Source organism: Anguilla rostrata, chromosome 15 (genome assembly GCF_018555375.3).
Source record: "Anguilla rostrata isolate EN2019 chromosome 15, ASM1855537v3, whole genome shotgun sequence".
Taxonomy (NCBI): domain Eukaryota; kingdom Metazoa; phylum Chordata; class Actinopteri; order Anguilliformes; family Anguillidae; genus Anguilla; species Anguilla rostrata.
In genome coordinates, this window is record NC_057947.1 from 3,741,840 (window position 1) to 3,813,928 (window position 72,089).

The 72,089-nt window shown below is 43.1% G+C and overlaps 1 protein-coding gene across 4 annotated transcripts; it reads right to left on the bottom strand.

Annotated features, from left to right (window-relative positions):
• Window positions 1-6,833: 6,833 nt before the first annotated feature.
• LOC135240860 (fidgetin-like) lies at window positions 6,834-51,199 on the bottom strand. 4 transcript variants are annotated; one of them, XM_064310865.1, is made up of 3 exons: window positions 51,021-51,160; window positions 50,108-50,138; window positions 6,834-9,162 (listed from the first exon to the last, which is right to left on the bottom strand). In XM_064310865.1, exons 2-3 carry the CDS (start codon window positions 50,130-50,132, stop codon window positions 6,914-6,916), a joined length of 2,274 nt encoding a protein of 757 aa, XP_064166935.1. In that variant the 5' UTR covers window positions 50,133-50,138; window positions 51,021-51,160; the 3' UTR covers window positions 6,834-6,913. The 4 variants fall into 4 exon arrangements, 2 of the variants coding, with proteins under 2 accessions (XP_064166935.1, XP_064166934.1); XR_010325812.1 differs by lacking the exon at window positions 6,834-9,162 and adding an exon at window positions 37,515-37,653 and having other exon boundaries at window positions 51,021-51,129; XM_064310864.1 differs by lacking the exon at window positions 50,108-50,138 and having other exon boundaries at window positions 51,021-51,199.
• Window positions 51,200-72,089: the final 20,890 nt, after the last annotated feature.

A 72,089-nucleotide genomic window follows, 5' to 3' on the forward strand; every position in this document is an offset into this window, starting at 1 on the left:
CCCGACCGTACGGACGGGGGGCGGCGGGGGGTCCCGCGGCCTGAGCGCATAATGGGCGAGCCCGCCGGTCTCCCGGCCGCACCTGCACAGTCAGCATTCGGGCGGGGCGCGAGGGCTAAGCCGCTCGGCCGACTGCAGGACGGGGGGGTCTGCGCGCGACGGACGCGCCAGTCGCTCAGTCCTCCTCCGGTGCAGTAACGAACCGGCGCGGCCGGCACACCGCGCGGGGTAGAGAATCGCCCACCGGCGGCACGCGGTCCGCGGGAAGCGCATGTGCTAAGCGGGCGCCACTCCCCAAATCCACAAAAAACCATCGCTGTGAGAGGGCGGACACACAGGTGTAATTAGGCAGGGGCATGGGCGGGATTTACTGTATGTTAACTTGTTTTGAAGCTACTATCCAATAATCAAATAAGCTGTAAGCTCATAGGACCATATTATATATTTTTTTTCTAAATCGACTTTACAAAGGACGCAGCATAAAAATAGCCGGTATATATTTCAGAACTGCAAACAAAAAATGCCGCTCCTCGTGTTCTCAGAAACAACAACCTTACAAGCCAAGCTAATGTCATGAAGAATGTAGCTTGTGTGTCATTGACAAATAAATTGAAAGCTATTGAGTAAGAAACATGAACAAAATTGCCAAGGAAAACCAACAAAGATGTATAAATTTCAATGTTAAAGATACTGTGGATGTGTGTGAGCTTACGTTTTACTGAGCCAGCTATGCAGCTAGCGCAGTTGTGAAGGTATACAACAGGCCATACTATACAAATAATTAGCCACTGCAGGATTACAGTACAATCTCAGAGCCTTATTATCAATAGATATCACACCTTTACTAATGAATAAAAAGCCGGGCATTAAATGGAAGTACATCACACTTTCCAATGATGAAAACAGGAAATACTATAAAAATGAGAAAATAGGGAAGGCCTTAGCACTGCTTCTTAGGAATAGAGTGTGGATAAAGCTAACCCACACTTTCTGCTGAAACGTGTGATGTCAAGCCACTGCTTTGTGATGTCTCACACAAGCATGGGGTTTTAGGGGGACACAGTGTGTAGGTTATGCAGACAATCTCACACAAACATGGGGTTTTAGGGGGATACAGTGGGTAGCTTGTCCAGGCAGACTGTAGGAGCCTGAATGAATTCAGAGTGGGGGGAATCAGTGCCAGATGGTTGTCCCACCAACTGAAGTTGATTTGATACAGTCTGTAGGGTCTTATCCACAAACAAGCCCAGGGACTTAGCAGGATGAGCCACCTAGCAACTCCATGTTAGATCAAGTCTCGACTCATTTTTCTGATTTTGAATGCACGAAACGCCTAGCACGTGGCTGACATTTAACGGATAGAAGCTGAACTTATTGAAATCATATTCATTTTCCACTTGTTCTATCCAGACAATCACATTTTTCAACATTATGAAAGTTATACAGGCTGTTTTTAGCAGTAAATTACAATTTTAATCTTTCAATGTGTCAATATCAAAATCACTGTATACAATTTAACGCAATAACACCTGTGTTAAGCAGTATACAATGGGCATGCATTTTTAGCTGGTTATTTATACAATTAGAGGTGGATGCAGTCGTGGAACAGGGAGTTGGGGTTGCAGAAGTTATCATGGATCAGGTAAAACTAAACATCGATTGTGTGGCCCAGGGGTGGTTGTGGCCCTAAATGACTGCAATAGAGTGTCTATGCCAGTAGTCAGCTCTGTATTCAATACACCGTTACTAGAGATTAGTTGAGATTAGTTGACATTCTGTACTTACATTCATTCACTGTTGCTCCAGTAATGTTATGTCCTCCGATTCATCAGGGGATGAACTACAGTTGGAAAATGACCAACAATTTAATAATTTGTCTGAAAACGAAACAGAACATCCTATATATATATATATTTATATATATATATATATATATATACATATATATACATATATATACATTAGAAATATATATATATATATACATATATATATAATATATATATATATATATTTATATATATACATATATATAAATGCTAAGATTGGGTAAAACACACCTATTTCAGAATAAACACCTTAAGCAAAAAAAAAAAAAAAATGTAATATAAAAGAAAAAAATCTACATTGCAGTTTCAATTAAGAATGTTTATTTGAGGTATGCTTGTTTTCTATGCCCTCCATTTTTTAAATAACATGACCATAGTTAACAACAGAAGAAAAAAAATTGCTCATAAAAATAATTTTTCACAATCTTCTTCAACAGTTACGGATTTTGATAGGTTTTTATTTATTTCACCAAAGCCAGTCCCTTGTGACAAGGTTTCGTGGGGGGGAAAAAAACTCCCTACAAATACGTACATTTGGACAGATTCTTTAACATTACAGTGCACACACCCAAGATAAGATGCAACATATTACAACCGAAATGCCCATGAGGACAGAAATGCACTGCAAATTCTTTTCAGATCTGAAAGTTAATTGTAAAGCAGCTTCCTACGCACATACCATCAACCATATAATGATACCGTCAAAAAGTCCAAAGCAGAAATGTCTAATTTACATTAATAATGCTCACAAATTATGTGAATTCATTATGCCAGTGATGGGTAATTTAAGCTTTCATTACTTGATGCTAGTCATTTTTTTTCAGAGAGAAATGGATTGTTACATTTTAATGAGTGAAATAATAACACATTTGGTTTCTGCAAAAGGAAAAATCGTGTTCAACAAAAATTATTTTGTAATTGTAGACGTAGCGAGAAAGAAAGGCAAAGCAGAAAGCAGGGAAAGCTTTTATGAGTATTGTGCATTGTATAGGTCTTTCAGAATAAACGGCTCCTTTTCTATAAAGCTTTATACTTAAATTTGTGAAACTGCTTGAAGTAGGCAGACCTTATGCCGGTCAGGTTCGGCGAACAAGCTCGGCAGAAAGAACATTTGTGGATTTACATGTTTCACACATCTGCAACATTGCACATTTCATATAAAACCACAACAGGAACGCAATGAGGTGTTGAGATACAGAAGCAATGAACAGAATGGGGTTTCCAAGAAAACAACTTTAATAGGTGTTCTTGTGCTTGTTCCGCCTCAAAATACATGGAAATACATAAAAATTGACTGTAGGTACGGCGATATATACACACATATAAACATGTATGTGGTGCCCCTTAAAACATATACATATGTACATACATACATGTATGCATGCTGTACATATATATATACACATGTCCACACACAATTATATATGCACACACATACACGTTCACATGCGTACTACCACAATTCACAGAGTTAAAGCAGCTATATATAAATGTAAGTCTTTATCAGACTAAGTTGCATTCAGTGACCTTGGTGAAGACCTATACAATACACAATTTCTGAACTTTTGCAATGGGATTGTTCAGCAAGTCTTCACTAGCACACTCAGTAATGTGTCTTGTGAATTCTGTTGTTAATAGCATTCAGTGTAAAGACAGTCTTTCTGAGGTAGACTGCTCAAGTTCAAGGACAATTAATTTTCGTATTTTTTATTCATCTTTTTATTTTTTCCTTTTCTTTATTTTATTTATTATTTGTTTTTTTTCTTGTTTTTTTTTTGTTTTTTTACAAATGCATGACATTCAAGACATAAAATAAATACTACATGTACAATATGTAGCAATGAGGTAGAAATGGTTATAAAGAACAATGCTTGAATATAAAACAATATATAGACATGAAAACAACATCTTTTGCTGTTTTTTGTACAAAACCTAGCCAAAAAGACACAAATCGAAAATAAGATTCAAGTGATTTGGTTGTGTCTGCAACATGAATAGGAATGGATGTGCTTTTAACCTTAGTGTACTTCAGAAGAATATTTTTTTTCCTGTCTTATTCTTTAAACAAATATTTACGATTTAATAAGCTGCATCTCCCCAGGATAAAGCCACATTGTTGATGTGCAGTCTACATCAAACGTATCATAATGGTGCAATCTCTTGGTCCAATCTCTTGATCTCCCACCATGATGTAACTATGAATGGTACACTACACATTGCATCCAAACAACGTGTAAAATATAGAACTGTGTCAGAGTGTATAATCAAAGCATGAATATCACTGAACCAAACATTATTCTTTCTTGAACAACAACCGTCATCTTCGGTTTTCCTAAATCCAAAATATGTTGACATTCCCAAACTCCCATTTTTCGAAGACTACAGAAACCTAAACAACATAGAGCTAAATGAAGGGAGATGAGTAAATAGCTTTCATGTAAACTGCCATCACGCTCCAACAAACACTTCACTCATTTTGAGTTTCCCTTATCAGCGAACACTAAGGAGACAAAATAATCATAAATAATAATAGCTTTTGGGCTAAGAAACACTAATTTTCTTTTTATATGAAGAAAAAAAAAACTGAAAAATGATGGCAGTCTTAAGGATTGGCAACAGTAAAAATATTCTTGAATGTGCTATGGAATTGAGGACAATTAAAAACAACTTAATTTCAGTGCATTAATTGTTCACAAACTCAAGATTACATTAAGCCAACCAAAATGAAAGACAACAAATGTATCAATTTAGGTTTTGAAGTAATTATATCTGAAAACAGTTTCTTTGTGCAATATTCCTTGGTGTTAGCGTTTTAGTCAGGCAAACTGAAATAAGTGAAGTCTCACTGGAAAATGGCCTTTCATAGCAATGCTGAAATTAATGAAGGTCAGATTGTGGGTTAACACAGGGCAACAGTTATCCAGGACAAGTTCCGATAAGAGAAATGTCACAAAATTTAGTTTAGTGAATGTAAAACAGGCCTTCCATACCTCAACTAGTGCTTCCAGTTAAGATTCATGGAGACAAAAACAGCACGATTCATTTAACGAAAACGAAACTCAATAATAGGTATATTAAAGAATAAAAAAGTTAAGTCCAATGAGGAATACATCAGACCCAGCCTTGTTATTATTGGGAGAACAAAACATACTGGCATGCCCTCAGTATACTGCTCTTCAAACTTCCTGTGGTATTACGTGGTACTACTCAACCACTCTTAGTGCTTAGCAACAGTTTCCATACTACTTCAAGAAAATAAAAATAAAATACCAGAAAAAGAAATACATTCAAACACAAGCCTTTCTTTTCTCATGCAGTTAAAGAAAAAGCAGTGTGACTTTACTGGCATCTCCTGCTTATGCTTGTCTGCTTGGGCACACTGCCCACAGCTGAGCAACCACGCTGAAGACAGTTTAAAGTGTAACAACATTAACACAGGAACTTGTGGGAGGAAGGGAAAGGAGAGCAACACGAGCCAATGGGAAAACCCCTCTGGAGCGATGATGTCATTGGTCATGTGATTTGGGGCAAAGTACAGTATTTACAGAATGTGATGGAAGATGTCCACTCAGATCCTGACTTGCTTGATTTTGAAAAAAAAAACAAAAAAAACAACAAAACATTTTTTGTTACTGAAAACACGAAAACAAAGAGACTCTGGAAGTTAGCATACCGAAGAGTTCCTGACATCTAGCCATCCATCCTCAAATGTTCTGCTTTCGGAGAGAACAGTAGCAAGCTGAGGTAGAACAGAAAGCAGGGCTCTCATAATCCTTACGTATCATAATAAGTATGGCCAGCAGCACCAGTATCAGCAGCAGAAAATAACTGGCTATCTAAAAACTGCCATTATGCCATTTTGGGAGAACTCCTTAGCCTCTTTAACCCCAGAGACATTACCAATTAATTTACGTCTAATCTTGGCTCTCATGTCCTACACTGTGAAAGGGGCCATCAGTACGACTGATACTGATTTGTGTTGTTCCTTTGGACTGGTCTTGTGGCATTACATCATTTCCTGTGCTTTTTTGTCTGTGCTCTCCTCCCGTTCACTTTCCACATGTGACTGAAAGCAGTTCTGACTCGGTATTCAGAATTGATAAACACTTCTGAATTCAAGCAAACTTCTGCCCTCGCTTTCATGTCACAAATCAAATGAAACTACAATTCCCATGATTCTTCACATTAACCCTTGGTAGAATAAAATAAAAAAAAGGTAACTCAAAGGTAAAATAAGCAAAACCTCTTCCTCTCAAAGTTCTCCCATCACTCCAGAGTATATCTGGTACATTCAAAGTCAGCTCCTTGTCCTTATCTCAAACTATTGAGGTAAACCTAAAAGTTTTACATAATATAATGTAGATTCCTAGCATAACACTCTCAGCAGTACGTAGTGCTTTTGACACAACCTTTTGAGGTACTGTACAAATCACAATCACTTTCCTGAGTTTTTAGCCAACAAAACATCAAAAGAAAATAAGTACATAAATTTGGGCCCACGTCACAATTACCCTTCTTGTTTTCTTCTGTTCTCACACGATACTACAGAACAGACACGATGAAAGAATACCGATGTTCTTACGATGCCCAACATCAGACCCCCAACACAACAGCGGATCCCTAATCTTAGTCTCACGTTTGAAGTTAAAGCTCTTTATATTAGCACATGCCACCAATGTAGATTGTGAGGCAAACAAACAAACAAACAAAAATAATACAAAATGATAAAGCACCACTTCAGGCACTTGTTAGCAACTAAATTTAAAAGAACAGCAGAATGATATATACACATGCAGAGGGTTTTTATCCTCTCGAAGTCACCTTCGCCTTGCAACCTCTGCAAGTGGGACTGCCTAACATCAAGCATCAAAATAAGATTTATCCATTTCTCACTTGTAGATTTCCCAGCTGTCTTTTAAAGAGACTTCTTCTCCGACGCGCGGCAAGGTCAGCGTCGGTCAGCTCCTCCCCCCCCCCCCCCTCGTCTTACACCGCAAGCGAAGGGGGGTTCTTTCCTTCGTCCGTCCGTCTAACGGGTCTACCCCCGCCCGACGGTCCTCCCTCCACGCCCCCCCCCCCGTCTCTCACTGGCCGCTGCCGTACATTTTGTTCCACTCGGTGTAAGCGTCCAGCTCCTTCTGCGATGCGGCGGGCTGCATTTTGCAGAGAACGTTCTCGAAGTCCTGGTAGGTGACCGGCCGCAGCTGGCCGGGCAGGAGGGCGGAAAGGTCCGCCCCCCCCGGCAGGGCATGGAGGGGCCCCACCACCGCCTCCTGACACAGCCGCGCCACGTCCAGCCCCGAGAAGCCCTCCGTCCTCCGGACCAGCAGCGACACCTCCTTGTCGCTGAGGCAGTAGCTGTGCTGCGACAGGAGCTGGCTGACTATCTGGTGCCGGGCCGCGGCGTCCGGCAGGGGGACGAGGAGCCGCTTGGCGAAGTACCTCCGGAGGGACTCGTCCATCTCCTCCGGCCTGCTGGTGGAGCAGAGCACCAGCACGTGGTCCTCGGCCGAGGCCAGGACGGCGTCCAGCTGGGCCAGCAGCTCGCCGCGGACCCTGCCCACCGCGCCGTCCTCGCCCGGCCTTGGCGCGAGCAGCGCGTCCGCCTCGCTCACCAGCACCACCGCCGGCTGCCGGCACCGCGCCACCAGGAAGGAGGCGCGCACCAGCTTCTCCCCGTCCCCCAGCCACTTGGAGGCCAGGGCGGAGCCGCTGAGCCGGAGGAAGGCCGCGCCCAGCTGGCTGGCCACGCAGCGGGCCAGCAGCGTCCGGCCCGTCCCCCGGGGCCCGAACAGGAGGACGGTCCGGGGCGGGGCCGGCAGGCCGCCGAACACGTCGGGCCGCATCATGGGCCAGAGGACCTCCTCCTTCAGCGCGGCCTTGGCCGGCTCCAGGCCCGCCACGTCGCCCCAGTCCACCGGGAGGCACTGCTGGACCACCTCGGCGGTGACCACCTCCAGGAGGCGCGGGTCGCCGCCCTTCAGCTGCTCCTCCGCGGGGTGGGCGGGCGAGGCGGCCGCGCCGACGGTCGGCCCGGGAGCGGAGTGCGAGAGGCGCTGCTGCTGCTGCTGCTGCTGCCGCCGCCCCCCGCGCTCGTCCCCGAACGCCTCGCCCGACTTGGAGCCGCCGGGGGGCCCTTTGGCGGCGGGGCCGAAGGACGGCGGGGAGAGAGCCCCGCCCGGCCGGCCGCCGAACTTCCTCTGCTGGTCGGAGGGCGGCGGCGGCGGCTGCTTGGCGGGCTTGAATGCTAGAGACGAGGCCTCGGCGCCCCTGTCGAACCCGTTCCCCCGGCCGGCGCCGGGGGCGCCGCCGTCCGCCATCCTGTACATGGGGCTGTGGCTGGAGCGCTGCTGGCCGTAGCCGAAGCCGCCGTAGCCGGGCTCCACCTCCCCTTGCTCCGCCATGTAGAAGGCCTTCCTCTTCAGCGAGCCGGCCGAGCCGCCGCTCAGGGGCGCCGGCGCCATCGGCGCGAGGCTGTGCGACTGGTAGGCGTAGCCGGGGAGGGTGGAGGGGGGCAGGGGCGTGGGCGCCGCGATCCCCGAGGGCAGGTAGGCCGAGGAAGGGGTCGCCCCGCCGGGGCTGTACGCGGGGGCGATGGCGGTCTGCGGAGGGTACCCCGCCGGGGGGTAGCTGTAGCCGGAGAGGTTCGGGGACCCGGCGTTGTAGCTGGGCACCAGGGTGGGGGGAGGGGGGGGCGGCTGGAGGAGCCCGGCGCTGTGCAGCGGCGAGGGGTGGGGGGAGGGCAGGGCGGGGGCGGGCTGGCCGCCGTAGCCGGAGTGCAGGTAGGAGCCGTTGTACCCGGCCCCGTATTCCTGAGACGGGAGGTCGGGGTGGAGCCCGGGGCCCCCGTGGCCCCTGCAGTTGCCGCCGGGGTAGCCGGGCTCCGTCAGGGCGGGGGCCACGCCCGGGGAGCCGCCCATGCCGTCGGCGGCGGCGGCGGCGGCGGGGGGGACGGCGCCGGAGGAGGGCGGCCCGCCCTTGCCCCCCGGGATGACGTCGGGGACGCAGCCCATGGGGTACATGCCCTCCTGCCAGGCGTCCCCCTCCGACTTCCTCCCGTTGAGGAGGCCCGGGGCCGCCTCCGCGTAGGAGCCCAGCAGCGCCCGCTCGCCGGGGCCCTCCAGGAGGCCCGAGTACTTCTCGGCGTACTTCTTGAGCAGGTTGGAGGCGGTGAGCGCGGAGATGTCGTCGTTGGCCCAGGCGTACTGGTAGCTGGGCTGCAGGTGGGCCCGGTAGGCCTCGGCCTTGTGCGCCGGCGAGCGCGTGGTGGAGGAGATGTCGAAGTGCTGCTCCGCCCACTGAGCATGCTCCGGGGTCCACTGCATCTTTACGCCTGAAACCCAGCCAGAAAACACAAACGTCCACTTAATCACACGCCAAACCGTCCAATCAGCTCGGAGGGCTGCCTTAATCACGCGGCACACCATCCAATCAGCTCGGAGGGCTGCGGGAAAACGTTAAATCACAGTCGCTAAGGGGCTCTTTGTGAAGACAGCGATGCACAGGAGAGAGAGGATTAACAAACATTCATGTCAGGAAAGACAACAACATATCAGCAAACGCAAGTGTCCTGAAACCCCTCTCACGTTCGTTCCATTTCAGAACGATGTACTTTTGACTAAGCTTAGCGCAAAAGCCAATCCTAAAACTGCATTTCGCGTACGCGCCACGCCATAACTTAAAAATTCGGACTGCTGTAGACATCCCACACCAAAATTCCACCCCCGGCCTCCTCTGCTGCATGTAATAAATATGAGCTGGTGCTGACAGGCGGTATTGAGGCTGCCGCTCAGACTCCAGACCCAACAGCTAGTTAGCGGGGTATAATGCACCCAGCACAGAACAATGTGACACAGACACCGCGGGTCACTCCGTAATCCAGCCCTCATCTAGCGCCGCCCGGGACGGTTTCGGAATCCGCCGCCGCGGCGGGCGGCGAAGCAATCTCCCGGCCGAGGACTCCGCGCCCGCTCTGCCTCCCGCGAACGAGCCGCCGCACGCGTCGGTCCGTCCGTCCGTCTGCCGGCCCCTTCGGTTTACCTCAGGGGCGGCTTCGCCACCCAGCTTAATCCCGAACGGCGTCTGCAAACGCCGCCGCTTTACGTACGCTGCCATTTTGGCCACGGACCGGCCGCCAGTTTCTCCTGGCGGTTTGTTCCCCGGGCCGCCGTATCGACAGGCCTCTCCCCTGGCACACGCGGCACCAAAGAGCAGCGCAGCGTCAGGGGTGCCAGATGCTGGTCTTTGTTACCGGCCAGAGCCCACCCTGCGCAGCCCCTTCCCCTCACACACAAACACACACCGTTCTGGAGCCAGGTGATCCTGCACAGTCCGGGCTTCACACTTACTGGGGACAAATACATGAATATCCAACACAGAAACGTAAATGCAGGTGCACACACATGCACGCACGAACACACAGACACACACACATATGGTCACAGTAACACACACAGACACACACACACAGAGTAACACACACACACAGTAACACGCGCGACACACACACAACACACCACCACACACACACACACACACACACACACACAGAGTAACACGCACACACACACACACACACACAGAGTAACAAGCACACACACACACACACACACAGAGTAACACGCACACACACACAGTAACACACACACACACACACACACACACACACAGTAACACACACATACACACACACACAGTAACAGGCACATACACACAGACACACACAGTAACAGGCACATACACACACACACACACAGTAACAGGCACATACACACACACATACACAACGCACACACACAGTAACAGGCACAGACCTGTATAATCCGTCCCCACAGAGGAGGACGGAGACGCCGTTGCCGTGGGTGCCGCTGCACGCCGCCTGTTGTTTGGTAACAGAGCGCCGCGCGGGCTCCCACATGACATCCCTGAGCCGCCGCGCCGGGCGCTAGCCGCTAATTAGCAGGACGACGCTGCGCTAATTGCGCTAATTTACAAGGCTTCAGTCACAGGCTTCAGCGTGAAGGCTGGCAAAGCTCCCCGGCTTCAGAGCCCACGATTAAGGGCCCGGCCGTGACAAAGAGCCGGGGAGACAGACACACAAGACCGTTTAAGCCGGATCTTTGAAACCGCCCATAAACAATGCATGCGGCGACTCCAGCCGCAGGACGGAGCTCTGTAATGCCACTCCGCGCAGTGCCCGGGCGGCGCGCTCGTTTCCTTGAATATATCAAATATATAGGCCACGGTTAAACGCAGGCGCCCTGAAGCAGTGGAAGCCACTAGACCATGTCAAACCCACTGCTGGCCGTCCAAAGGTAGGAAAGGTTGCTCGGAGAGTGGCTTTGACCTCACTGTCCTTATATTTTCATTTGCTTCCACAGTCTGTTTGTACGGTGCATTTATGAAACCCGACTAATTAACTTACTAGCTGAGGGTTAGGGTAAGATGTGTATCGAGCAGGACGACTTGCGTGTATGAATCAATTAGCAGGCCTCTGCTTCTGTCAGGTTGATAGCTAGATAGAAAACTTTTGCAGGTTATTTTTTGTCAACTATTTAACATAACATTTTATAAATGAACACATCATGCATCTGTAAACCATAAAAAACTAAAAGAATAACAGCCATAATAATCAGGAAACATTTAAAATATAATGGATATTTTAAATTGTAAGAATTGTAGCAATGCTAACCCAAGCGGCTGAAGCTAACTCAAGCAGCTGAAACTAACCCAAGCGCTGAACTAACTCAATAGCTGGCTACAAGCCTAACTAACTCAAGTAGCTGAAGCTAATCAGCTGAAGCTCTAGCCTGAAGCTAACCCAAGCGGCTGAAGCTAACCCAAGCGGCTGAAGCTAACTCAAGCGGCTGAAGCTAACCCAAGCAGCTGAAGCTAACTCAAGCAGCTGAAGCTAACTCAAGCGGCTGAAGCTAACTCAAGCAGCTGAAGCTAACCCAAGCAGCTGAAGCTAACTCAAGCGGCTGAAGCTAACCCAAGCAGCTGAAGCAAACTGGCTGAAGTGCCTCTTTTCTTAAAGGAAAGTTTAAAAAATAATAACTGTGTTCTGCTTACGTGCGTTTTGCTACTGACCACTGCTTTGAAATCATTCATCAACACCAAGACAAATAAGATTAAGAGTTCTAGGGCTAAATGCCCAGACAGCAATGTGATTACAAATGTATTAGATGCAATTAGTCAGGTTTGTGGCAAAAAAAAGAAAATCCATTCTTCTCTCTCTCCACAGCACAGCAAAGTCCATCATCTGCTTAAAATGCTTCCCTGCTTGTGTTTCCACAAACTAACTCCTCATGTTGTGTTGGTCGTGCTCAAGGGAGCAAGGTTCACTTTCAGTAGGAAAAAAATCTCAGACATGTCAGCAGAGAGAGAGAGAGAAAGGGAGGGAGGGGGAGAGAGAGAGAAAGAGAGAGAGAGAATGTGTGTGTGTGTGAGAGAGAGAGAGAGAGAGTGCGTGTGTGAGAGAGTGCGTGTGTGCGTGTGTGTGCGTGCGTGCGTGCATGGATGTGTGTGTGTGTGAGAGTGCGTGTGTGTGTGTGCGTGCATGCGTGCATGTGTGTGTGTGTGTGTGTGTGTGACAGAGCGAAATTGGGGAGGGAGGGGGAGACAAAGGGAGCCAGAGTAAGAGTGGGGGTTGGGGAGAGAGGGAAAACCATTCTGAGAGGCAGTGGCTTCCTTATGTGCTGGTGTCAGGCCTCAGTGAAAAAAACACACACACGCACACGCGCACACACAAAATGTCCCTGATCAATTTGTTCATACACCATCCTATGGAAGAACCACATATAATACCTATAGTCTCCAGAATGTTCATGTGCATGGAAAGGCATGCAAAAAGGTTGTCATCACATTTAAACCCAGTGGAGGCACATCTCTTTAAAACCCTAGCTTTTACACTGAACGCACAGACAATTTTAGCATTCAACTGAAAGCAGCGCACACAGCCTGCTTCATCTCACTGTGAGCGGTGTTATTAGTGAATGATCCATGAGTGGTAGTGCCTCGCTGGCTCTAGAGCTGAGGCTCATATTCCACTGATTAGCAACTCGTAGGCCACAGAGAAAGGCCTTTCTACAAAACTGCGTCAGCAGTCACAGCTAGCACCCCACTGCCCACCCCCAAATAAACCATAAACAGCTAAAACGCATTACATTACAGGTATTTAGCAGACACTCCAATCCAGAGCGACTTACACAACTTGTAAGTCTACCTGATAAACTGTCATGCTCTCCATGAACTGGCATGTCATCCAGCGGTGCCACATAGCTACAAATAACTGCAGACTACATCGCAACAGCACTGTGTGTTGAGAGACGCGTTAATTCATAGTAAGAAGAGAGAAAGACAGAAGTGGTCTCACATGAACATGAATGTATTTATAGCTTAAATATTAAGCTAATTTTATATGACCTCTTGAAACAAGTACTCATTAGTCGAAAGCAGCTTTAGATTTACAACGACTAATGGTGGTTCAGTGCATTCTGCAATAATATGGAAAAGCACTCAACACTCAATCACACAATTTGTTTATGGCAGTATATTATATGTTAGGACACATTACTATGTTAAAACTAATATTGTGACATGTATATTAAAACAGTGATAAATAGTATATTCTAGAAAATGTCATTGTTAAAGGTACAAATTGCCAGGCACATTTCTGCAATCTATGATACAGAGATCCAAGTGCTTTTAGCTGAATTAATGGCATGATTCTTATACATTTTATGTACAGCACACAAGGATCTTTCCATGAAATCCACACGCTAATTATTACTGATTCGGATGAATGAATAAATCAAACCGGAGATTCTGTATTTTACAAAACGAACAAAAACGATAATTTTAAATAAAAACATCGACGCTGCACTCGATCGGGCGCGCGTTCAATTTCCATCGGTGCGATCGGTACGGACGGAGCAGGAGGAGGAGGAGGAGGAGGAGGAACGGCGGGCCGACCTCTCCAGGAAGCGCTCCTCCGGCGAGCCTCTGTTGTTTTTAAGCAAACATGACTGCGCCTCTGCCCTGTCCAGCCAATTTCCCCGGGCGTAAATTGGTCTGCCGCTCGCGCAATCCTCTCTTCATTACCGCGCGGCGGAGAGGAGGCACAGACCGGGCGCTTTCTGTGTGTGACGCCATCCAACACATCACCAAGCAACAAGCCGCATTTTCTGCTCTAAACAGTGAAATGATCTACTATCTATTATCTCTCTATTATCTATCTATCTATCTATCTATCTATATATACACAAACATATACACACACACACACACACATATGCATATATACAAACATATATATGGGAGGTGTCAGCCATCTTTGAAATGTATCTTAATCAGACCCTGTACCGTTTTCAGCAATTTACTCCAACAGTGATGCTCGTTTGCTTATTAGGCGAGTGTATATAATTAAGCGCCGAAACAACGCACGAGTACTGAAGCCCGTCTTCAGAGCAGTTGGGCCTGTCGCCGTTCGCACTGTCGGCAGACAGACCGTTACACCCAGTAATGACGGTATTAAGCGGCAGCAGCGCAAACGGGCTTTTCCGAACAGCGTCGCAGAGGGAAAAGCAGAAAGCGGCTAAAAGCGCTCATAATTACCACTCATACCACATTTTCAGCCACGGCCGTGGACATTATGAGAGTGCCGCGTTTCGAATTGCGCACATGCACGCCGAGCAGTCCAGCTTTTGAAAGCAGAAGGCCTTCTGATATAAATGACGGAATAAGCAGACGGACACAAAACGTAAATAAACACACACCGTACTCATGTGATAATTAACTTCGGGATTTCAAGTAAAAAAAAAAAAAAAAAGAAACCAAATAATTCAATCTGCTGTGGTAATGAGTAGGAAACTGAACCCAATTCATCTTGTATATCAAGTTACAGCCGTTTAAACTCGTTTTGGCTATCGGTACTCCAGCCATTAGCATTAATCTTAAAGACCAGGGGCCACCATTTAACCCCTAATTTAGCGGAATATGGGAGCTGGTGTCTCCGTAATTTCCGTGGTTCTTCTCTGCTCATTTGAGAGACCGAAGGCACGGCGTGACAGACCGCGGAGACTAAGATTGATGCGGCTCCTGTTTATCTCTGTCAGCAGTTCAAAGGATGACCCGCGAATACGGAGGACACCGCTGCACGCTCACAAAGTGGGCAACAAACCTGACAAAGCCACAGAGATAACTACAGATAAACATAACGGTAAAAGTACCTGCAGGGCACATGGATTTAATTAAGTACTCTAAATAGTACTAATTAACTTCTTAGCCCTTAGTGAGTGACACAGACCACAATCTGGAACATTTCACTGTTTTGTGTAATTGACTGAACTTTTGAACATCTTCATTTGAAAGAGGGAAAAAAAGAAGGAAAAAAAATAGCACACCCACCCATACATACTGCAATCAAGAAACAGATGGATTATTTTTATAGAGTACCCTATAAAAGGAAGCATCTTATTAAACAACCATGCAAACATCATAAAGTACCTGCCAAAGTAAGTGTTCTACATGACACCTCAATCGCTATCAAAGAGATGTCAGATTTTAATATGCGGGCATGTGTAAATTATCAATAAACATTTAACTTTCTTTTTAAGTGGTCACTCCGCTGAAACTAAAAACGAAAAAAAAACTATTTTTTTCCCTTTTTCACAATTAATATTTGTCGCTGCTGCATTTATTTTTCTAGCAGATAATAATCCCTATTTCTTTTGAAATTAAAAAAATTCAAGCATTCTCCGTGAGCGTACTATTTAAATCCATCCACAGAGCCCCGGCTAGCCACAATTAGAAACTAACAAAACGGTTTGAAGCGCCACGTATTTTCAAAATATCGTTCGCATCGGAAGCGTAAATCATCGGGTAACAAAGCGAGCACGCCTCAAGTTTTTAGGCGCGAAGGTGCTTTAATCCGCCCGACTCCGCGGCGGACCCGGAAGACAGACGGCGGGTCGAGCGCTCCGCGATCTTCGGAAAGCGACGAACGCGCGGCTCGATCGCGACGCGCGATGACGGCGGCTCTCGGGGGGGGGGAAACAATTCGGCGGGATAATTGCGCGCGGTCGGCTCGCGGCGCGCGCCCCGAACCCCGTTAACGGGCCAGTCTTGACTGGAAAAACCGCACTTGTGTTCCAACCGAAAAAATAAAATAAAATAAATTTAAAAAAAAATAAAACGTGTCAAACGTCAAAATTCCCAAAGTGATAAGGTCCACGGCAGGACCGGTCTGAAATATGAACGCGGGTATATAGCCTTGCCCAGGGAAATAAATCCGCTGCGCTGAACGTCATGCGTGATTTACTTTAGGATTATGTTAGACGCTGCGAAAATATGCGCAATTCATAACTTTTCCGTTCTGCTGCCATGTCATGATCCCCGGCAGAGGCCTGCAATGCGCCGATGGTGGCGTCGAGAGCCATTAGCGAAGGGTCCGCTCGTTCCAGATTTAGTTCGTTGTAGTTATATGCTGATGCCTGTTGGGAGAAAGCACTGCCCGGACACCTGACAGAGCCTGCAGTAACATCTCTCCAGACAGGCCCTCTCCGATTAATATTAAGTAACCCCTGTCAATAAAATATGTATTGCTCTTTTTTTCCCACCTATGGATTCCTCAACAATATCCCTGGGAGAATGAAGAACTGGTACTGTGTAGTGAGAGTACAGGCCAAACTCAATCTATGGGTATGAGGAGAAGGCATCACTTTAAGGAACAACTACGATAAAATCAGAGTGGAAGCCATGAAAGGCTGAAGATGGCTTTCCAACAATGATATTTAAAGACTTCCTCTGAATGCTATAACACTACAGCACTTCTGCGGTTACACTTACTGTAGAAAACTCTGGAATGAGCTCACATCAGGAAAACCAACTAGATAACAGGGCACGAGGTGAGCTATGAGGGAGCAGATGAGAAAAAGGGAGAAGAGAGAGGGGGGGAGAGAGGGAGAGAGAGAGAGAGGGGGGAGAGAGAGGGAGGAGAGGAGAGAGAGGAGAGAGGAGAGAGGAGAGGGAAGAGAGAGAGAGAGGGAGAGAGAGGAGAGAGAGAGAGAGAGAGAGGGAGAGAGAGAGAGGGGGGGAGAGAGAGGTATGGAGAGAGGGAGAGAGAGAGAGAGAGAGAGAGAGAGGGGAGAGAGAGGGGGGAGAGAGAGAGAGAGGGAGAGGGGAGAGAGAGGGAGAGAGAGAGAGAGAGAGAGAGGCTGAGGTTTAGCGGCACCGAGCAGACGCCAGCGGCGCGGGCCGTAAACCCACGCGGCGTTGCCGTGGCCGCCGCCGTCACCACTAAAGGAGTCCACATATCCGTCAGACACTCAATTTCCTGTGACAAGACCCTGCTTTTCTAATCATAGTAATATTCATGATGCTATTCTCAGAGAAGACTCGGCGCGCGCATCTCCCGCTGTGACAGAGCTGTGATCATTTCAATCTAGTAAACACCCATTACACGTTCTGAAGCAGCTGCCTCCGTGACTGATACAGCAGTCACCCCCCCCCCCCCCCCCCCCCCCCCCCCCCCCCCCCCTCCACCCACTATGAAAGCAGGAGTCAACGCACGAGTGTAACTGTGCCATATTATTATACGGGAAAGCTATACTTACACACTAAGCGCACCAACTTTCCTCGCAAAAACCTGCCATTTTTACAGCAACAATTAAAGACCAATTCTGTTTGGCGGGAGAAAGTAGGTTAAATTCTTCTGCTACTTCTGCTCCTGCTTGCGTATACACTAATAAATGCTTTACTTCTTCTCCCCCGTGTGTATGCGCAAACAAGCGCAGACTGAGCCTGATAATAATTTAAGACCCGGGTGTTAAAGGATGAGATGCAACCAAATCTTTTTTTTAAACGGTATTCCACCATGAGTCCAACAAGTGATTACTTTGATAAGCAATGAGACGCTTGATGAAGAGGAAGCTCCCCCCCCTCCCTCCTCACCCACTTCCCCCTTCAATAGCGGGAGGATCCAGGAACCCTGCAGAAACGTGTGTTGATATCAATTCTCCTGCCTGCGTGGTAGACCATGAATCTTTACAAGGACTCATTAAAAGACCGAAATGAAAGAAAGCACAGCACATAGGGGGAAAAAAGCAGAGTCTTGACTACATGAGTACTGAATATATTATTGCAACATCGTGCGGAGACCTGAGAATTACTTCTGAATCCGCTTAATAGAAAATGCAAATGTACAGCCTTGGACATACTGACATATCTCACTCATTCAAATCCATAGCAACGGGGTCCCATTGTTTACTTGTTTCGTCTATAATTAAAATAGATCTCACTGTAGAGCGCTGGCCGTTCCGCCAGCAAATTAACCCTATTGATTCTCTTATTATTAAAGGTCCGTGCCATTTAACTCGTTTTCGTTTTAATTGTTATTGTTATCTCAATCCGCCACTGTTTCTTTACCACGGAATTCCTGAGTACACAGAAGTTTAACTTTGCCTTTCAATTTTTATGTGGTATTTTTGCATATTGATTTTTAGTAATTGCCCAGCTTGTAATCAGTAAGCATAATAAAAAAAACATGTAAGAACTGAAACTCTTCGCTTAAAGCCAAGGACAAAGAACAATGGTAGTTAGATCGAAAGATATGCCAAATGGGTAGTGTAATTGTTAAAATGCCTATTTAAAGTGCAAGAAAGCCATTCATTTAATTCAGGAGGACCTATCTGTATAATTGATGTGACACAAGCTTTGCATGAACAGTGAAGACGTAGTCCATAATGCACATGTTACTGTGGCAATTATAAATCATTACAAATAGCACTTTCCTAAGCACACACTAAATATAGACATAGATGCGTTGTATTTAATGTACAGGCAATAAGCCTGAAGACAGACAGCTGGAAGAGTAATGACTACCAATTATCTTATATTGCCAGCAGTACTCATTTCCAAGTGTCTCATTTCTGAAGTATTGTCAACTGGTTGCTTTCGCTCTTTCGTTCTGGTCGCTGTTACCTTTCACTCAAAAATGACTACGTAGGTCATTACGTGAAAGATGCTGAGATGAGATGATCTCTTCTTCAGCGTCACTTTCAAACTTTTTCTCGCCAAGTGGATTACAATCATGATGCACGAATCGCAACCCATGACAAAATAATAGAAACAACATGTGTCACATACGTTATAAAAATGCGGTACGCGATTATTCATGTGATCGCAATGACCTGGATTAAATCAAGTAGGTGTAGTCACTTCAGGAAAAATGTTATTATCCTCCTTTTCTCTGATAAATGAAAAAAATCCAGGAAACAGGAAATGTGTGACCCGAACACTGTGATGCCCTGGAGATATTTTAAAAGCAATGTGAACTGCTGTCCAAAGAACCCGTTTGCCTGTCTCAACTTTACAACCCCAACTGTTTTAATGTGGTTAATAAGATGCATCATATTCACAGGACAAGAGTTTAAAAAAGCTATTTATTCACTAGAGAATGTCATAATACTTTATTTATGCAGTATATTATGAAACCCTAAAAAGCTGAATGGTATTGTGTTTCCTATTTGGAGCATATATCAAAATAATTGGCTACATATTATAAATGTGAATAGGAGGGCAAACAGAACAACATAATGATAACTGATTCACAAAGTGTGCTATAACTGAAAATAACTCCATTAACACATCAATGCATATTTCTTTCAGAATTAAAAAAAATATGTTTTTTTCTTTATACATTATTATGAAGATTATAATTACTATTAGGCTGTAACTATTAACTTTTTGCTATTGTATTGCGGGCGGCACAGTGGTGCAGTGGGTAGCACTGTCGCCTCACAGCAAGAAGGTCGTGGGTTCGAATCTGGGCTTGGGGCCATTATCCCTTGTCTGCGTGGGTTTCCTCTGGGTACTCCGGTTTTCTCCCACAGTCCAAAGGCACGCAGGTAGGCTAATTGGAGACTCTAAATTGCCCGTAGGTATGAGTGTGTGAGTGAATGGTGTGTGTGCCCTGCGATATATTGGCAGCCTGTCCAGGGTGTATTCCTGCCTCTCACCCAATGCGCACTGGGATAGGCTCCAGTACCCCCCGCGACCCTGCTCAGGATAAGCGGGTATAGATAATGGATGGATGGATATTGTATTTACATACAAACTCCCACTCACAAGTTCAGGATCAGAGAAGTAGATATGCTTACAGCCACAAGCCTAATCAGGAGCAAGCCAAGGTGCCAATCGCTCGGTGAAAAGTTATATTCGTTGGTCAAAAGTCATATTCGTATTTTAAAAGTTTATTCGGAATGTTAAGAGACCACTTGACACTCTTCAAAGTAATAAACGTTTAGTTGGATTGTCACTTCCTGATTACAGAATATGTTATTCCGAATCCTGGAGGATGTGGTGTGATGGCACTACTTCAGCCACTTGGCGGGAATTGGAAGAGGCTCTGGCATTCCCACACAGGTTAGGTCTGCTGTTTCTTACTGCCGTTCAGCTGAAATTTGTTTATAAAAAAATTCGACCAAAAATTTCAAATTCTCAACAAACTGTATATGGGTTGCTGTAGAAAATTACACTGGATATAAAATAAGCTTTGCAAATCTACTCCCCTGTGGAATAATTACAGCCTCTTAAGAGGTGCTGAGCCCAAGGTCCACTAAGAGTGTTTATACCCTGCAGGACATTCATAATGAAAAGGGGCTGATTTTAGTTCCTGACCTGAAATGGATTCATTTCACTTCCTGGTCACCCCTGGTTTTTATATCTCCAGTTCTCTCGCATCATGCACATGACGTTCCATGGGATTCAGTCTTAATTTCCCATACACTGAGTGCATGTATTAGTCCTGTGACAGACAGCAAGGGTGTCTCAGATATCTCAGATATTTATGATTATTTTAGCTCATTGAAGTGTTGTTGTCACTCCTTGTATGAAATCATGAAATGCACCAATCAGGATATGACTGGTCCCATATTTCAAATTTTTTCTCTAAATTAGAAGGAGTCTCTGTATTGAAAGGACCGCTTTTGTCTCTGTCGCTTTAATTTCAGTTCTGAAGAAAATTATATTTGCTGCTTTAACTGCTGCTAAAAAAAAAAAAAAGCAATCTTACAACTTTGGGTTACTCCAAATTCTCTTTCAGTGAAAATCTGGCTCACCTGCTACTGGCATATTTCTCATACACAAACACAGTGTGACAAACTGAAGGAAAAACTTGAATAAATGAGTGGAGAAACATAACAAATGCAGATGCTTCCATACAGGTGTACTGCATGATACAATTAAGCAATTAACACCCTATCATGCTCAGTGGCATGTATAAAAATGCTGAACAGGCTCAGTTGACCTGATTTTGGATCAAGATCAAAAGATCCAAGTGACTTTGAAAGAGGGTTCATTATTGGGGCATGGATGGCAGGAGTTTCAGTCACAAAGACTGCTCAACTGGCTAGTATTCCAATAGGAACAATGACTCAAGTGGCATCTGCATTTAGATCTATGGGGAAAAACGCGAGTAAATGGGGTTGGAAATTGTGGTCAAAAGCATACATTCGATGACCGTGATGCTTCTGCATTAGACTACCCTCAAAATTGTGTTAAAATGCATTACCACTTTTGTGTTACAAATGTGCAATCTTTGTGTTACAAAGAGAGACCTTTTAACATAGACATAGAAAGTAACACACACTGTGTTGTCCTTAACTTGACATGGGGGTGGGTCAAAACATGAGTTGTTTTAAAATAGATCTGTTTTGAGAGTCTGTGTGTTGATACATGCGTGAAGATCAGTAGCCACTGATTTATATGCAAATCTTTTTATAGATACAGGTTTTCTACTTCAAATACATCAAAACAAGAACCCCCACATACTCTGGGTGGCATTCTCAAACGGTTTTGATCTACGCAGCATGTAATCACACATAAAATAGCTTTTCATCCCTCTGGAGGTGAGATGTGAACGTGTATCGTATCATACATTTTACCAATAACTTAAAACTTCAAACATCTTCATCCTTAAGCTACAACCTTTCATAAAGAGAGATCCAGCTCAGTAGAAATGACTGGGCTCTTGAGTGGTGATAAATATGAGTCGAAGTGAATGAGTCGTTTCTCTCTCTGTCACAGTACTTCTCAGCACTCATTTTTACTGTAGTGGAATACAGAGACTGAGATATAGAGTAGCAGCCCAGACAGGCTACGGCACCCAGACAATCGGGACAGAACCATCTCTTGGAACTCAGAAATGGTTAAAACACCACAGACACAGAATGGTGTTACATGTGCAGGGGATACCAGAAACATTTGATGTGTTAAGAGTTAAGTTGGTTATAATATTCGTCACCACATTAATCTGACAATCAGCTGACATTTGGTTGGCCAACGATCTGGGTCAAAAAGCTACCCTCCAAAAAGAAGTAGCCAGAGATTTGAAATCCAATAAAAACCTCCCAACATTGGTATAGCATGTTTAGCTGAGCAGGGCCTATTGGAAATGCTCCACATACAAATATGGTGCGATTCCCCTTATTCTGGCGATGAAAGAATATCAGGTCACTCACACTCCTGAATGGACATTATGGTGATTTCCATAGGATCTAAACTCTCTTAAACACTGCCAAGGAAAGATTTTTTTTATTCTTTCTAGTGGAAGGTAGAGCTGGTTTAACTTGCACTTTCAAAGGGAAAAAATATATATAATTTTATAAATGTATGTGTGTGCATACTTATGTTTATTAAAATGATATGTCTTTAATTAATAAATCATCATTTTTCCCTCCTGATGTATGCAAAGGGGAATACATACACATACTCTATTTGCCCATTTTGGTGTACATTAAGAAAACAAAAATATTTATTTTTGGACAGCATACATGTTATACTTGCTTAAGAATATTTCAGCAAGGGAAGGCTTATGAATTCAATTACATTCCTACACAGGCTTAATTCTGTCTATAAGTGAACAAACAGAGTTCTCAGCGACAGCAACAATGCAGATTCAAAAAAAGTTAATTTATGCACCACCGGATTCTCGAGGAAAAACATCAATACTACACTCAAATAAAAGCGCGTAATCGTATTCATGAGATTTACCCAAACGTATTAGCTAACGAAGAACTGGCATGTGACTGATGAATCCGCGTTTTTTTCCGGCCCCGTGCGAAGGCATCGTGTGAACTCCGGCGCCGGGCGCTCATCTACTTTCCTTCACCGCGCGGTGAAATATCGGCACGTGCGCGCGGCGCAGTCGATTCCCTGATAAATTCATCTGGAGGTGCCATCAGAAGATGGCCGCCGCGGCGGGAGAGAGAATTCAATACTCGCTCGGACGTGACACCGGGTGTCACGCATTTTTACATTCGTCCTTTCCCTTTGCGATCCACCAAAACACCCTCCCGTAAAAAACACACCCGACACAGGCATCCAGCCGCCACAATCCTTCAGTTGTGCAAAGACAGAAGTGGACCAGGAACACTTGGTAAATGTACATGGACTGCATTTATATAGCGCTTTTATACAAAGCGCTTTACAATTGATGCCTCTCATTCGCCAGAGCAGTTAGGGATTAGGGGTTAGGTGTCTTGCTCAAGGACACTTCGACATGCCCAGGGCGGGGTTTGAACCGGCAACCCTCCGATTGCCAGACAATCGGTCTTACCTCCAGAGCTATGTTGCCTCGCCCCCGAACACTTATGCCAAGACCCTGCCGGCAGCACTTAAAAATCAGAGGGAAACCCTTCTCTGGGCATGGGGCGTTATGGCATGGGGTCCTTGGTGATTGTTTTGGTGAGGGATGATTGACAGACCCAAAAACACTTCCGAAGAACAAAAATTGATTTCACGTCTTGCCATTACATGGTTTAATGGGCTACCAACTGTAAATTCCCCCAACCAAACACAGCATACACATACAGAACTCATCTACAACACTGTTGGTCACTGTTCACACAGAGAAACCGCTTTTAGAAAGGACTGCAACAGTTTTCAACACAACCAACTCAAAATGATTAAACTGAAAGAAGCAACTCATCTCTGAGTAACTTTGAAGCAATAATTGAGAATTATATTCGATTTAACAGCAGTGCAAACATTTATGCAGTAAATTTATTTTTAAAATTGTAAATACTTTTATTTCACCAATGTCACGTTGGATAGGAATCGATACAGCTTTATTGGAATTCATTCACATTTCATCATTCATATTATAATGAACTGCATACTTTGTGTTATTGAACGTTAACACAAATGCGCTATGCTCGCCCGTGACTGACGCATCGTAGCTAAACGCCCATTTCAGAGTGAAACTATGTGGAGAATGGCAGACGTTCATTGTTAACTTCCCAGAATGCACCTCGGGTTACAGACTTGGACTGGATTCTCATGACACCCAGATTTCGGATCTAAGACATGTGCGTCGGACATTTGAAGATGTTGAGTGCCATGCCGTCTTTCTTGTTTTTGACCATACTTGCAGCCAATGCCATAAACGAACCATCATGCTTCACTTTTGCTATGCCGAAGCAGTTATTAAGTCTTATAAAAATCCGCTTCTTTTATTGCTGGACCGCAGCTGGAATCGAGTCCGGTCTGAAGCAAACACTTCATCAGCGTATTCAGTTTAAGTGGATGATTCACGTCTAAAACCTGTAAACGTCACCGTGTATTAGACGAGTTGCGTACGGCCTGAAAATAGCCCATTCAAGCCTGGCGGGTAGAGCGTCTGGTGCCTCCACAATGGAAGGGCCTGAAATGACTTCGCATCACGTAGTTTACACAATTTAAGTCGATGCTACGGAACAGCAAAAATGTTTACAATGCGAGGAATGCATTAAGCCGCAGGGCGCATTGGGTATATTTGCACAGACAGTCCCGGTAGTGCTGAAAGCATTCGCGAGGCATTATTGTTCTGCGCGAAATGTTGATCATTAAAGCCGGACTCCAGAGACAGGGCAGAAACAACATTCTCAAGAGCGGTTACGCTCTCAAGCTGCGGCACCTTTCCCGTTTCCCACCGTCACGCGAAAAACAGCGTCAAACGAGGAAACGCCAGAGAAAGCCTCGTTCTTTTAACTTCTTTTTTAACGTAACTGGTTACGCCGCAACCGCTTTGACGTGGAAAGAAAAAAGCGATCCGCCTTTCTCCGTTATTCAGACGCAGCCAAATAATGAATGAGAGGACCACGCGAGCTGTGGAATCCAGGAAAAGCCACGGCGGCTATATTCCGCTTCCCCCGGGATCACTTACTCACTCTGCGGGAGCGGGGCCGGAGACAGCGACCCCGGCAGACACGGCCTCATTGACCGAAAATCTACTTCCTCACAAAAAAAACAAAAAAACAGAGACATATCCCTGCGAGGATGACTCCACTGAGAATCCTCACTAAGCAATGTGGGGTCGGGGCGGTGGGGGGGGGCGGGACTGTGGGTCGCAATAAATTTAAATAATATTTAAAAACAGCTGACTAGTCCAAGACAAAGGCTTAACGTGTACCACTTATCCAATTCCAATCTGCCCCTCAATGATTTAACAGCATGGGCAAGCAGGCATTTGATTTGTAAACCAATAGGACTTCCCCGCCGCACATTCCTCGATTACCCTGTTCACTGGTCCAATGCGGAGTTGTGATTAAAGCACACCGGGGCCCATTACGGTTTATTACACTTTACAATGTGCGGGGCGGAGGGGCTGGGAGGGGGGCTGGGGGGGCAGGGAGGGGAGCGGGGAGGGGTGTCAAATTAAAGTAAGTGTCAAAAACAGCTGATATTTCAATCTGGCCGCCAATGTCAGGGAAACAAAAACAGCTTATCGCAGTGAAACGCGCGCCGCGCTCGGTGCGCTCGAACCCGACGCTGATCGTCGCTAATCTGCGGAGGACGAAGGGGCCGCCGCTTCACACGAACGGCCTGGGGGCTCGCTGCCTACAGGGCGGGGGGCTCGCTGCCTACAGGGCGGGGGGCTCGCTGCCTACAGGGCGGGGGGCTCGCTGCCTACAGGGCGGGGGGCTCGCTGCCTACAGGGCGGGGGGCTCGCTGCCTACAGGGCGGGGGGCTCGCTGCCGACAGGGCGGGGGGCTCGCTGCCTACAGGGCGGGGGGCTCGCTGCCTACAGGGCGGGGGGCTCGCTGCCTACAGGGCGGGGGGCTCGCTGCCGACAGGGCGGGGAGATGCGCAAAAATGAGGTTTCTGTCACGCACGCCGGCTTCACTAAATACATACATTTGTGTGTGTGTGTGTGTGTAAAACAGTACCAGTTCACATTTTCAATGCGCTGTTAAATATGAGATTCTCGGATTGTAAATTCGCGCGCAGGCTACGGCCCTTGGCCGTCCTCCGTGATGCCTTCGCTCACGGCTGACGTGCGTTCCGCGAAGCCCGGGAAAGAACAAAGGGTCCTAAAGCATATTATAATTGTTTGCTTTGTGTCACCTCACCGCGGGGGGTTTCATTTCATTAGGCGACCTAACTCGATTGCGCCAAGACCATCTTTCCGGCGCTGAATCGTTCAAACTCAATAAATCCGTGACAATGTCACCGCGTTATGTATTTTTTCCCATCCGTACTAGCAAAGAAAATAAAAAGTGAAGGGAGGGGGGAAGGGGGGACATGCCATTTGTCATTTTATGTGCTGCAATGCTTCAAAATACAAAAAAGCTGGCATCCGGCTTTTTGAGTCATAAAACAAGGCCAGAACGGTGCCCGTTACACTGTGCTTCCACTTCTAGAACCATCCTCTCGTGAGAGTGAATGGCAACCTACCTACAAGATAAAAAAAAAAGAACCTTGAGTCACAACCGACTGTTTGAATGCCTTTATGTCAAATAACATCGTTTTAGTTTATGCCCAATAATATCATTTCACCTCACGGAAGACATTCAGCACCGTGACAACAAACATACCATAGGCGCAAACGATTTTGCAGCTACTGCCCGTTGAAACAAGCTGTAAACAATAGAACACATGGTCGTTTATTTATATTTACATGCATCCGTCTTGACCCGAGAACATGTCGGTGACAACAGCCAAAACTGGCAGGCTAAATTTGCTTTACCCATCTGAGTAAAAGGCCACGCTGACACACGGGGGAGCGGCAGCGTGTTCCGTCAAATTTCTATGCACGTTACCAGGTGTTTTTAAATGCTCAGCTCAGCTAGGTTTTAACTGCAGTCGCAACGATGATCAAAAAGGGAGGCATGTTTAGACAATACGAGATTTCTCTTGCACTTTTACACAAAGTGCTTCAATGAACCTAATTAACATGCAACAACATTCAGAAATAAAATCAACCAAGAGGAAATATTTTTATAACCAATTAAGCTCGCAATTTCCTGTCTATCTTAGGTAAACAGACACACACACAGACACATGCACACACACACAGACACGTGCGCACACGCACACACACAGACACGTACACACACACACACTCAAGCTCGCACGCACACACACACACCGAAGTAAATCACCATCATACTTAAATCCACACTGTCAGGTTTTAATTTAAAATGGCAGCCTTTAAGGTAAAATAAAGGTGTGACATTCTAATGGATTTCCTGCAATTAAAGCGCTTTACAATTCATTCGATATGACACATATTCTTTCAGCTAAAATTTGAAGCATTAATCTGGTGACCCGTGGATCCGTGAAAGCAGTAAACTTTTACAGCCGACTTTATACAGGCTACTGTATTTATTAAAAGCGGGGCTTAAATGAATGGCTTTTATACAAACCTAACCCGGCCCATTGTTTTAATCGCCCCCAGTATTAAATAGTAATTGAGCGCCTTAACATGAAAGACTAATTAAAAAGAAATGAAGTGCAGTGTCGTTAAATAAAGGGAGTTTGTCCGCAGTTTGTGAATAACGGTCTCTCTTCCGAAGCCCTGTGCGTGCAGCGATGCACTATTGACTGCGGTTCAGCTTTAAGGTCACTGGCTGGACAATAGCGAAGCTAGGCTGCCCAGAGACTCGGTGCTCAATACGAGACAGAAATCTCTGAGATGCGCTGAAATAAAGTTACTGAACTGAAGTGGCAAAACTATAAAGAGAACTTAAACAAGGAGAAGGTTGTCTAGAAAATTGGTTCACCCACAAAATCACCCCCCCCCCCCCCAACTCCACCCCCACCTCCAGCCCCCCACCCCTCTGCAGCATTCAGCTCGGCAATATGAGGTGAACTACACAAGGAATGTAACGCCGATGCCTCCATTTACCTTAAAACAGACATACACGTATTCACTACCACTGAAAAGGACTTGCGCTTACACTGAAGAGCATGGGTGAAAATACAGTAAAAAAAAAAAATGAAAAATAATGGCGATGGTCACATATTATATGATTCATATTATTATTATTATATTATGGTTTTAACAAATAATAATTAAAAAAGTATAGCGTAATTGTATATGATATATTATTATTATATTAGCAAAGGCAACAAATAATAATATAATGATCAACTCAGTTAGCATATGAATCCCTCCGCTTCAATACAGGCCTCAAGGAGCAGTTTCAGTGAGCTGTTCCATGTTATATACTTGGATGTTAGCAAGAACCCTCCGCATCAACACAGTTTATCACAGGGAGTCATGCGTTCCATTTTCAATAAACTGAGAACGTAAAGATCAAAATCATTATAACCAACGCCTGTTTAGCTCTTAAAACCACTCCTTCACATAACACGAAAGTAAATATAAGAAGCTTATACCCCTCGGAGAATTCAAAATGTCCCCTTTCAGCGGCTCTAAATTGAGCCCTGCGGAGCTCCAGCTTCACAGCGGCGGCCTCGCCCAGGCTGCAGGTTGAGTCCCGCTCATTTCCGCGGCGCCGCATCCTGCCTTCCACACCATAACGAAGCGCAAACAGGCCTGAGCAACAGCGGCCCCGCAACAGGTCACGCCGGACCACCGGCCACCGGCTGGACTAATGAGCAGAAATGGAAACCGTTGGCGACGAGCCGCTGATTGAGGCAGCGGTTGGCGGTTGGCGGGCGGGCGGGAGCAGAAGCCGGGGGAAGGTGGGGGGGGGGGGGGGAGGTGATGCCAGCGTGGGCCGCGCCGACGCGGGGGCCTGCCAAGCGGCCCGGTGGAAATGAGACGGGGGGGGGGGGGGAGATGGGGGATAGGGGGGTGGGGGGGTCAACGGAATGAAAGGGGCTCCAGCAGGCGGGGGCCAATGGCTGCGGACCGAACCTTCATTCCCCGAGCGCGGGGGTCTTCTGGTGGTCCCGAACAGAGGGCCCACTCCTTCGCCCCCAAATGAAGCCGAAAAGAGAACGCGTGGCAAGGGTCCCCCCGCTGTCCTTCAGCCGGCTCGTAACAAGTGCACGCCGGAGCCAAAGGCCAGGCAGGCTGATCGGCCACAGTCAAGATGGAAATAATGGGTCCACTCAGTTTTTGATGGCGACAGAAATGCCGAGACCTCATTATTCCAGTTAAAAAATAAATAAATAAATAAATAAATAAATAAAAAAGTGTCTGCATCCAGGCTTAATGTTTGATACACAGACAAGCAGTCGGGGGGAAATGTACACACAAATCAGGTTCCTTTACAATTACATATACAGCAACAGAAAAAAATAACACACAAAAAGCTATCCTCCCTCAAGTAGACGCGCGTTCAAAATCATTTACGCAGTTAAGTAATGATTGAATCTGAATGTGCTGCATTTGCATGTTCTGGGTTTGCCCAATTAAAAGCTAATTAATTAGATACAATTCTATTAAGAAACAAATCCCACTCATCGATAGACACGACCCCCGGGTCACCGATTGCTCGAGCGCAAATTGGCTTTAAGAATCACCGCAACCTCGAAGCACAATAACTGCTCGAGATTTTAAAAAACGGAACGCGCGGAAGGGGCGGTTCTCCGGTGTGAGAAACGGACGGACAGAGATTCCATCTGTAAAGCAGGCCCGAGCATCGAGGAGCGGAGATCTGGGAGACGTCACCTCTGGGGAAAACCTGGAGCAGGATATGAAAAGAAATGATTTACTCTTTAAGATCCCGCTCTTCTGATCTCGGCAGCGGGCATCGGTCACGCAAAGTCGCCGTTTGAGAGGGTAGCCGCCACGGGCCTCTAGTGGTTTGGAATCGTCCCTAAAATAACACCTTATGCAGCCCGTGAACTGCGCAATGGGTCCGTATTACCCACCAGAGCACGCAAACGAGTCTCACTGTAATCTAGCCTTCAGAATGTAAGAATGTAAAAAATGTAAAAAAATGAGCAAAACCTCAACGCAAACCTCTTCCTGTGATCTAGCACCTGAGCTGCGGCATATCCCACGGTCCAAGGCCAAAACCCAGCCCCGTCAGTGCGGGCTGGATGGGAACCCTAACGCATTACTGGCCAGAGCATCACCCACAGCGGGGGGGGGGGTGGGTACAGTCAGCAGGATATTCCCTTCTCCCGATTGGTCGATTGGGCGCGTGTGGTCTGCCTGCGGTCTACGTACGGTAGCGGTTCGAGCCCGCGCAGTTCCCCAGGACCGTCGTTGTGTACTGTCGATTATGAAAAACATGCCTGCAGGAGTAGGTCCTCCACAATTTACAAAGGATGATGCAGTGATTGGGGAGAATTACAGCACACCATTCTAAGTCATGCAACAAGGAAGCTCATTTTATTTTCGTTTCTTTTCAGGCTTTTTATAATGTAATTTGTGTGTGTTCAGGATTTGCATTTCGGTTTGTAGGTTATTTCCATTAGTGTTTTAGAGATGTTCTGCCTGCACACTCAGTCTGGGAACGCCGTTCTACCTGGTACCATTACTCGTACAATTCGTGAATGCACTCATTCTCTTACATTACAAAATCACTCTGGATAAGAGTGCTGGCTAAACGAATGTAACATAATGTGTAATGTGAAAAAAAATCTGTTTAATCAACACTTACACACTTAAAATACAATTATTACAATAGATACATGCAGAAAACTGGGACTTTATTAAACTGAAAATAAATCACATATGATGAGCACTACAATGCAGTACTTCACTTATTTTTTATATAAATGCGTAAATGATAATGGTCCTCAGGAATGTATCTGATCAGGTTGCTGTTCTGATGACTGCTGTACCCAGTCAGAGTTTTGAGGAGAGTGCTTATTCATATTCACCTCCAGAATCTTACCTGGGTCACTGCATTCAAAATATGGACAGAAAAAAAGCTAAATATGCAAGGATGAAGTGCGAGTAATTTGGCATTACAGCCAAGAAATTATACGGAGAGGAGGTGCATTTCGCTTAACCGCGATGAAAATCGCCCGTGTCAATCCCCGTTTCTGAACCCCCGCGTCCCGTCTTCCTCCCTCACGCTCAATTTAAAGTCTCTTAAATCCTCTCTTTCCTCTCGGTCTCGTCCTGCATCTCGACCTCGTCTGCGGGCCAGCTGCGGCGGAAGAGGAAACATTCGCATTAAGCCGCGGTGGTCAAGATGCAAAGCCTGTGTCTGATCACGCTTTTCGGGAATATAAGCTTAAAAAGAAGGTGCATTTTCAATTGCAGAAAGAGAACAACGCTGCTTCAGTAATTATGATACGAATCACTGCTATTTACACATGGAAATTTCAGTGTAGGTCTGTCAGACAAGCACATAAAAACAAAAATAAATGAAATGCACATCAGGGATATCGTGCAGTTTGCGGTAACTGAGAATTAAAACTGTGCTACCGACGTTCTATAAACCTGTCACATGTATGACCTATGAGAGTTCCACGGTAATACTTCTGTCCAGAACGCAGGACTCTCGCTTTCCTTGTTCTTGACATCCACCTCTCCGATGACAGTTATGAATCACGATGATGAATAGAGGACGGAAAAATCAAGAAAACAGATTCACGCAGGTGACACCAATTTAATTTCAGGAGGAGGAAGTCGTGTCACGATCAAGAGATTCATATAAAGTATTAATAATCGCAAACAGGGTTGCCAAACACCCTGCTGAATATACAAATTTATGATCAATTAAATCATAACCTATATAAATAATAACTTAGCCCAATTAATTTTAATGAATGCCTATTCTATTTATTTTAAATTATAAAATTAAATTAGGAGGAGACACAAAGAGTTGCTTGAAAAACTGGCTGAAATAAAAGCACATCCGATCCATTTTCTTGACACTATGGAACCGGATAGCCATGCAGCACTGAATAATCCATTTCCAGTGTGAAAATTCTGCTACTGGGAGAGTAACACTGACTTGGATGACCTCTGACCTGGCCTGCGGTAGCAGCTATTCTGACAGAAACATCAAATTATGCATAATCTGAGAAAGAAATATAAATTCAATATTTAATTCTATTCAAGCTGTTCCAGCCCTCTCTGGTAAACCTGGGGTCCACGGCTTTGTTCTAACAGCGCCCCACAGAATGCTGAGTTTCGTTTCAACCTTAAAATTGGCAACCAAGAAACCAAACGAGGTTAAGCTGTGCAATAAATCATTTTAATTGATCAATTATGCACAGATTAAAAACTGAGACGAGCACACAAGCAGCTCACTAGGACCAGAGGCTAGGCCAGCTCACTAGGATCCATTGCATTAAAGCAGGGGTGTCCAACCTTATCCGAAAAGGACCAGCCCGTGTGCAGGTTTTTTGTTCAAGCCCAGAACTAAGACACCTGATCCTACTTGTCAAGATCTTAATTGAAGACCAAGATAAGTCAATTAGTTTAATCGGGCATCGTCATACCGCTCGACTAAAACATTAACCAGCACACCCACGCCGGCCCATTTTTGGATACGACTGGACACCCCCTGCGCCAAAGGACCGTGACACGTCCGTCAAGTCGGTCATAATTTGCTTTTTCGCCTTCTTGGGTCAGTCAGAGAACCCGGGCAAAGCCGCCCTTACTTATGCAGGCATCACCGCGGTGTACAGGTGTCCGGTCGTCTGTCACCGGCAAACATACACACGGTGACACCGCTCTCCCCCGTGACAACCCACTGTCAGCGGGTGGCCGGCGACGGTAGGGGGGGGGGGGGCCGCGGATCCCTCAGGTACCCCCGGAAAGGCGCATTAGGACCCTCGGTGACAGACTGACAGGGGCCCCCCGAACACGTTCACCCCCACCCCCCTCCCGGCCGTCAGGCCCCCGGCCTTCCACAAGGCAGGCACGCTTCCACCCAAGGGCTGGCCAATTCTGTTCAAACCACCGGCTCGGCCTACACGCGTTTCAGGTGTCAGACGAGAGGCTCTCTCCCCCCCCCTTCATCTCCCTTCCAAGCTCACCTCTCAGACTTTGAGACTGGAAGTCCACATTAGCCGAAAAGCTGAGGCGGTAGGAGGCTATTGTACGGACGCAGCCACATCTGGCTCGATATTTATAGGCAAACTGGGGAAGGACAATGCACTACATTTCAGACATAATTGTATCCATTGTGAATTGATGTGACCGCAAAACACACAGTCATGGGGAATACACAAATAAACATGACAGAATATCTTGATTCTATGAAAATAACTTACTCACAGTTCACAGGATCACATCTGGCATGTTCACTGATTTCAAAGACAAGTAGATGACAAAAGCATGTTTACATTTGAAAAAATCATATTTGACTCTCCAGTGCAAAAATAATTATCAAAGACAGATGACAACCCTGCATTACATTGATATTGCAGTTGCCCTAGTATATACACAGACACACACACACACACATATTGTTAGCTCTCTTGTACATTAACTAATGATGCGACAACACAAAACACACAGCTAGTCAATAAACAGCTGAGCAGCCAACTGCTCAATTACTTTTGGTCCCACAAAATGAGAGGACTACGCATACACACGGCTGCAATTCCTATATGGCTCACCCGATATGGATCTAAATATTCACAAATTAAAGCTGACAGTCTGCACTTTAACCTCAAATTCATCCAATGTGTTGGAGTACAGAGTTAAAACAAGACAAATCGTGTCACTCCCCAAATACTTACTGACTGACAGCACTGTATAGTGTGTATGTGTGTACAACACTCATGCGTGTGTGTACACACACACACACATATATATATACACACACAAGTATAATTCTCAAGGGTAATGATCACCTGGTAGCAGATGAAAATGTGAATCATTTTCAGGCATCAATCAAAACATCAGAACAGTAACAAAAATGATAACAAAACAATTCAACTTTATTCATAAATACATGCCTTTCAAAAAAAGATCACACTACTAATCACACTGCAAACGATCTGGGAATATATAATGAGAATATTTTAAAAATAAATATGATATAATCAGTCATATACACCATATTTTAGTGACACATCACCCTATTCAAATATTACCTTTCAGTCCTGGATTGCACATAGCACTATTCACAATTCAATCCATTAAGTTAATATCACTAAAAGGAATCATACATACAACTCACAAGTATTTTCATTCTACAAATGACTTGTCATCATACATGTAAAAAAAGGTTCAAGCACCAATTACTTCACCAGTTTGAGAGTACAATGTACAACAATTGAATCTAAAGACTTTTGTTGTACATACACAATATTTTGGCTACATCTGCAATTCAAATGCTTAATCATACTGTAAAAAACATGACAATATCAATTAACCTCATTTTAAAGCCAGATTGCGAGTATACAGCCATTTAGCAGATACACCTATACAGAATGAATTATAGTTTATTCTTTTTACCTACAATCGATTTATACTGCTGGATATTTACTGAAGAAAATCAGGATAAGTACCGTGTTCAAGGGGTCATTGCTGTCATTTAAGCAACTCACACACATACTTACTCACACACATACTTACACAGCTTAGGTCGGATATGCATAGATATATGCATATCAGATCCGATATGCATCTCAATATGACCTCATTTTTGAAGCCATAATTCACAAAAACTTTTAGAATCATGACATGGATAATTAATTTTAAAATTATAAGCAGAACTTTATATTATTTGTGATTTTGGGACCTATTTAACAGGATAGGTGGATCACGCAAAAGCTCTAAAAGTTGGTTCTAAAATCACTAAGCTTGTTTTATTCCCCATAGCTAACAACAACGGATAAGAGAATGACAGCGTGTGAATAATTTCTTCACAACCGTCATTTTATAATACATTAATGCCAGTGGCGATTTGATAATGAAAACACAAGGAGAGTCAAGCCTGTTAATGCCATAAAACCTGCAGGATAATGGTGAACTCTATAAAAGGAGTTTCTTTCCTTCATTGAAATCAATCTAACTCCATGTGGATCAGGTAAATCCATCAATTAGGCCATACTCAATAGAAGCACAAACAAGCTGTTTCCTGTTTTAGATCTTGAACACTTAATGTGCATCCTTAACACAGCTACAATGAGTGATATTACCGATGCAACTGAGGTTTCTTTTAAAAGGTTCTTGAAGTTGAATTGGAAAATGTCAGTGCAAGATATTTTCTTAATATATTCTTGATATATTCTTAAGCATTTCCCATATGCAAAGGGTATAATACTGAGGTGGTCAGTCAAAGACGGTCAGAATTTTTATTTCCCAGAAAAATGTTTAAACAGGTATGGCCACACGTACATGCAGGTGTTAAACGGGCAGTACGTAAAGAATATAAGCTGACAAAATTGTTCTGGATAAGAGTGATAAATGTCTAAAATATAACAGCATAGTTTTACCTGCTTCAATATGGATTAGAGAAAATCTGTTTTAGGATCCCAATATGTGAAATGAATTCCCTGCGCACTAGAGCAAGGGTGCCTAATCTTATCTGAAAAGGGCTGATGAGGACCAAAGTTCATGTTGTAGCCCAACACGAAGTCTGCACTTACACTGCAGGTCTCGATGCCTAAATCTCATTTTTAAAATTGAAATTAGTTTTTTTGTCTATAGTGTTTACATTACATGACCTGCTTTTGGCCTGGGCGGTGTGCGGTGTGTATGATGCACATGTGCTCAGTGCAACACGGTCGACATGGCAACAGACAGAAGCCAACATGGAACCCAGTGAAGTTACGGCGATGTTGCTTTTGTTCAGTGCCCTGTGCTTCAAACGCAGGACATGCAAGTGACAGCAACGGATGGTAAAAAGATGGAGAAGGGCCATCACATTCGATGCCTAATTACATGTGCGCGACAGGCACCTCCACTACTTCATCCAAGGCATGGATACACAAGAGGACTCACAGGTGGGGGGGGGGCACTCCTATGATGTCCAGTGGTCGAAAATTTTTACAGTAACAAGAAAAACCAGCAAATATTTGCACGGTCCTTTCCAGTCGAGTTTCCTGAGAAAGCCACTCCATTTCGCCGACCAAACCCAGCCAGGAAGTGGGTCGTCGGAGGAGGGCTGTTGTGGCTCGCTACCGGCGCGGGGTATTGCTCTATATCGCACCTTTCCCACGCAAACACACCCTCTCTGTGTTTAATAGTCCGTGCAGTTTTTCAGTCTCTGAAAAGTGAACTTTTTAGAGAGTACATACATTTGTCCCACGGTCATTAACTCCTGGAACTGGCTTCAGAACGACGTGTCAGTGCCCTCAGTGTGTGGGAGAGGCTGGCGGGTCCCGTATCCCCCCCCATAGCCTCGAATGAGAACCACGGCCATTATTTCAGTAGCAAAGGCTGGCGTTTGGTGGTGGTGAGATATTTTGGTGAGATCACACATATATCATATATATGTGCGTATCTGTTTTCTAAGAATAACATTTTTAATTGCTATTAGAAAAAAAAAGTAAGTAATGAAAACACGGATAGCAAAATACTCTATAGACAAGAATGTTTTTAAGTACTTGTCAGTATATAATTCAGTGCAGGAAACAATGCACTTTTTACCCATGCAAATAAATAAAAAACAGAAAAAGGGCTAAAAAAGTAACATTGCACTAACCAGCTAGGAGCACGTCTGTACTTAATGTGTTGCACATACATGACGTCAGCACACCACACTGCCAGGAAAAAAGCAGTTCAAAGTGTTCAAATTTAAGATGGATGTTGGCGATCGGAATTGTATTGGAACACCACATACAAAGCAATTAAATCCGATCTGCGTCAGGTGTGGAGGGGGAAAGAAATGGGAATCAGGTCACATCAGAGTGTAAATGGAGCTTAATACACCTGATTCTGCTCATCAAGGTCTTGATTGAAAACAACTAGTTAATTTAGTTCATTCAGCCGTCACAGTGCTGAGCTAAAACTAAAGCCTGCACCCACACCGGCCCTTTCCAGAAAAGACACCCCTCCTCTACAGAATGCAAATTAAAATCCAGTTCTGTTGACCTACAAAATAGAAAACATGAGATATTCATAAAGCAGCATAAGAATTAAACTGCCTTTCATAAATGATGACTGTTCGGTTTCTCACCCTTCGCTCCAGCCATATGCTCTTGAATACGGGACAACACAAAACTCCAAGCTATCACACTTTTCAATTCTCAAAGGCCTGATTAAGCTAAAATTGTCACCCTAATTTAAAAATGCAAGAAAGTCCGAACACACGCGGAAAATAATCATTTTCCCAACCACAAAATACAAACGCAGACCCCCTTTTGTCTGAAGTCCTGTGGCACTGGCAAAGAAATTGCAACTCCCTATTTTTCTGTAATGTGAACGCTCCATTCAGCTGTCTCCATGACTTATTCTACCCACACTTCTACACTCATACTGATAACAACATTCGGCATGATGTTTTTGGATATCCCCACCAAAAATATGGAGAGAGAGAAAACCCACTCATAAGGGCTGCACACAGCATGACATTTCTATATGGCTGCAGTCAGAAAAACTTTTATTTTTCCAAGATGGGATGTTAACAGAATTGAAATGAATCACACTGCAATCCATGCCTTCTGAGAGAGAAGAGCAGCACCCAGACCCAGCATCTGATGATACGTCCGGTCGCATATATTTCTGGTAACAAGACTCCACCAGCGAACTCCGTAATATAAAACACAAACAGAAAAAAATGGCAGATTTAACCACATGCAGCCATATCACTGAACGCCAGCTAAAACAGCAATAGTGGAAGGCTCTGGTTTTTGTTCCAAGCAGTTATTCTGACTTTATTTTTTTAACTAGCTGTGCTAGTTCACTCCTACATCAAACCACAGAGCAACAAAAATGTCAAATAAAAATGAATGTTTGGGTAAATTAAATACGGTAGTGCAGAGACTGGGATGAAATCCTGAAATTAATCAGCCTTCTTTGTGCACCCCTGACCGAAAGCAACCTCCTTCAACCCAAATATTAACACATTAGTCTCATAATGTAAAACATAAATGAGCTGCAATTTTAATTTTGGCAGCAATTAGTGTAGAAAACTTAAATGGCAAAAACACTACTCACCCAAAACTCATACTTCTCTCCAGTAATATCAAACCCCAAAACATTTTGGATTCTTTTTGGTGTTTTTGGATGGTGTATTTTGTCTGAAGTAAATGCATTAATATTTTATAACTTTTTCACCCAGATTATTGGGTACATTTCTGCAGACGGATCAATAAAAATGGCCTTGAATGGGTGTGCATTCTTTCAAGCTATTTGTCCATGTGAATTAGACTTTATGTCCACCATGTCGGTCACACATATGAAGATAACCTTGTAGTCAATTACTTTCATTAAAAAAAGCACTGAATTGGCACAATCTTCCTCTCCGTTCACAAGCTAGCTACACATGTAAACATCCATTTATGTGAACACCCTCCACAACACATAGTACAGGAAAATAAAGAAGTAAAAGTAATTCATGAAGACACACACACTGACTGATAATGTTGCTTTAGTTTACATTTCTTTTTTACAAGGGAAAGTGACGAGAGACACGTGTTCTCCTTTTCAGCTTGAATCCTGAACTGAAAATGAAATCCAGGAAGCTACAGCGGAAACCACCCAGACACCAAATACACTGGAGTACAAGTCAAAGTATCTTAAAAACGTAAATGCCTCCAACGAAAGCCAGTGATGTTAAAGCCAAGCAGGGCCACAGATAGGGTGTGTGTGTGTGTGTGTGGGAGGGGGGGGGGAGGCTTTGGGAAACTGTCTCAAGCACAGGTCCTGGGGGGCCCCAGAATGAGGGTGTAACCATTTTAGATTTGGTTCACAATATATATATTCGGGGGGGAACTCCCAATATATTTTGTCCTGGGCTTGAGATTCCATAGCTGCTGCCCTGAAGCCAAGTGCATAACAACAGACCATCCCAACCGGACCGGTCAGTGAGGAAACGGCGAGGTGCGATCATGACAAAACTCCATGGTGACACTGGAAAAAATAAAAATAAATAAATAAAATGAACTGAAATAACTGGATAGCTAGAACTGGATAAAATATCTGGATAGCTAGAATACAGAGAAAATACTTTGCTGCATGTACGCTATCAAATGAATGGCCCATATAAACAGCTAGTATTCATTACGGTTTCAGTAATAATAATCCTAGGAATTTCTTTCATTATTATGAGTATTTCGCTGAACACTCAGACAGCACTCCCCTCCAAAAGGTGGTTGTTTTCTCTGGAACTCAAGGTTGTTTCTGTCAATCAATCCTGGCAGGCTGCCAGCCCATAAAACATAACTCTATTGAGGATGGATAACACATTGGAGATTCACCATTAGCCTGTGTGAGAGAAATATCTCATCTACTGTTACTCTTGGCATAGTTTTGTTTAACATCCACAAAAATGTTCCAGATGAAAGCTCATTTTTTAGTTCATGCTCCATCGCCCAGCCGGAAGATGTACAATGAGTTTACTTTCGACTGTCCTTCTGTCTTGAGAATTGACTTTGAATGAGTAGAGAATTTCAAAATCGGTGAACTCTGACTTCGGGGACAAGAATAAGTTGGAGCAAGCCAGTGGTGCAAGCTAGAGAGACAGATCGTTACAGCACTTCAGTAAATTATAAGGACATCTCATTAGCTAGCTGTGTGACTTTAGTTCTGTTCCCCTTCTATGGGTAAGAAGTATAAACATTAATGAAAACAGCAAAACATGTGGCAAAGCAAACATTTCTGCCTGTTCACTAGAATACAGTAGTTCATTTTCAACAGCTCGCTCCATGCTGAAGTAACATTTGGCCACCGAAGTTAAATTATAAAAGGAAAAATAAATAATAGCAAACAAGCAGTTAGCTCATATTTTAAACCTTTTACCAACTGTAACGCAATGCAGATATTCGTAAGCAAATGCAGAGTGTGATACACAGAGCTGGTACGCTGCAGAAGGGATGATATCTTGTCCAAATGACAGAAATGTTTTCGGTGGCAAGAAGCTGCGAATAAGCAGAACTGCAGTAATTAGCAACAGATGGCAGAAACGCAGTTTCTAGCACGAATGCGACCACTGCTATTCAAACTTAAAAATTACACCCATAATTTGTCATGCTTCACTGTAACATGGTGTTGAAACACCTTCAGTATTACAAAATGCAACACAGTGGGCACACTACACCAGCCCAATTTCTTTTCTCCCAAAAACTCTGAACTCCACGACCATCTAATTGGACCAAATCTTACTTGCATGAACTTAGCACAAGTGGTGTCAAAAGCTGCAGAGAAAGGTTCCTTACGAGTAACGCCTATTCCTGCAGTATATTTTAAGTCAATAACAGGTTTTGCAGCTGGCAAGGGTCCTAGGTTTACCAAAGACTTCAGTCTCCCAATTCCGAAAAGACCTGTTCCACCAGAATGCGCGTGGAGTTTCAATACCGACCAAAGTTGAACAAAAGTTTCTTATTCTTTTACAATTCATTCCTGTCACTACAGAAGACAATCTCACAGCACCATAGAACATCTTTATGAAGCAGACTTTTTTTTTTTTTTTTTAGTTTTAAATGTTGGAAGCGCAAATCACATAATATATCCTTATAGTTAAAAAGCTTTGCATGCACATCAGTAGCTGTTTAATGAAACCTCCTTGCTTTCATTAAAAGTGACAACACGCTTTTGATTAGTGGCCAATTGCATTTATATTAAAAATCACTAATCTACACATTTATTACTTGCACATAAAAACCTACTTATTGGTAACATTCCACAGGACAAATCAATGGCATGTTTAAAGAAGGTTATTCTGCACAGGAGGCCTTGCAAAATTATTCATATCCCTTTCAAATACTTAAAAAGAAGTGAAATCTTTTCATTAAAAAGAGCTTCCAGAAAAATAAAGTGCTCTTTTGGACTGATATGCCCTAATGTATGCGCAGCTTGTATCCTTGGTCTCCTTGAACTGAACAGGAAAAATATCATAATAGCCATTATGAATCAAAAGTTTAGAAGACCTAATTAAAATGGATACAATGTAATGAAGACATCAGTATTTTCCGCAAATGTCTCTACCTGCCACATGGGGTATGCTAATTACTAAAACAAATCCATGAATGCTCATGAATCTTCTACAAGTCCAGATTAAAAGCCTTACTGCTAAACCTAATTTTGGACGCCAGGAGATTGTCTTTTCTAACGGATTCCCAATAGGCATCAAACTGTCTCTTCTCTTTCACAGAGGAGAGACAGCCAAAGAGAAGAGAAGGGGGAGCCGGAACAAAACCTATAGTTCATTGATTGAAACTGCAAGCAAGAAAAAAAAAAAGGAAAGCTGACACAAAGCCATATTCTGTTCAAATCATTTAAATTACTTTTATGACATGCATGGCCTGAATTTAACGGCCCACAATGATGTATTCAATTCAAAAGCACAGCAAGTTACATCATGTCACGCACAGCTGAACAACACTGCGCGTGCACACACACACACACACACACGTGCGCACCTCCCGTTCCCCCCACTCCACACGCACACACACACACACACACGCACAGACGCGTACACACACGTGCTCACACACACGCGCGCACACACTCACACGCACAGACACGTACACACACACACGCACAGACACGTACACACACGTGCACACACACACGCACGCACAGACACGTACACACACACACGCACAGACACGTACACACACGTGCACACACACTCACACAAACAGACACTCACACACGCACACACACACACGCATGCACACACACAGTCTCTCAGTTCAACCTTTACATAACGCATTTCAACAAAACAGACATTAAGCAGCGATATACGGAGTGCTCGGTAATATCAACAGATGCCTGCATTTGTCAACGTTACAACTAAAGCAGAGCATCGTCCCTGCCTCCTCGCAAAAAATCAACAAACAGCAATAAAACCAATGGGCCATAAATGAGTCAGTGAAACTCTAAAATATACCATTTCTCCTTACCGCAGAGTTCAAACAGCGTGCTGAGAAATAAGGGGCCAATCTCACCGTGGAGGAATCTCCATTTCCCACCAACAGGAATACCTCGCTCTGATGTGCGTGACATCAGTCGCAATTCCCCAGTGACTCGACTTCTAAAACAAGACTACCTTTTTCCCCATTTCCACACAAAACCTCAGAATAAATACAGACGCCTTTTTTTTCCTGAACTATCAAAGCAGCGCAGAGGAAAAGAATGAAGACAGGGCGGTTTAAAACGGTTTGATTACTGCGTTCGGCAGCATTTAAGTATTCTTCCAGCCAAAATGACATTGATATTTTTCACCATCGGTTGTTGATTTAAGTAACTTGCCAGCTGCTTGTTAACATAAGCTAAACCTTATCATAAGGTATCCTGCTATATTTAGCTATAATAAAGCAATAAACATTATTATTGTAACGAGTCATTATCGAGAAAGCTTATTCTACAGTCAGGCCAACCAGACATCAGGAATGGGTTTACTACAATTTGCCAGCAAGATAGGGTGCCAGGTAGTTCATCCTGTTAAGGCACCATTCTAGAGTCCCATGGTCTGGTATGGAATTCAGACCAGGCCAGGGCCAACTGTAGCCGGCAGCTCCACAGGGTGACGCAGTCCACGCTAGATCGCCCAGGGACGGGGGGGGGGGGGTTCAGCCAGCCAGGTAGGGCGTCACCGTCTCAAAGCACAGCGGTGAGCACTGCTGTCCAATCAGGGGCACAGGCAAGTCCACCGGTTGAGCTGCACACGAGGAGTCCTCCTCAGACTCATGCCTGTGAGCTCAGCGGTGAGCTCGGCAGTGAGCTGCGGCGTGATGAGAGGAGGCAGCTGGCATCACACGCTTCAGCAGAGAGCGCGTGCTCGCCCGTGCTTTTCGAAATCAATAGCAGAGGCTGCAACAGCGAACGGTGGATGAACATCAGGGCTCTACAGGGCTCCCATTTTAGGAGTGTTTGCTCATGAAAACAGGACGTGCACTAACTGGAAAAAGTATTCAGGAGCACATCTGCTAATTGGGATGCACTGTGCTCCTTGGGGAAAAAATGTTAGCACAGAGGCCTAAATATGACTGAGCATTTTAGATTTATAACCAAATAAATGCATACATCCTCATTGTAAAAAAATATTAGAATTATTATAATTCTTATATCATTTAAAAATGATAAGATCCAAATCACATCACCTACCTGTTGCAATTAAAAATAAATAGTCATAGTCAAATTATATCCCATAAAATCATGTGACTCTTACCACATGGGCTATTCCTCAAGTTGGTATTTTTGGTAAGGCAACGGTGCGATTTAATTCTTAAATAGGTGTGGCATAATGTCCAAAACGGCAAACAGTTCTTTAATTTATAATTACTCTTTTAAATGCACTAAATGTAATAACAGTGTGAGGCAAAGCTATTCCAAATTTAAAGTCTGTGTTTCCATCAGTCTGCTCCATGTTATCTTGACATTTCTTCAGACAGCCAAAAAGCTCTGATTTCATACTGCAGGTGGTCACAATACAGTAAGAGATCATGGTTGTAACTCGCAGATTCTGGCATTTTGGATGTAATATAGCCGCGTGGCCATGTTGCATCCCTCCGTGTGATTCCTCCCCAGAGTTTCCGGTTGAATCCTTTGACAGCCAACAAATAATCTGATGTGACTAAGCAAAATTTTCCATATAACACACTGTATTAAAATTGACTGACCAAAGCATGTCTGCTATGGGGCTTTTTAAAGCAATGTTTCACATGGTTAGTTATTCATATTTGTGGACAGAATTTTTTGTTAAATAGGAGACCGTACAAAACCCTGAGCAAAGGCCTCAGAATTCCTTCTTCGCTTACAATAAAGGGGGATTCAGAAAAACGTCTTAGATGTCTAAGAAAACGTCTCCACCAAAAACATTCTTATATTCGCTTACATCGTACACCTTTTTCTTAGCACTAGGCTGAATTTTGGATGGGCATATTATATTCTTCGATTCAACAACAAAAGAAATATATACATTAGATACGGTGAAAGTCTGCATTTTTCCACGCATTTACTGAGATTTTTTTTATTTTAATTTTAGCAATTTTTAAAAATTTTTTATTGTTTTAATTGTCAGCTTTGTTTTCTATGAAGCAGCCAAATATCGGCTGTACACCAGAGATCAGGGCAGTAAGAGACACAAATGCACACAGAATCCACACACTAGGCAGAGATAATGGACATGTATGCATTTTTAAAAATGCCTATGCCATACGCTGTCAGTCAAAACACACACACACACACACACACACAAAACGGTCTGAGAAGACAGTCGATGCGTCTAAATGAGATGGTAGAAAAAAAATTGGGGGGGGGGTAGATGGCGGGAGGGAGGAGGGGGAAGGATGTCAAGGATCCGCGGTCCTTCATCTTTGCAGTAGAGCAAACACGTCTCTCGCTACAGCAACAGACGGCTGCTTCCACTTTCTAATGCGCCCTAACTTAGATCACTGAAAGAACTGTCAGCACGCGGAGAAGCACACAAAGATAACGCAGCCAGCTGCCACAAGGGAGGACGGACTGAAAAGAGAGAGAAAGTGCAAGAGAGGTGGAAAAAAAAAACAGCTCTCAGAAGAAACGGGACTGGTTCCATTTGCATGAGTCTACCTCCCTTGGGGTCTCCCTCGCTTTTCAAGGGGGAATCACAAAAGCCAACATTTAGCATATTTGTTTAAAAGAAGAAAAAAAAAGAGAGAGAGACAATCTTTGGCTTGATTTCATTTGATCCTTTGCTTTATCAAGACAGAAGACGGGGAGAACGGATCAGGTTCGTAACCGAGAGCGACAAACGTTTCCACGCTTCAACTCTCACCGCGGGTGCACCCCGGTAGGTAGCTTCAGTCAACCCGGACAGCTTCTGGAAGCTTCTCGGAATCTGAACGCCGTCTACCGCTGTCAGTCTGACACGTTTATACAGGACACCTGAAGGAACGTCGGGCATTCCACCACCCCCCCCCCAAATCTGCCCACTTGGTCTTTTTTGGGGTCACTGACAAATCACGGCATAAATAGTGTAAACAAAGCAGACAAAAGGACACGGTTTCAAACAGTCCGTTTGTCAAAACACACACCGTAATCCCGGCCCTGGCCCGGCCCCCTCTCATTACCCCTTTATTATCTGGGGTCCGTGCGTCAAAGTTAGCTTGAGACAAAACGACGCGTCACGCACAGAACCGGGGAAGGCTGCACACTCCCCGTCAATCAGGCGAACAGCGATCCTCGGAAGGTGGAGGACACCGCATAGACACAATTACGATTCATCAGATCGACATCTGTCAAAGTTCTCCGCGCTTGTTTTTCTTACGGTCAGGATAAGGGAATAAAGCCGCTGTGTATAACAAGTAGTAAAAGTTACTAACACGCACGGTAGCCAAAGCCATTTATGAATTTTCTGCTATTGGGTTTATAGGACTGAAGTGGATAATTAAGAGGCCAAGGTTTATATTCAGACTGCTCTGTGTCAAAGGGATAGATCACTTTCTGGATGTAGCGTACGTCCTGAAGGAATCGAAGGTACAAATAATAATTTAAAGCAGGGGTACACAACACCGGGCCTGGAGGGATTGGTCTGGGTGCTGGTTTTTGTTCCAACCAATTACCTTAGTTTTTGTTTTCCGACAGCTGTATAATCAACGCCGGTTCACTACTGTACTTCAGCGCAGTAAAATCTTTAGCATACACCGGCGACCTGCAGCTGTAACTGGTGCTTATACAAATGACAGATCAAGATATGATTGAGCCAATTAAACAAGAGCAGGAGTCAGAAAACGGATTGGCTCTTGTTGCGCACCCTTGCTTTAAAGCTATTTTATATAAGAGCTAGAGCTATTTTATATTATTTCGGTTTTAGAGTTTGTTTTCAAATGGCTCAGACATTTTTATGTGCAATGAAGGTTAGTTAACATACTTACAGACAATATAATTCACCACAAGCAAAACCGCCAGGGCAAATCGAAAACATGCACTAAAATAGAAAAATATTTTTGAAAAGTCCAGAATGTAAATTCTCTCCTCAGCGTGTTATTTGTGCCATCAAATTTAAAATACTTTCATGTTTTCAGCTGCACAAAATTACAGAATCACATCAACAAAAACAAGACTCAGGATTTTAACTGAACATACAGGCTGATTCAGCCTTCAGACACCAAAAATGTGTGTCAATGCAAAACTACATTTTTTTTAAATCCACAAAAGCTGTCAAAACCAGTTGAGACCACGTGTCACACCTTTCTGGCATTCCAAGACATGTCAGCAGTACACAGCCACCAGGTCTGGGGTGAAAATAGCACTGAATGCCATTCGGACTAATTCACAGAGACTCCGAGATGTGTATGAAAAAAAATTCCAGTGCCTTTTTTTTTTTTAGCATTTTAAAAGTGGCAAAAACCATTCTAAAACAAGAGGGAGAGAGAAACTGATCGTTTAGGATGTTCAAACTGGTTCGATAATTGAGCCATGCTTCACAGCACTCGCCAAATTCCATCGAATGCATTATTCAGCAGCGTCAGACTCCGGACAACTTCCTAAACAAGGGCATTTCAGATCACGCCAATGAAAAATGAATCGGATCTCTGTCTGTGAAAACATAGTTCCCATCCTCTCGGTTTGTAAACTAATCTCCGCATAAATCCAAAGGCCTATAAAATGGAAGGCACAATTGTTCTAATATAAAATTTAAGCTAAGAGCAGAGATTTATCATTAGCCAAGGTACACACAGCACCAACAAAAATATATAATTTGATTTAATGCTACATCGTTGTGTGCATCTTCCACACAACACATACATGTCATATTGCTACACAGTCCACAGCAAATCTATTTTAATAACAACAACTTACAGAAATATTTTTTTGCAATTGAATACAATGAACATAAACACGCAATAACATAATGCATTACATAGACAACTGGAAAGATATGCCAGAATGGACAACAGTACATAGTTAAATATCAAATGTGCATATGACATCACAATAACTTCTCTGTAAAATAATATAACTGGAGGGTTCCATCTCTGATAACAATTAAAGTCTTACACTAAAAGAACTGAAAGACATGACAATGATTGGAGGGGGGGGTTAGGGGGCGAGGGTTAAATAAACTGGAGGGGGTTGGGGGAAATCACATCTATTTTAGCTCCCCATTTTGCCCGTGAGAGGCCATTTCTGCTTGTTCCGCAGCTCCTCTGTCTGCACGCATTAAAACTCTCCGCTCGCACGTCAACATGCGCAATGTCAAGCATAGAGGGTGGCGAAAAGAGGCGGGGCCAACATCTGTCATCGCGCGTGCCACGCCGCCGCGAACTCCACACCCGCGTTAGCTCCTGGCTCCGCCCCCGACCGCGCGCGCCACAATCAGGAGCGGGGGTGTCACGTCGTTTAGCATGCATATTGGGGCGATGCGACTGCAGGTTAAATGCAGACTAACAGCAATTTCACCCCCTGTAGTGCGGGCACGCACACTACAATTTCCGCCCGCGTACGCGAGCTACAGGGCTGAGAGCGTGCATATGAACTCTGCACACTTTCGCCAGCCATTCAGAACGACGCACTTAACCCACAACGTTGCATACCCAAACAATCAATATGACGGCTAGTGTTGTCATCAACATCCAATTCGTGGGAAACATAACCAGGGGGAAATATATTTCTCCAAGGGTGACCCTCTATTGAGGGTCGTCTCTAAAACAAAATGTATTAAGACGACCTTTTTACAGGGGATGCTACACTTGGCTTATTTGTACCAATGAGACCCGTTTTACCCGACAAACACTGGCAAGAGTATGCCATGGTGTTTACTGAAAATAAATGTGTACACAGTTCAAAGTTTAAAGCACAATGCGTGCCGTGTGATAGTTTATTCACAACAGTTTCACCAGCGCTGTGAACTACTGAACAATCATTTCAATTTAGAGTACAGTCCGTTCATATTGCTACAACATGCAAAGTATAATCTTGAATACCTCTTCCAACAAGTCATTCAGTTGTAAACCCCTTCCCCCACCATCCTAAAATGCTGATGAAACATGCAACATTCTGGATGATGAAGACATGATGTGCAAGGAATTCAAAAATGTAAACACAACATTTTGAGTGTAGTTTATACTTATGGAAAAGACAAACAAAAACAGTATTTTCAACTTGAATATTTCAAAGTAAGGGACAAAAGACCACAAATTTCCATAATGAATGTGTTTCTCAAGTTCAGCAGTGTCATATCTGAAGAGGGAAAACACACTTCAGCCCATAGTTGCTGAAATTAATTTCCATGTTAAATAACAAGATGCAAATGGAAGCTATACACAAGTACATTTAGCACAAATCACTATTGTCGTAGTATGTATTTACATTAACAATTCTACAAACGCATGTTATATGCACAGCTATAAATTAAGCTGTATTGGAAACTCGCACTGCAGAAAGAGGACTGACCTCATCTAATTACGCTTCTGTAATGTAGGCTAGAGTATTCGCAAGGCCATGGAAACGTGTATTACCTAGTAGCACAATGCTTGGCATCTGATTATTTCTTCCCCCCCACACACACACAATCAATAAATCACGTCGTGATATAACCTGTTGTGTTGTTTGGTAGCCATCAAAACCGTTGTCCATAATATTTAAATGCTGCTGAAAGTGTGATGTCCAAACCGTCTATTAGTTTCTTATATTTACAGGGCAGACGTGCCTGCCCTCCCTGATGTGATTAGTGTCCATTACAGTTTTATACTGAAGAGCTCATCGAAGTGGCATCAGCTGAGGTCAGACATATAACCTGACTACATTTCTCAGTTTAAGTAAATAACACGATGAACGTCAATCCGTTACAGAATTATAGCATGTACGGGCCTGGGTTTTATTTCGCACATAAAGGAAAACATTTAAATACTGCGCAACAATCGATAATCAGCATCTGCCACATTGGCAGGCACTCTTAAATGACACGTTTCCTATTATCGACGAATGCAGCGGATTGATGCAGATTAATGCACACGTAACCTCCACTCGATAGTCATTTTAACTTTTAGTTCTCGTTTCAGTAGTAAACATCGGGAGATAAACAGCACACAAATATTAAACTTCAACTATGCACTGCATGAGGGCAGTTTAATTGTGCGTTAATTTAGATCATACGTAGGCCTAGTGACAGTAAATCAATCGCAACCAAAACTTGAAACAATCGTATCACACGCACACACACACACACACACACACTACGTTACCCTACTGTTCAAGCACACTCGAACTACATTTGCCACATCCGTGATGTTGTTTTCAACATGCAGTCAAAATGAAATCAGTAAGCGGAAAACATTTTCTCCTTCAGATAACTAGATAGTAGAACTCCTTTCTGTTTCCGATTTAAAATGTATAAATGTGATACCCTGTTCATCAGAAGCAAGCTGACCAATCTGCCCTGAATATATATTACAGCTTTAACATGCAAACGGGGAAAATCTTCCAAGGTAATCGCATCCCCGCGTATTGCTAAATGACTCTGCACTCATACCGATAACATTTCTGATATAAAAACACAAAACCAAGAAACAAAACAAAGAGCATCGTTTTAAATTCAGTGGATTCCGAAAATAACGTATTCGTACTTTGGGCTATAGCGTGCAAACTAGTTTTTGTTGCAACCATACAAAACAGGTTAATATCGTGTTGACAAAAAATGAAATTGATTCAAAAAGGATTCAACACAACAAAAAGAGAATGTGTAAACTGGCACAACAAAACAGGTAAATACATTTCAATGCTGTGAAAATCCAACATGCATTGAAGATGATAGTAGCCTAAAAATAAAAATAAAATTTACTAGATATACGTTCTTTAATTGAACTCACAATTTATAATCTAGAGCTCTGATCAAAATACATTCCATAATTTAGTCTAAGGCACAAATCAGCGTGTGCACCTACACAAACACTGAATTACATGCAATGATATATATATATATATATATATATATATATATGAAACCATAACACTCCAAACAAAGTTGTTTTTTTGAATATATATTTAAAGCAGTTAAGTGCAAGTGAAGTAGATAAGAAAATTGACATACCATTAACAGTGGTGCAACTGATCATTTCTTGCTGCGATATCAGGGGGAAAAAAACAGAAAAAGAAAAAAGCTGAATCGGAATTTCACAAGGAGGAATTCCAAAGGTTGCTTTTCATTAGTCATTTTCCGCTGTGCTCTCAGATTTCACTGCCTTGAAACGTGGGCCCTTGTCGTCAGGTACTCATTTAGCCTACATGCATATAATTAAGGGAAAGCAACACCAACAAAAGATCACTTGGATAACAAGTGAAGACACAGGAAACACTTTTTTAAAAGTATGAGCATAACGCAGGTCCGCGTTAATGTTAATCGCTCCCGTTGATAACACCAATGAATCTGACAAATGTGAAGATTAGAGGACTTTAGGTGGCATTAAAACTTGCATTTTTCGCTCGAAAGCTTTCCGAGGAAACGATACACCCACCACACAGTCCCCCACTACTTTAAAAATAGATGATATGCCTGCAGTTGCCCCCACAACGAAACCAATGACACTGTATCCATTTCCCAGCTTTATATCCGTAGTGATCTCCGCAACTTTTTTTCAAACGATGATACATGCATGAACTTCTCATCGCTGAAAAGTTACTTTGAAACAATTTAAACCCCACCCCATTCTCGCACGCTCTCATTAAACACCAAACACTGGTATCCTGGAGGAAATACGCGTGGATCTTTTCCCAGCCGCATCAGAACCCATATTCCCGCAATTCTCTGTAACGTTAAAGCAATACTATTTGTACATAATGAGCAGTGTAGAGATATGCGTGTGCACTAAGCTTTTCTCCGCTGAATCACGAATACAAAGGTTCGATGAAGGCATGTTAAATCATAAAGCTGTCGCTCAAACGTGGCACAGCTTCGGCATTTTTTTAATTGTCCAGATCCCGGGTATACTAACGTGCAGTCTTACCTGTATGTGTGGCAGCCTTGAAGGTTAGAGTTTCATCGATCCGATGTATGTGCTGATGAATGGGTGTTCGGGTTATGCGAGGATGCTTGCGATTTGAAACCATTCCAAGTTAGTGAAGGGAAGACTGACCACAGCCTCTGCCATGTTGGAATTTCAAACCCAAAACAGCTGCTCTAGAGAAGCCAGCATGCCTCAAATTGCGCATGCGTGGCCGCAATGGAGCCAAATTCAAATGTCATGTTAATAATATTGCATATTGGTGTTTGCAAGAACTTTACTCTCACCGTAGGGCTATCGGTCCTTCTAAAATAAAAATTAAAAAATAAAATAAAAAACATAAAAATATTTTTGTTACGTTAAACGCTACCAATTATCTGAATTAAGCATAATTGTTGGTACAGTTAAGATATTTGTTTATTTTTCACAAGATCCCACAATGATAACGAAATGCTAAAACAACAATGGGACAGAAGTTCTTGTCTGGGTTTCTGCATAAAGTGCACAGTGAATTTTATTATAAACTTGTTAGGGGGCCTTATATATTGCAAAATATTCATACAAAAGATTTAAATAGAATAATATTTAGACAGATTATTAATGCTACATGTGAGCAGTAAGTGAAATAGCCCACCGGTTTTGGAAATATGACGTGACAAAGATAGCCTGCAGTACTATATAACCTAGTAACATGTGGTGGAATCCTGCCTTTTAGTTCACGGATATAAATCCATAGTATTTTTCAATCAGACACCGGAATAAGCTGTAGTAAAGGTGAACACCATTATTTAGGAACGGTTCTACTTTCTAGTTGAAGCGAGGGAAAGAAAATACAAGACTGGGACTCTGTAACTGACAATTCCTTAATTTTAAGGGTTCCCATGGAAAACAAATTTAGCCTAGGAAAAAAAAGTGTACTTAACACATCTAAGGCTGTGTTTGTGCATGCACGTGTGTATATATTCTGTGATCATGTTTATATGTCACACAATCACACGTTCTGCTTGATGACAGAGCAGTGTATATTTCAATGATAATTACAGAACAAGCATATAATTCATAATTCCAGTCCTAATTAATGTGGAAATGCATTATTAGGGGACCAGTGGGGAGCAGCAATTTGAACAAGACATCAGAGATTATATGGATGTCAAACAAACACTACAGTCATATCATATTACATAATAAAATAATTAAAATGCAACCTATAAATTGCATTTGGGAAAAGCCGTATTTAATGTGTGCGTGCAAGTGTGTGTGTGTGTGTGTATGTGTGCATGTGCGTTTTCATTTTTTAAAACACAATATATAAGCAACACCTTTTTTCTTTGTATTGCTTTTTTTTATTCAGTCATATTTTCCTTTTGTTTGTTTGGAGTCTACAGGGACGGCAGACCGAACCTCTTTTTGACATGTGATCTGTAAGTTGGCACCCGTGGTCTCGAAATGCCTCCACAAATTCATGAGCAAGGACCTTGGGATGATGCATTGATTTGGCCCAGAGCACTCCCTGCAGACCCAGGCACTGCTTCCTGCTGGCCTGCAGTTCTTTGGAGAATTCCTACCCAAAGGCAGCCGCCAATCACCTGGCACATTCCTAGACGTTATTTACTGGGTCCGGCAATTCGCAGTTTATATCGAGAACGCCTGGAGATAAACGTTTAATCTCTTGACCGTGTAACTAGCTCTTTGCTTCATGTAAATAGAAATGCAGAGGGGAATTTAACAATATGCAGAACAGCCAGAGCTCTTAATCTCCCGCTTGTGATGTAGCCAGCCAGTCATCCAGCCGATTAATCAATGAATCGATAAAGGGAGGGCCACCGTTGTTGAGGCTTCTCTGCCTGTAAACAGCAGCACAGTGACGCTTCGCAGGATCTCTTGTCTTTGGTTCATTACCAGATCCTGACAGTCATCCTGTCTTTCATTAAGGAAACATCCACACCATGGATGTAGGGATAGCCGTCTAAGCTGTGGACGGTTCTTGTTTTTTTGTTTTTTGTATTTTTTTGTCCTTGTGTCAGCAGGCAGGACATTGTGAATTGCCCTGCTCTGCGGCAGCTCTGTTCTTTCTACAGTATGTCAACACATCGTCAGACTCACTCAGATCCCTCCATTGTTTCTCCTTTTATACACTGTGAGCACCATAATGTTTGGGACGAAGACTTACGTTTTCTTGATCTGGCTCTGTGTTCCACATTAAATAATTCACATGTGACTTAAGTGCACATTCTCTGCTTTTATTTAAGGGTATTTTTTATACATTTCGGTTTCACCATGTAGAAATTACAGCTCTTTTTCTACATAGCTACCCCCATTTCAACCATAATGTGTGGGACAGTATTGTTATGTAAATGAAAGTCATCATGTGTAATACTTTGTTACATATCCTTTGCATGCATTGACTGTTTGTGATCCATAGACATCTCCTGAGTGTCTTCTCTGGTGATGCTCTGCCAGGTCTGTACTGAAGCCATCTTTAGCTTCTGCTTGTTTCAAGGGGCTAGTTGCCTTAAGTTCTCTCTTCAGCATATGAAACACTTGTTCAGTTGGATTCGGATCAGGTGACAGACTTTGTTCCGTAGGCAATATGTTTGGGATCATTGTCTTGCTGAAGAATGAAGCACCATCCAAAGAATTCGGAGGCATTTGGTTGAACTTGAGCAGATAAGATGCTTCTGCACACTTCAGAATTCATTCTGCTGCTGTTATCCATAGTTACATCATCAACAAAGACAAGTGAGCTAGTACCTGTGGCAGCCATACATGCCCAAACCATAACACCCCCACTACCATGTTTCACAGGTGGGGGTGGGGGGTGCTTTGGATCTCAGGCTGTTCTTTCTAACTGAAACACTTTGCTCTTGCCATGAATCTTGGTCTAATCTGTCCACAAGACCTTTTTCCAGAACTGTGCAGGCTCTATTAGTTACTTCTTAGCAAACTGTAACCTTACTATTGTTTATTTGCGGCTGACTAGTTGTTTGCAGAGTAGCCTCTATAGTTCTGTTCTGAGGTCTCCTGCGAACAGTAGTCACTGACACATCCATGCCTGCCTCCTGATGAGTGTTTCTGATCTGCTGGACAGGTGTTTTGCAGTTTTTCTTCATTATTGTGAGAATTTTTCGGTCGTCAACCGCAGAGGTTCGACCAGGCCCTCTGTGATTACTGACCTCAGCAGTGCTCTCTTTCCTCACAATGGTTTTCCAAACCGTTGAATTCAGCAAGCCTAATGTTTGACCTGTGTCTCTGTTTCTCTTACCGCTCAGCCTCACAATGGCTTCCTTGACTTTCACTGGTAAACTCTGGTCCTCATGTGGACAAACAGCAACATTTTGGATATGTCCCAAACATTATGTCCCAAACATTACATTTATGATCGATTTTTAACGTTCACAAAATAAATAACAAAAATGTAACCGTCGCCCAACAAATTATTAAAAGTATTTTGTCAGATATGTGTCCAATCAGATAGTCTGCTGTTGCATATATCCAGAAAGTGGTAAATTATTTTGAAAACCCACCTAGTTTATTATTATTAAATCAAGGCCAATAACCCACTATTCAGACAAATGAAGTGATTCATGCAATGCCTCAATGTGGTACAAAGCAGATGAGGCGACATGTAGTTCATGTAAAATATATTTAATGCTGAGTATTTTTTAGGAAGTGAAAATCATTTGAACATGCATAAATATGTGATCAAAATGTGGATAAAGGAAATCAACTGCCAGTAATCCCTTGAGAAAGGCTCTGCTGAAATGTAGTTGTGCCAGTATGTTTCAACAGAATTAAACATTTTGAGCAATACTATCAACTAATCTGATGTTTGCTGCTCGTAACACGTACCTTTGATAGTTGATTTGCTCAGAAGCATTGCATTTTTGAGGTGTATCTTGCAGGGAGAAGATCTTGTTTTTAATGGGATTATATATATTTAATGGGAATATTATATACTGTTCATCTCATCGCATTTGATCATTATAATAATTGTTTTTTAAATTAACCACAATTTCAATCTATCAATACTGTATTTGCAAAAAACAAACAAAACAAACAAAAAAAACCCCCATAAAATACTATACACATGACTACACAGACAGATTAATAGATAGATATTATCTGAGAGACCTGCCTCGTGATATTTCAGACAGCGTAGCTTTGATTTAAGTGCTACATTAATCTAAATAGATTTGAACTTATTAACCATTTCGGGGGTAATGATCTGGGTCTGCATGTAACGAGCTTTATCTCTTAATTGAACAGCGGTGTGTTGCTAGGATATGTGCGGCAGACTCTTCCTTGCGGTTAAATTGTTTATCTCCTCGGGGCTAAGGTTAAAGGGTTCCTGAGTCACGTGGGCAGCCGCACTCTGACCTTCTGCCGGCGGACTCTGATGTCACCTCTGATCACTTCAAGAGCAGGTGAGCGGGTGATTTCATTTTCTCTGCGAAACACAGGAAGAGGAAGAAAGCCACAACATCACAAAAACGACTCGCTTTGAAATTTAGGTGTGAGTTTTATAAGATTTTTGAACTGTTGTTTTATAATCAAAGTGGTTCTCTTTAAACTCTTCCAATATTCAATATGAATTCATTTAAAATATCTGAGAAATATAAGGCACAAGCATATATTACACTTAATCTTCATTGTCTTCATCTTAATCTCATTTTATGATATTATTATTATTATTATTATTATTATTATTATTCCACACTGCTGCCATCTCAATGGAGGGAATCAACCTGTAACATTTTGTGTAAAATAAAATAATAAAGAATAGTACAAAAAAATATTTTTGGGGATATCACAGGTAAAAAAAACATTCTCAATCTTACACTGAGTAATTGTGTGTTTCAATTCAAGATATGTCATATTTAGCCAGTGGCTAAATGTAACATCATCTTATAGCAACCAGCCAATATGCCAATACAAGAAAATAAATAAATAAATAAATAAATAACCAAGGACCAAGTTCCATGAATGAAAATAAAGGTAGCATTGTCAGTGAAGAAATCCATGAAGGGGGTGGTGGGCAGCGATGGGGGGTGGGGGTGGATAAATAAATGTAGATTACAGCTTCCACAATGAAACTCAATACACTGAAGCGCGTAGAGCTCTCAGAAAAGAAAAGAAGGGAAAAAATGAAAAATGAAAGGTTTGGGGTTTTTCACATTGTTTGATGATGGGTAGCTGAGTCCCTTTATAGACTGGGGCTAACATCCTAATGGGGACAAGCTTGAAGTGAATGGAGCCCACAGAGGATAAGCTACTAAATCTTGCAATAAAAGCAATGTGATTTACTGTAAATTCCACAGGGCTGACAGTGGCACAGCTGAGGGCATAAACACTCTTTTCAATGCTGCTCCTTCACTCAGCCCCTAAACCGCTGTGAACTACAATCGCGTGCTGAGGCATGCTGCTTACCAACCGTGACTTTGATAAATAACCAGGAAGTCCCACTGTTGGCTTAAAACTGGAAGTTATTCAGTTGCAATTCTGCATTTGTCCCACTTTAATGGATCTGGAAGTGGCTTTAGCGGTAATCTGTCAGTGATTGATTAGGCCTGGCCAAATCCCCACTCTCGCTCCCTTCGTTCAGTCGGCGGCACGCCTGGCCGCAGCTGTGCCTCCGCGACAGAATGGCTGTATTAGGAGCGCGCGGTGTTGTATTTACCTAAGACGTAAACGCCGTTATTTCGCGTGACCGAATGCGAGCGGGGGTCCAGGCTCGCGTGCCAAAGGGAGAAACGAGACGTGGCATATTCTTGTTTACGCGCAAAACAAGCATGGGAAGAGCGGTTTAGGCGAGACCGTCTTGAGCTTTGTGAGCATCATGTGGTCTACTAACATATGCCAAGCTGTTTCATCAATCATTACTAATATACTATTACTCCTATAAGGTTTATACTAATGCAGAGGCATTGTTCGTATGGTGGATGTGTAGATTTATATTGTATTATGTATGTTTTGCTAGCCTTTCAGTGTTCATTATAATATAAACATTTATTATCCATTGTTAAAAGTATATAAGAATTCCAATGTCCAACAACATATACTACGTATACAAGACACTTGATACATTTGACATTTTTATTAATTCAGTTAATTTGATCTTCCATGTCCAACAGTGTACTTTGAAAGACTTTAATCAGAAATTCAAATGAGCTAATATATTGCCTTTTATTATCCTTAAGTAAAGTTTTTAAACATGTATTATACTTGCAATGCTGTGCAAATAAATAGAAATTAATAAAGAATTGCATGATTGTACTTGTTTCCCAGACAATCATTTCCTAACACTGTCCATGCTGAATTTGCCACAGGTAGTTGAAAATACAACTTAGGCATGGAATCATTTATTGATTGTGGTCTATCAGACAATTTTAATCAGATGATTATTAATCAAAACTTTTTTTAATCAGTTACCTGCACAGAGCAAAATCTTTGCAGTTCTGTTTCTGCTGTTTTAATCTTTTAAGGTGTGGGAGCACAATTTTCACATTGTCTGACCCTTCTTTAATCAGGCATTGAAAACAAAGCTTAGTAATAATGCAATTTATTTCACATTCAAAGAATATTTGGGGTATTTTTAAAAGCAAGAGGTCTGGGCAAAGACCTGTGCATGAATTTTAATGGAGACACTTAAATTGTGATTATTCCACACTGCTGAAATACAGGTAAGAAATGGAATTCAATCAGAGATTGTGCATAATGACCATCATTAGTGGAGAAATAATAATGACATCCTATCTGCATTAAACCTGCTGACAATTTCCACAATGATCTTAGCCCTATTATCGATCTCCATGGAGATAAGCAATTGTCACATTTTCAGCGCTACATAAGTGTTAAAATGCATACTTTTTTTTTTTGCGGCAAACGGTTTTGGTGAGTACCGGTATTCATCAAATGAGCTATTTTAAGCATGCCTGCTTGTTGTGTGTAATTGAAAACAGGAGACGTGGAGCATCATTGTCCACTTCAGTTTTCCTCTCAATGGCATTCATATCTGTCGCTAATCCATAGGAGAGCGAGGATGCAGGCGGATTTTTTCAAATATTTATACACATTTCAATTGATTTCCACACTTGTTATGTGTGAGTGGAAATATTTTGAGGAATGGGAAGTGGAGGAGGGGTACAGTGTGTGCTTCAGATTCGAGTAGGCTGTCTGTGTACTGCCATCAGTCTCCCAAAAAAAATAAAACATAAAAAAACTGAAATCTCCATTTTGCGGTAAATGCTCATGCTTAAATGCTTTTTAAAGTATGCCCATGAATTATTTCCTGTAATTGAGGTTATCGTGGAGATCTGAGGTTGAGATTGGGAAATGCTGAGGATTTTAGTTGTTTAGTGTTATTTTCTCTAAATCAATGATTAAGACTCATTCACTGCTCAAGATAATGAGTTTTTAAAATTTGGAAATTTGTAGCAAGCATATCTTGACACATAACACTTGCACGTATAATTACATACATTCACCTTCTTTGTGAGCCAAGTTATGATGTTAAAATTAAATATTTTTCTTCTTTTATTTTGTCCTGCGAAAATGCAATTAAAAAGCAGAAAGAAGCAACTGGGTTTCCACGGTTTGTAGAAAACAGAAGACGCTTCTTAGCATTTGGAGGTATGCAACACCAACTATCAGCTTGTGCACTTCAGAAGACAGGAAGTTTATTCAAATATGGAGAGTGTTACAGGTAATGTCGATTCTGATATGTGACCATAAAATTTTTGCTTTTGTATGATATGTCATGTATGATATCAACATTAGCATGAACATCTATTGTCCTGTACGTTTTCACTCCGACCCTAACAAAGCACACCTCACTCAACAGCTGGAGATCTCATTGAGCTGCTAATTAGTTAGAGTCAGGTGTGCCCAATTAGGGTTGAAATGAAAAACCTATGGTAGATCTCCAAGAACAGGGTTGGTCACCACTGTTCTACATGGATATTTTATACAGAACCAACAAAAAAAAAATTCAATTCCAGGGTTGGAAAGGAACCTGCCACAAGGCTGAATGGAGCATTACTTGGCTAGACAAAATCCCTGCGGTTTACTTTTTAGATTCAATAGCTTTCAGTTGGATGGACCCGGTCCAATGTATAAACTCAGTCAAGTATGCAGTCCAGCAGGACTCAAAAAAATGCTGCAGTATAATAAAGCATAGTGCTTGGCTTTTAGACAGCATGTGCCTTTGCAGTTATTCTGCAAGAACCTACTGTCCATAAACGGACATCTGCATGCATTTTGAATGTGTACAAAATGAGAAAACAATGAGACAAACATGCTTTTACTTTTTTACGTACATTTTCAGCATATATAAAATACAATATAAAAATAATCTAAAGTAATAACACAAATGGAAGATAAATGGCAGATGCTTTTAATGGTTTTCCTGTGCATTTCTTTAGGATTTTGGCCCATATTACATGAAGATACATACGCTTTTTTTGGTGAGGGGAAGATACCATTGGCTATTACAATTTCCATGTCATTCTCATCTCAGGCAGCTGAAAAAAAAAGAAGAAAAAAAAAGTAACATCTTGGGTCAATTGGCAGCAGTGCAAACAGCATATCCTTTGTATTACAAGCATTTAGCAGACGCTCTTATCCAGAGTGACTTACACAACTTTTACATCGAATTTACATTGCATCCATTTATACAGCTGGATATACACTGAAGCAATGCAGGTTAAGTACCTTGCTTAAGGGCACAACGGCAGTGTCCTACTCGGGAATCGAACTTCTGACCTTCAGATTACAAGACCAGCTCCTTACCCATTATACTACGCTGCCACCCCTGTGTGATACTGCAGGGTTCCCACCTACCAGTAACTGTGACTGACAGCACATTGAACACATCACAATAAACAACATGATGTGTTATGCTGTGAAGGTGAACTGCAGTGTTAATGAACACTGTGTTATGGCACCTTGCATAAACCAAAAAAAAAAAAAACTGCATGAACCATTTCATAACAGGTTGTTTTCTTAGAAATGTACGACAGAAAACAGAGAGCTATTACAGTATAGCCATTTCCTATGGACATGGAAATTGGTTTTCATCAACCTAAACATCAGGATAGCACTCTGTTTATGCACCGAATGGAACACAGTACCAGTACTTACCCTAAAATCATTACATTTCGGGTAGACACTTCACGTCACTTGTTAATTTGATGTATGTAGCTGATGACAAAAACTGTGAAAACAGAAGGCAGTCCTTTCTGAGTGTACCTCAAACTACCGAGTAACAATTTATCAAATATAAAAGCTCTGAATATCTCCTCTTAGTGAGAGATGTCTGCCGCAACCAGGCTTCTCTCTGCCTGAATCTCATCTTCTGCGAGATTGTCTACTCCCACAATAAGCCTTGTGTCCTGATTATTTTCATCAGGTTCTGTGTCGTATTCCTTCTGTTTTTTTATTTAACAATCAATTTGATTTTTGTTTATTTAACAATCAACTCTGCAAAAAAGTAGATTTGACAGAGCTTTGACTGGCACAAAATTGTTCAATCTGCTGCGACTTAGAAATCCTACTTCTCAATCCCTCAAGCATTGTATGGGCAGTACTATGGATGGCAGTGTAGTATAATGGATAAGGAGCTGGTCTTGCAACCTAAATGTCGCAGGTTCAATTCCCAGGTAGGACTGTTGCTGTTGTTCCTGTGAGCAAGGCACTTAACCTGCACTGCTTCGTATATATCCAGCTGTATAAATGGATGCAGTGTAAATGCTGTGTAAAGAGTTGTGTAAGTCACGCTGGATATGAGTGTCTGCTAAATGCCTGTAATGTAATGTATTATTTTGACCAGTTAGATCTATATCGGACGGCATTCAGTGTCTGCATCATGTTTGGTTTTAACTTTAAGTTTCCTTTTTTGCTCTATCAAAATAAACATCCAGATATGTGCATGTTTTTTTTTTAAATTCTAAATGAGCCCTCGCAAATGTAATATATTTACTAGAAGAATGAAAGCTTGAAATGCTATCCCTAAGATATTTTCATTCTAATGAATAAAGGATACAGCTAATAAATTATGTAGGCACTTTAATTGATATCATTTGGTTGTCAGAATTGTTCTTTCCTCAGATTTAATCTGATATAGCCTTGTATAGCACTTGCACATGAATATTATGTTGAAAGCTACGTGCAATATGTACGCATGCTTAAGTGTGTCCTGTGTTGTAACATGACTTACATTGCTGTGGCGAATGGTCTTCAGATTCAAACTGAAAGTAATCAGCATAGATGTACCCTCCTTGTAGATAATGAGTTTTTGTTTGTAAAATGTAAATTAACGGTGTTTTAAGAAGCATTGGAAAACACAGCAATTATGGAATGAGTTAACATCAGCATGTTTTATCTCATTAAATGACAATTTGGCATACCATGCAAATCTATGACAAATTGCAATGAACAGAAAGGAAAGATGCATAATAACTAATATGAACTAATATGAGTTTTGTAATTTTGTGTAATTCTTATTTACAATATTTAGCAATTTAGCATTGTGGTTTCCTTTGACCTGTTATGGATTCGTTACTCAAAATAAAATATAATAAAATAAAAGCAAATCCTCAGCAATAAATTTTGTCTGTCACTGAGAGCATCTACCAGGCTCTATTGTATTTCTACTGTAAAAGCACAAGGAAGAAGTGACAAAAGAATTCAAAGGACAGAAGGGGACCTTCAGGATAGGCCCACCCCAATTTATTGGCTGCCATCAACAAATGGACTGCACTTTGTCTGAAGCCTTCATATAAAATAAATTCCACTCTTTTCGTAAATTTGCAGAGGATTCATAGAGCATTGTTTGACAGATAGCAGTTGTTCGGTTTTGTCCCATATTTATAATTTTCTCTTTCTAAAATGGCCGAAGTATTTTATTCTTCTGCCCCCACATGCCCCAGACCACTGGTTCTGGGGGAAAAAAAATAATGGAAACTTCAGAAATAACAAAGGCCCCCGTGAAATTGGCATAGTTGTACAAATGAGCATAGATGTTAGCTTAAAAGCAATTTCTACATGTATATCCCGGCTGAAGATAATGGAACAGACCCTGGGATTTGACAAATACTGTACTGTATTTAAAATTTCAGTCATGCAAAAAATGACTTGCGTGAGCCTGTGCCCCACTTACGAGAGATTATTATCAGTTTGCACGAGGCCGCTAGCTTATCCATTTTAATCTCATTTGATGTTTGACTATGGGTAACACCCACTGGCTTGTGTCAAGTGCTCTCAGAGAATCGAGCTGCCAATCAATATGGCTTCATCCAGTTTCATTTGGAATAAAAAGTGTTACGGTTAACCAATGTGTACTGTATTTCATAATGAAATGCAAGGCAATAGCACTTACAGGTACACTACCATGTTACTAGCTCCTGGTAAACAGGACTGGAATTGGCTGAGGGAAACTCCTGAGGAGACTGACAAGCAACAACAAGGACAAGCGTAAAATGGCAGTGCGCATTGCAATGATGTGAACAGTGTACCAAACGAGACATCTTATGAACCTCTCCACTATGCGTGTTCCGTGTTGACAGTTCCAGTCCAAAATGCTTGCTGTACCTCACCTGCGTCGGTGCTATACTCTCGATTGGTGGTAGACGTGAACTTCCTCCCTTCAATGTGAACTGCTTAAAGATCATGAAATGTACTACATAATCACAGCCAATTATCCATATATGATGACATTTCATAATGCGCCGTGCAGATGAACATCTGTATTAAATGGTGGATCATTTTCATGACCGGGAAGTTTGACTTACATTTTCCCCCTACTTATTTTGACCTAATAACATCCTTACAACAGAGATATGTCAACAACAGATGTTACTGTGTTGTCTGCAATTAAAAATGCCTTCATTAAATTAGATATTTGTGCCTTGTAGCAAGTGGCTCAGGACCGATCAGCTCCATCATTAGCTTGCATCAAGCAGCGTTCCGTAGAAGGATGATTGGCCATTCAAAAAAGAGAAGCACAGGCGGAAAATAAATAAAGACACAGCCTTCATGTGGGTCGGTTTGTCAGATCTCAAATCTAAATTAATAGCCAAGAGAGGCTGCTGCTTGGAGAGATTATTGAACGTGAATCCCAGCTGAATGATCTGTGATTTGCATAACTTCTACACCAGACTAGCTCCATCTGTTAGGGTTAAGGAATACTGGCAGAGTCAGAACACTTGTGGATGCAACAATAACAAAACACAAATGGTCTCTCTGTACTGTACGCAATGAACAGAGCTCTAGAAGCTTCAAAACCAACAGCATCATTGCCCTGAAAAAAACATTTTCTTTTCTATTCTTTACAGAACCCAATAATAATAATACTTTTGCTACTACTACTACAACAACTAATAATGATAATAATAATAATAATAATAATAATAATAATAATAATGTGCTACCATATATTGTACACATGCTAAATCTACACTAATAATTCAGCCATAAAATGAATGCAAGATTTTTAGATTTAGATTTTGAATTCTAAAAAAAGGTCTCATTTTAATTTCTGTCATCGGCTGCTCTCCGCTTGTGCGTTTGGCACCGTCCTGTCCACCCAGAAGTCCGTGCAGCGGCAGCGCTTCACGGAGAGAGAGATCAGGCCGGCGGAATGTTCCACCTGAAAGGCGGAGCCTGGAGGGAGGAGGCTGAAGGACGGCAGCGGTCGGAGCGCTTTTTGGCCGCGCGCCAGATAGAGACGCGGGAGCTCAGTCTCACCTCTCCGCAGATGCCCGTCTCAGAACCGATCCGGAGCGCTCTGCGTTTTTCAGGACCCACGCCCCTGCGCACGCACCGGGGCGAGGCCCGCCCGCGACTTCGACCGATCTGTCACGCTAAAGTCCACGCCCGCTAAAGAGTTAGACTGGATGCGTTCGCGCAGTGTTTTTTTTTGTTGTTGTTTTTTTACGTTGCAGTTTGTTGTGACGCTCGCAGAGCGCGGACGCGTACGGTTCGGTTTCGTCGAGCCGTTTCCTGTCAGATTCAAAGTGAACGCAACACACGACCCGCTGGGGCGGCGCTGCCAGGGGGGCTCCGTGTTTTCTGTCGTTGCGTGCGGTACGTGGCGAGCGCCTCAGAGCGCATCGACCGGGTCATTAGCTCACGTCACCATGACTGGCCATTCAGTCCGCTCCGGCACCGATACTCACTTGAGCTTCTTTTCATCGCGGTGTTTCAGACACGAATCGAGAACATTTACACTTCACCCGAAGAAACAACGTTCACTGCACTCTTAACCGCGAAACACAAAATGGTGTACTGTCCATCAAAACCATTTTTGTCGAAGGAATAAAAAACAGTTCACGGACATCATATGATACATTTTGTGACAGAAACATATTTTTAATCTACTGAAGATTGTGGCCTTGGTTTTTTTAAGGAACCAACAAAAGTACTTATTGTATATGAATGCAATCATATTGTTTCATGTGATACACCCAATAAAGTAAACAGAAATCAGGAAAATGTATGTTTATTTCTCATTCTCTTAGTAACACTTACATCCATAGCACAGGTATAGGAGATTTATAACAATAGCCAACAAATTATTTTTTATTCAACATTTTGCCTTTTTTCACAGTTGAAACAATAGCACACTTTTGCCATAACCACCCAACATAATGAAACACAAAAGGGGAAAGGTTAGACACTGCATGGATTTTGAAGCATTCAATTATTTTATTGATTTTTTTCTCACAAAATGTGTTATATACTGAATATACTGAAATGCTAATACTTTGCTTTTTGCTGGTTCTAACTAGCTCAGAAGGATACATTTTATTTCTGACCTCACAGAAGGTCACCAGAGTTAACTGTGTGATGTCATTCAAACCAGTGGCCATTGTTCGGGGAGTGCACTGAGCTGAATTTTTATTGAACTCTAAAAAACCAAAAAAACCCACATTTCTCCTCTGGATCCCATTTATATTGAAGTGGATGTCATCATTAAAACCAGCAATGCCAAAGTCTTTCATTGAATGTTGATACCTCTTGACTACTTTTTATTTTGACTTCACTCTTAGCGCTGAATTGCTACACCCATGAAAGAATCCAAACCTTTTTTAAAAAATTTTTTATTTCTATTTCCTTTGGCTTTGGCATATCCGTAAAATGAAATGTATGGAAAGATGGACTCTGCTGCCCTTTGTGAGCGCGGCCGTTCGGAGGAGGGCACACACGGCGCGGGAAATAAAACAACAATGGCAGAGTCTCAGGGACACGGGTAATTCGCCGGTGGATTTGCGAAGCAGCGGCGAACGAACGCAGAGCAGAACCTGTTGAATCTTGACAGTTCATTCTTTAATCTAGTTGTCATTATTAGTTTGATGTAGGCAACTTTCAGCTCTGGCCCATCCCGTGAGCTTTCACGTTGGCAGCCGCTCCGACTGCAGCCAGTCCGCATTCGACGTAAGATTTAACCCCGGGTTTTCTGGATCCCGAATCTGACACCTTTTACTCGACGTATATCACCGTGGTAACTTATGCTGCGCAGCTAACCTGGTCCTGGATAGGTTATCTTCAGGCTAACAGACTGAAAAAAATAAAAGCATCGCCCTTTGACCAACTAGCTGGACTACAAATCTTTCCGTCAAACCAAAATCTTGACTAGTGCCAAACAAGTTCTGCGCACTCTTTTCAGAATAGCTTTTGAAAACGACTTCAGAACTTCCAGATGAGTAACTCCTGCTTTCACTTGTACAGTACACACAATGACTGCTTTGGAAAGCTTTATGTGAAACCGGACTCTCTCACAAGCAGAGCACAAGATAAGGAAGGGAATTTTACTAGCTGTTTAATTTCAAATCTTTTTTTGCGCACTTTATCATTTGGCGAGACAGATTTGGCTGGTTCAAATTGAGCCAGACTCCTTGTTAGTGAAAGGACTCGTGGGAAAGCATTGCTAAGCGTTAATGTCTAATGCATCATGTCACATGGTATTTAACATCCACCAGTCACGAATCATCTTTATTTTGCAGTGGAATGTCTGCTAGGTTTGAGTGATTTAACATGAGATAAAATGCTAAGGTTCTTGTGACTATAAGTTGTTTGTCTCCAAGAACAGCTCTATAAAGCAGATTATACTGCTTATACAATAAACAAGTGAAAATTACAATTAAAACGGCACTCCATACAATCTGATACAGTATTTTATATGAGACCACGAACAAATGTGTGTGTGTGTGCCCGTGTGAAAATGTGTGTGTGTGTGTGTGTGCATGCGTGCGTGTGTGTGTGCGCCTGTGTGAAAATGTGTGTGTGTGTGTGTGCGTGCGTGTGTGTGTGCATGCGTGCGTGCGTGCGTGTGCGCCTGTGTGAAAATGTGTGTGTGTGTGTGCGTGCGTGCGTGCATGTGTGTGCGCCTGTGTGAAAATGTGTGTGTGTGTGTGCGTGCTTGCGTGTGTGTGTGTGTGTGTGTGTCTGTGTGCGTGTGTGTTTTTCCCTGATGATATTTGTATGCATTTTTTGAGGCGAGGTTACAGCAGACGATCTGGCCTCTGACTGCGTGCGTGGGAACGCAGCCAGCCGTGGGGCGGATCCCATAACTGTCCGTGGAGCGCTGTCAAGGAGACGTCCCGCTCTAAATTTCACATGCCGCGCCTCCCTGACAGACAGCGCCTTCAAACAACAGACAGCGGAATGCGTTTTCGCTCAGACGGCGCGGATATTACTTGAGGTGAGGAATTAATGTTTTATGTGGACGATAATAAGAAAGAAGAACAGGTCATAACAAGATCATCAGCGCTCAAGATGATAATATTGTACTGGATTACAGAATTATTAATGGTCTTTACAATTGTAATTCATAATAGAATATATTTTAAATAATCATCACACACACTTACAATACATTAAAACACACGGAAACAGGTTTGCGGTCATAGGTTTGTATGACTGATCTCATTTCGAAATTGTTCATGAAATATAGGGTTTAACATCTTTTTTTTAAATGCCAACTGCCAAGTTAGTGAAACTCTAATATTAACTGGCATATAGAAGTGACTACAACATGGGGGATACTCCAGGGGGAATCTGTTGCCTCATTGTCATTGTTTTTATTCTACTCTTCCACCTGCTCTCTCAGTATATTTTTGGGCCCCTAAAATGCAAAAGTTTGCAACGGCTGAATGAATGAATGAACGAATTAATGAATTTTCTCTTTTATATAGCACTCAAAGTGCTTTACAGAAATCACCTCGACCACTACTAATGTGCAGCACCCACCTGGGTGATGCACGTCTGCCATTTTGCCCAGAACGCGCACCCACATCAGCTGAGCTGGACAGGGAGAGAACCATTTTTGATTAAATCCAGGGATGATTAGGTGGCAGGCTGGGAATTTACCCATGACACTTGGGAGCCCCCTACTCTTTGAGAAGAGTGTCATGGAACCTTTAACGTCAGAACCTCGGTTTAATGGCACATCTGAAGGACAGTGCTTCCTACAGCACAGTGTGTCATTGGGGATTATTTGACCAGAAGGGAAGATCACCTCCTGCAGGCCCGCCAACACATTACATTACATTACATTACATTACATTTATTTGGCAGACGCTTTTATCCAAAGCGACGTACAAAAGTGCATTTCATGGTCATAGACAACTGCTAAACACAGGTTCAGTAAGGTACAATACTTATTTTGTACAGCTATTTCTAGCCAGGAACACCACTTCCAACAGCAACGTAGTTTTCCCTGGAGGTTTACCAAGCCTACGCTTCCCTTGCTTCAGCCATTTGGCAGGAGCAGGATGCATGATGGTACGGCTGCAGGCGGAACCGAGCCACGGAATCACAATGCCGTGGCTATACCTAACGGCTACGTGCACGCGACGCGATGCATCTTTATTTGCGGCTGATGAATGGGGAGCATTGCGTCGCAGCCGCGGCGCGTTGGTACAGGTCTCATTCGATCTCCGGGCGAGGGAAAGGTCAGGGCCGGAGCCACGGCCGACCCCGGAGGGCCTCCCGCGGCTAAGGCTAGCCGGACCACCGGACAATTAAAAAAACAAAGCTTTACCGGGCACTTCCAGCGTCCCGAGCCCCATACACTGGAACAGCCTCGCCATGGCACGGTGTTGCCGGTCACTTTGGAACGACGAGCCGCGAGCCCTGGCAATCGGTACGCGCGTGACAGCCGCGGCGTGCGCTGCCCGTGGCGTCTCTGGAGCGCCTGCGCGCGTGTGTAAACAGGGTCGCGCATTTTTCACCCGCTGCACTGCGCTGCCACCACCGGCCTGCAGGGGTCCCCGTAGGCACCCGAACTACAGGGGGAAATAAATTTCATATTACAGTTAACCACCTGTTCAATCCCAATGTACAACAGTGAATATGATAGCCAATCATAAACACGGTTTGCTTGCTTGAGAGGTATGCATTCTTACATGCTAAATATATCCTGTCAAATACTGTCAAATGCAATCCACACATTTTAGTTATGTAACTGTTATATGACAGATCACTTGAAAACAGTATTCAGGATTGAGCCTTAGATTGTGTGAATAAGGGTTGAAGATGAACACAGAGCAAAGCTCTTATAGTGTATTTATTGTTCAGTCAACAGGCTGTCATGGTGACAAGCAATAGGTGAAGAAATCCAACTGGGAGAAAATCTAAACTATGCTATGCAGAAAGTGCATTCTTATAGATGCCACAATTCTGTTGCAACCGCTGACAAATGGCAACAGAGAAGGGTCATATTAAGTGCTTTTCACACAGTCTGTGCTAATGGTGCACACCAAGCACGTGCCTTTGATTCCCAATTTTCTTAATTTATTCAGTCTTCATTTCTTTTCAATCCTATTAATTTAGGTATAGGACTGATGACTAAGTGATGACTCTGGACGGAGTGTAGCACAGTGGGTAAGGAACTGGGCTTGTAACCGAAAGGTTGCAGGTTCGATTCCCGGGTAAGGACGCTGCCGTTGTACCCTTGAGCAAGGTACTTAAACCGGAATTGCTTCAGTATATATCCAGCTGTATAAATGGATACAATGTAAAATGCTATGTAAAAAGTTGTGTAAGTCGCTCTGGATAAGAGCGTCTGCTAAATGCCTCTAATGTAATGTAATGTAAGAAGTTTTAAGGACAATGAAAAAGGTTGCGATGACACCCCTATTTAAAAAAATCATATTTCTGATGACACCAGTGAATAGTAAAGCCGTACTTTACCTTGCTTCTGCCTGCAGAACAGTTTCTGATACTGCCCTTTAGACATTGCATCATCAGGAACAATTCACACAGGCACAGTGAGCGTGACAGGCACAGACAGCAATTTGTGTCCCTAAACAAATGATCAGTCAGCCTCCCCATAGTCAGGGATGGCCAAATATAAATGACATTTTTGTACCTATTTCAGAGACAATTTTAATGTATTTTTGGCCCATTGCTTGGCACCTGTTGTTTTGCAGGTGCCAAAGAGGTATGAACCTCACAAAAAAGGCGAGCAACCTTCATTATCACACATGCAATACGTACAAGCAAATGCATACTGTCCATAGTATGTACTGTATATTCAGTGCGAATGATTGTGAATTCTACTGATGAGTATACAGTGCATGCAAGTGAGCTTTTCTTGTTGGAAAGAATATGGTGATGACTTTCCACAAAGCGTATGAATGTGCGCGTATATTTCCTGCTGTGAAGCTGCAACGCCAGCAAGCGTTGGGAAGCTGCCACCACGCCCGGGATTTCCTGGGAAGGCAGAAAGGAAGGGAGTGCACACTCATCTGTGAGGGAACGTGCACTCTTATAGAGGGGGAGTGGCTGGGGAGCTTCACAGTCGTCTAACTAAGTAAGTGACTCAGCTGGAGACCTCTTCCTCTAGGAGCCGAGAAATGTCCATACTTCACAGACGTCACCGTGTGCCTTAATAAATGCGGGTAGCAGGTTAACCTGTTAAAAACACACACACACACACAGTGAGGAAGATGTGTTTCTAAAAGATTACGCCCTCTTCATTTAGCAATCACAATTTGGAAATGTGTCTGACAGGTGCCAGTCTCGATAAATTTACAGTTGTCACTAGATCCAGGTTTCTGGGACCGTATGATTTAGAACGTGAGCGATTTAAGGAGAGGGTACGTCGAAGACAGCGTACGGTGTTGAGGCAGCCAGGCCCCATCTGAGCGAAGTGGAAGGTCTCATCTGGCTAGAACAAAAACAGGCCAGGCATTTCACGGCAGGTTTTACATTCACAGTAGAGTTTCATCGCGTCTATTCTCAGCACATGGATGTGACTGACGGTCAGCTTAGGGAACATGATTGAAGGCGTTCTTATTTGCAGTTCCTGCCCAAGTCCGTGATGTCGGCCCCCCTTTTTCCCGGTCGACCCTTTTTCTTCTTCCAGGGGAGCTCATCCCTGAGGCGTGATTTTCGAGACCCGAAACCCGCCCACACTCCCAGATCCCCCCCGTCTCCCGACCTGAAACCGCAAGCTTGAGTGGCAAGCGTATTCGCGCCATTACTATCAAACTGGTCTGCGATGGCTGCTGGTTCTGTTTACATTGCTTTCGATGACAACATCCTTCACTAGGTTTCTGTGCCTCGATAATCAGATCTTATTTGCTTCGGCCCTGTTTTTTTTTTTTCCTCTGAGAAACATGCGCACAGTTTATGGATCAGATGAATTACAGCGCGATGAAGCATGCTTAAAAATGGCGTGATTCCAACAAACTGCACCCGTGGGAAAGAGGTAACGCTGTGCTAGCTCCATAATTAAGCCATCGCAAAACAAAAGGAACTTACAGCTAAATGCATCACACAAACTGCTTTTGGGTTGAGGGAACTTTTAAGAGCCACCCAAACAAATGAATGTATCTATAATGCGGTCCGTAAGTATTTGGACAGTGAGACTGTTGTTGTGGTTTGGCTCTGCACTCCAGCACATTGGATTTGAAATGAAACAATGAAGCCTGGAGAAGGTTAAAGTGCAGACTATCAGCTTTAATTTGAGGGTATATACATCCATATTGGGTGAACCTTATAGGAACTGCAGCCTTTTTTTACGCAGTTCCCCCATTTTTTAGAGGATTGGCATTATACTCAATAGCTTAATTACTGCACGTCATCAACTGACATCTAATGGAGGGACTCAAGGGTGGGAGATCAAAGAGAAAAGGATGACATCTATCCTGAAGAGATTCACCTGCAGCACTCTAATCACCCTCTCCTTAACCCCCATTGAAAACCTCAGTCTTTCCCAGTTTTCCAGAACACACCCTTATTACCAAAGTACTGAAACATATTCAGCATATGCGACACAGAGAGGGTTGCTTGTGGAACTAGGAGGAATGCTTCTCCACTTTGGCCACTTCCTGCCATTTCACAAGGCTAGGGAGGCATTCTGGACTTGAGTTGAGTTCCTGAGTTACTCCAGAAGCCCTATAGTCCATAATATGGGCTCTCACTTTATCATGTGTCATGATGTCACCAAGCAATCATTCCGGAGCCTGAGGGAACCAGGGGTGAAGGGGTGGTAAAAAAAAATGGGTAGTTTGGAACACCTTAAAATCATCATCAATTTGGGGCTGCTACCCACATCTATGGTGAATGGCACAGCTACTGTACAGTTAAACTGTCTGGGATTTCCTCCCAAGAAAAAAATAACAATAATTACAATTTAAAAAAATTAATTAATTAAAAAAATAAAATAAAAATAATAATAATCATCATCATCATCACCATGAGTAGTAGTAATATTAATAGTAGTAGTAGTAATAGCATTTCTCTTTTCTTTGGGGTAAGAGGATAATTCTTGTTTTGGTTTTCTGTGGTTCATGTTGCAGTCCAAAGAACAGCATGTCAGTAACCTGTGACATCGTCTCCAGCAGTTTGGTAGTTTTTGGATCATTTTAGCGTACAGAATGTTTGCACTAGTTTCCGGGAAATAAAACCCTTGCCTCTAAGTCACCATCAGCGTACCTTTCTGAAAAGGTTAATTCAGCTACACTTCCATAACTTTGGCTTGGAAGAGCCTGTAGCACTGGGGTTCTGAATCCCAAATCATGTGATTGAAGGCTTAAGGAGTAACTCTGTAAAATAACCATGGCATAT

Bases quoted from the DNA above. Each gene is read 5' to 3' on its own strand.
- LOC135240860 (XM_064310864.1), bottom strand. From the start codon at position 51,123: ATGGTTTCAAATCGCAAGCATCCTCGCATAACCCGAACACCCATTCAT. The intron at 9,163-51,020 runs GTAAGACTGCAC...GCTGGGTTTCAG, and splicing joins CAAGGCTGCCACACATACAG to GCGTAAAGATGCAGTGGACC.